We start from the raw sequence: 72,089 nt of genomic DNA, 5'->3' as shown, positions 1-72,089 counted from the left end.
ACTGGACGCCAATGTAAACACCGGGTACACACAACTCTAGGGGTGGACCCGTTCCAGGGAGTCCTTCCCTGAACAAGCATGAGGGTGGAGGTGGGCTTTACTGCACACCCACCTGACGGACCATGCCCACACCGCTGCCAATATTCTAGCATGCATCAGAAAGATGCTGGCGAGCTACCAGTGTTTTAACCTAGTTCCTGTGCCTGTTCATGCAGGCCTTGTGTCCCTAGCTGGGATTGACCTCTGTCCTCGAAGGAAGTGCCTGTTCATCCAGGCCTTGTGTTCCTACTGCTGTTTTAACTCCATTGCTGTGCCTGCCTGTTCATCCAGACCTTGTGTTCCCACACGTATTCTTATTTCTGAGAGATCCTCCAATTCCTTTGTCATCTGCTGAAGTGCGTAAGTACCGTCTGAATTCACTAGACGCCAACGGAATTCACTAGACGCCAACGATATTCACTGGACGCCAATGTAAACACCGGGTACACACAACTCTAGGGGTGGACCCTTTCCAGGGAGTACTTCCCTGCACAAAGGAAAGGGAACTCTCTCCTGGGCCAATTGATAAGAAAACCACAATTCTGCAGCCAAAAATAGGCTGGAAATCCTTCCCCCATTGACTTTAATGGGCGACATATGTACATATACCCAACTCATTAGATTTTTTTTATGTCCATATTGGCCGCAAGTGGGACCCCCTTTCGGACATAAGAAATATGAACATAAAATTTTGCTCTGCACATCCCTATAGGATAGATAGTCAGTTAGGTTTAAAGCTATCCAGCTAAAGGTAGCTTAATAACCTTATCCAGGGATATTCAGTGGGATGTTTATCCTGTTGTATATCCAAGATAACTTATCTGGCTAACTTGAACCAGATAAGTTAGCCATTCTAGGCTTTTGTTTGAATATCGGCCTCCCAATGTAGACGATTTTGTGTGAGCACTCTCCTCATCCTCTGACACTATATGAAATGTTCAACGTGAACTTTTTACTAATTTATAATATTAAAAGAGGTTATTTGCCTCTGCCTTTAGGGTATGTTGGTCTGATTTCTATATTTATGTTGTACTTACCTGATTGTTATTTTGGTAAGGTTCTTTTGTGGCAACCCCCCTTGGTCGGCCACTAGCATGTCCTAATCTCATCAATTAGCTAGAGGGCATGTCACATTTCAGCACCTTTTTCAGAGGCTGTCTCACTGGGTGGACTTTTTACTATACGTAGGGGCTAGGATCGAAGAAGGTTGGCATTTGAGTTTGGGTTTTGTAGGGTGAGGAGCTCTTGGAGTGTCTTCCGTTATAGTGAGGCCTACTCCCTCTCGGAGGATATGTTTTGGAGAGAAATCTTTTCCAAGCCCTACCTACTTGTTAAGGATCTACCTCAGAGCTAGAATAGGAATTTGTTTAAGAAGATTTTTTGTTCTCTTTTGAGTTGTTCCTGGAGTGCAGGCTGGATTCTCTTGGAAATGGCCATCCCCTGTATCCAGAGGCTAGGACTCTGAGTACCTGCTTCCTTCAAGATCAGAGAAGAACTGCAGTGACAGTAGCATTGCCATAAGTGTTTTCAGGACAGATGAGTGAAGTATTTTTTCTCTTTTGTTGAGAGGAGGTTTTTGTTACCCCTCCTCTCCAGTGGAGATTTAGCTAATAGCTTAATCTCTGTCAGCTACAAATCTTTCCTTCTGAGGGCCACCAAGAACTGAAATTTGAGAGAGAAGGAAGAAGACCAGATTTGGAGACCCACCACTGGATCTCCCCCCAGGACACAAGCACAGGCTGGGTAGAAGAAAACTACTTGGAACTTAGGTAGGACTGTTTCATGCTATAAGGGGATCCCACACTGAGTAGGATTTTCCCAGAGATTGGGACTCTTACACACTCAGTGCAGGAGTGCTACAAATCACCCCAGGCACTTGAGTCATCACCACGTTCACAGAGAGAAGAAATATCCAGCTATAATTTCAGTTTACTTATGAGCTGGACATTTATTAAATTTTGGAGCAATCAGTAAATTATTATTTGAATACCCAGTCCTATGTCCTGCTCATCTGTCCCAGTCAAGCAGCACTACAGCGCCACTACAGATAAACAAGCACACACTGATTTCAGAAGCACCTCACCACCTGGGCTATAAGCAGCAGCTTCCCCCCACAGAAAGGACCCACACTTTGGGGATAAAGGATGGGAGGCAAGACAATGAAGAAGCTAGCCCCAGAGACATAAATTATTTTTGCTTGCCCTTGAAGAGATATGTCACTTCAAAGAAAAGGGTTATACTTTTTTTTCTTTTTTGATATTCTTAGAGCCTCCTCAGGTCACTCTGTGGAATTGAACTAAAAAAGGGGAGGTTTAGTAATTTTGCTTATTCTTTCTATTATGTGGGAGTCGCCTTTTGCCAGTATTTCCACTAAGCTGCATGTGGGCTTCCTACCAGTGTCTGCTAGAGCAGTTTCACACAGCAAGTTTTTTTAGTTTAAACTGCACAGGGCTGGAAAATCTTGTGAGATTATGGGGCCTTGTGCAGTTCAAACCATGAGATAACTGGAGCAGTGCCAAGCAACAAGACACCAATGGGAGGGAGGCATGGGCACAACTGCTTCTTCCATTTTTTTATATAGACAAAGTAAAAAATAAATAAATAAATCAGTATTAATAAGATCTGTGTTGTCTCCATTATTTTTTGAAGAATTCAGTGGTTTCTAGCATCTACTAGAGTTCCTGGGAATAAGAAAAGCCTTAGAAGATTGGGTTTCAAAGACCAAAGAATCCCAAACAATGGTATAGAACTTGGTTCAGCACACTGATTGTTCAGGGCCTACATGAGTCAGTTATGGCACCTTAAGATTGGGCAGATTTGAAAGATCCATTACAAATTGAATTTTGTTGTAAATTCAAAGTTATAATTCTGATTTTCATGGCTAGGCATAGGTTAGCACCTGCATATTTGGCAGATAGATTGGCTCCTATAACCCTGTTCAGAAGGGGATCTCAAATGCATGCCATCTCACAAAGAGGTCCACTTGCAGCAGATGAGAAACAGAATGTGCTCATTTGTTTCTCCATCTCTCTGGAAGACTCTTCCATTGAGTATTTGGCTACAGAGGGACTACTTATAATTTGCTATTGTAAAGATATTAAAGCCTAGTTGTCCTGCCAGACATTTGATTTACCAGAAGTCTAAAGAACTATGATTGGTTATTATAATTTCCTTGACTAGAGAAGAGGGTACATATTTTATTAGCATTTTATTTTGGTGAATAATCATTGCCTGCACTCAGGAGACAGATACCCAATGATTTATTTTACAAGATATAGATATAAAATATGTTTCAACGAGAGAATGATCATTCACGATAGCTGGAATCAACATATGGAACAAAATGCCCACAGATCTGCGCCAGGAACCCTGCCACAAGAAATTTAAACAGAACCTGAAAACCTGGCTGTTTAAACAAGCCTACAATTTATGAACACTTCCCTTCAAATAATAATATTTAAAATGTCACTTATACAATATTATCTATCCATACCATTCAGTTTCTATTCAATAACGCTAAGCACACCCTTTGACCTATATACTTGCAATACTCTTAATATTGTAAATACTATTCTGATCCCTAATCTGTGAATTAATTCCTGACTCACAAGTAATCTACATTTCTTGTTTTATATTCCCAAATTGTAAATATTTGTATTGTTACTTTTGATTCTCTGGCCAAATGCGCCTCCTATGGATTATTTGATATTAATTATTTTATAGTTTTAATTTTATCAGCTATGTACCATTCTATAATTGTTTGGATTGTAAAGCTTGTTGCTAATTTAATGTTCATTGTAAACTGAGGTGATGTTTCCTAATGTGCCGCGATATATAAAAACCCTTAAATAAATAAAATAAATAAACAAACAAATAAATAAATAAATAATCCAAAAATAGTGCCTGATGAATTATGAGGGCTAGGACAAATAGATGTATTCTTGTTTGTATTTATTTAATTATTTCAATTGTTTTATATTTATTGTATACTTATTTTGATGTTATTAAATGCTTGATTACATTTAATTATTATTTGTGCTTTAGCCATTTGTAAATTGCTCTGAACAGTTTGTAGAAGTGATTAATAATTGAAAACAAACAAAAAAAATAAAAATAAAGAATCATGTGTGTGTGTGTGTGCCTGTGTGTGTATATATATTCAGCTTTATCTCTGGCTAGTATCTACTGCAAAAGTAACTATTGCATGTTAAATTGGCAATATTGAGGAAGTGAAAGGAAATCATTAAATCAGTCTAAAACCTCTTAATAATCACAGTTTTTAAGCCAAGCAATAACAGTAAGATGCTTTTAATGGGAGGGATAGTTTACTTACTCTGAAAGGTGATGATGATGCTGTGGCCTTCACTCAGTACAGTATGTCAAGCTGAATTCCGTATATAGAGCAAACGTACGTGAATTAATGAATGACTTTCTGCTTTTGCTACTTCCTACAACAGAATGACAACTGAGCTGTCAGTCTCAAATGGGTCAAAGCAAAGAGTGCAGGGTGACTGACACTTGAATGAAGGGAAAATATTGCAATGGCTCTGAGAGAGAGGGAAGATACACATTTTACTTGTCATACTTTGACATGTGCTTCTTTCCATAGACGAGTGGAAAAATAGAGTGAAAGAAGGTCTCATAATGCAGCTATATTGCTCATGTTTAGAGCTGTGAGAGGATTCACTCTATGTAGACCTGCATAACCTTGGGCTACAGACTTAGCCAGAAGTCATTGTTTGGTGTAAGTTTTAGCTGACAGCAATATGGAATAGAATGAAGACAGAAAAAAAAAAGTGCAGATGCATAGTAATGATAGCTTTCTCAACTAAAATTGCAAGAAAATGATTCTGTATGACACACTGGTGAGATAAAATGCTGCATCCTGTATCTTGTTTGGTGATAAAGTTCATACAGGGGATGAACATACTCAAAATAACTTTGGGCTGGTTTTTAAAAAGGCCCGGCGACGCGCTTAATGTCCCCGGGACGCGTGTAAGTCCAGGGCTTTACTAAAGGGGTGGGAAGGGGCGTGGGCGGGTGGGGTCAGAGCTTCCAGGCACAGCGGCCATTTGCCACTGTGCTTGGGTTTTCGTGCCGACAGTTGGCCAGCAGGCGCAAAAGGTAAATTAAACATTTTTGGGGGGGGGAGGGTTAGAGTAGGGCTAGGGGGAGGAAAGGTTAGGGGAAGGGGTGGGAGGGTCAGGTTAAGGGGAAGGGAAGTTCCCTTTCAGGCCGCTCCGATTTCGGAGAGGCCTGGGAGTGAATGGGGGAAGGCAGCGTGGCTCGGTGCATGCAAGTGCATAATTGTGCATGCCAACCCCTGATTTTATAACATGCGCGCACCTGCGCACACATGTTATAAATCAGGCGATGTGCACACGCCGGGTAGTGTGCGCACATGTAGGCTGTGCGCACTTCTTTTAAAATCTACCCCTTTATTTCTAATCCAGATGTCCAAAATTTAACAGTATTTACTTTCTGGGAAGTTTTCATAGTAACATCGAGGATGATGGCAGATAAAGATCAAACTGGCCCATCCAGTCTGCCCAGTTGAGATTCTTCCACTTTCGGTAAATATGCAAATTACCACCACTATCTCACCCCCTCTTCTGCCTCCTTTATCTCACCAATAAACCATGCTGGCACTCATTTGGTCTTCCTTTGACGTTTTTTTAATGCATGGAATATATTTCGATCTGGACTTTCAAAATGGTATTTTTAAACAATGCCTATTTCTCATGCAAATTTTAACCCTTGCAACTGTTCCTTACCATATTTTTTCTAACTAATTTTCTTATTCTATCATAGTCTCCCTTATTAAAGTTATATGCCACTGTAGTAATTTTATTAATCTCCTCCCTTCAGTGATTGTCAAGTTTGATTGCATTAGGATCACTATTGTAGTGGCCCCTCATACCAGGTTGTGCATTCCACTAAGGAATACATCTAAAGTGGCTGCCCCTCTCATTCAGGCCAATACAGAACGGTGCGCTCAGCTGAGCGCACTGTTAGCCCCCGTTTGGCCATGCATTTTTGACATGCTATTATTACCCCTTATACCCCTTATACAGTAAGGGGTAATAGCGCGTCGAAAACGCGCAGCCAACCCCCCCAAAACTAATAGCGCTCATCACATACAAATGCATGTTGATGAGCCTATTAGTTAGTCACCTGCAATACAGAAAGTAAAATGTGTGGCTAAGCCAAAGGCAGGAGTTAATCTCAGACGGCACCGGGCAAGTGTACAGAAAAGCAGAAAAAACTGCTTTTCTGTACATCCTCCGACTTAATATCAAAGCCGCCACTTCCGCCAATAAGGAGGCGCTAGGGACGCGCTAGTGTCCCTAGCACCTCCTTATTAGCGCGGGCCCTAATTTAAATACAGAATCACGCACCCAGGATAGGTGCCTGAGAGAGCGTTGGGAGAGCGGGCCTTTACCTCGGAGTGCCGACTCTCCCGAGGATGTGTTTCGCGGCCACCCGCGGCAGCGAACCCCTACCTGAGCCGCAGCTCGGGCCGCCGTGGCAGCCCCGGGGAATCCCAGCCGTCTGCCTCGCCACACCTCCCCACGGTGATCGCCGGCGGGAGAGGCACCCAGGCCTCCCCTCGCGGCATCGGGCCATTCTGCAGGGCGTCCGGGATCCAAGATGGCCACCCTTAGGTGAGAGGCCGCGCCCCCCTTGCTGATTTAAAGGGGCCTCGTCCTCATTATTGCCTGCAGCTGTTCCTAATGGACGAAGACCAGGGAAAGTATAAAATGAGACTTCCTTCGCTCTCTCTTCGACTTGGCAACTTGTTGCTTGAGTCTGTTCGCTCCAGTGAGTCTCCTGGTACTTAAGTTCCTGGTTCCTGATTCCTTGGTGATTCTTGGTGATTCTTGGTGATTCCTCGGTGTGTGACTTTGGACTGGCAAGCGGTGATCCTCTGGTACTCGACCTCGAACTTCTCTCGGACCATCCACCTCTAAGGGCCCACCTAAGTCCCAGCGGCCCGGGTCCCTACGGGCTCCTCCCGGGTCCACCCAAACCCTACAAAACATAACACAGAGCCAGAGCAGGCAGCTGAATATCGGGCTACTGCCATCCCTTCTACTGACAACCTGGGAGTGGTGGTGGTGTGCGTCATTGCAGTTAAGCAGAGGAAGGGGATCACAAGGCATCCAGGGGCCTTGGAAAAGCCCCTGGTGCATTGTTCAGCATTAGGCCGCAACCCTGCTGATGTCATCCAGGCCTGAGAGAATTAAAAAAAATAAAATTAAAAAGCTTAAAATATTCACAGGGGTCAGGGGACGTTAGGGATGCCCTTGCCATGATGCAAAAATGAATTTTAAAGGTGAAAATTGTTACGATTGAGCCCCAAAGTTTTGGAGTAAAAAAGTGCATTAAAATATTGAAAATAAGTTGGATTAGTCTTGGGGACACCAGAAAAGGGCCTGGAAATTTGTATTCAGTTTTTATTTTGGTTGAAAAGAGTACAAATTTAAAACGGCGAGCAAAAGTACCAATAGGTGATTTTGTGAGAAGAATGGGTATTGTGTTCATATAGGGTGGTGTTGAGTATTGTAGAAAATGTTTTTGTGACCTGAGGAACACGTTTTGAGTGTTTTTGAAAGTTAAAATTCAGATTTATTAACTCCAGACCAGTGATTTCTCTGATATTCAGCCCAGGTTTTACTTCCTTTAAACTGCTAGAAATAAAGTCCATGGAGGGAGGTTAGGTACAAAGCAGTTAGGTTTACCTAGGGTACCAGCCCTGACTGGAAAAATTAAGAGGTGAATTTTAAGAGTTGCTCGTGTTAAAAGACTCATATCTGCGAGTATAGGGCCCAGCATGAGCAACTCTTATTTTAAAACTGACAAATTATATTCATATATGCACCTGCGTGCGCAACAGAATATGCGAAAAAAAGGAGCAGATTTAGGGCCCAGCAGGGTTGTTCTGGGGTGGGGCCATCATTTGCACTCAAAAATCCCGATATTAAATCCAGTGAATGCAGCGCGTGTCAGGCTGGTACCTGCGGATATTTACTTCAGGTGTAAGTCAGAATAAAACTCTTTATAGCCAAAAACTGATTGGGTGAGGGGTCTGTATAAACTGGGGGGAAGTGCAGGCTGAAGAATCAGAAGGGTCTTGTTGAGCTAGAGATAGACTGGGAAAACTGGTGGACTAAAGTGTCAAACTGGTAATTTCCTTCATGCACGCAGGTTATAAAATGTGCTCACTTGTATGTGTAAAAGTCGACAAGCCCTAGGGAAAGATACGTTGATAACGTTTCCTTGCATAACAGCTTAAAATTAGGAGCACACATATGTGCGCTAGGCTTATTTTAAATAGTATGCGTTCACTTGCGTAGATGATTTAAAATTCTGGTGTACGTGAGCTTGTGGCTACATAAATGCTTATGTGGAGACATGCGTGCTTGTTTTAAATTTACTGTCCTTGCATTTAAAATAAACAAAGGATTCAACATAGTAATTCTTCACAGAGGGCAGCAAAAGATCTATTACCAGCCTTGGTTGAAGTATGAGTGAGAGCAGAGGAAGGGAAGGGGAAGGGAAGGGAATGTGAGATGTGCGTGAGAGGGGAAAGAGAGGAAGGGAAAGGGAGGTGAGTCTGTTGAAGGAGAAGGGGGAGTGAGTGGGTGGGAGGGAGGGAAGGGAAGTGAGTGGAAGGGAAGAGGAGGTTAAGTGGGTCAGAGGGGAAGGAAGAGTGAGTGGGTGGGAGGAAAGGGAGGTGACTAGGTAGGAGGGAAGGGAAGGTGAGAGGGAAAGTTTAAGGAGGGTGTGAGTGAGAGGGCAAGATGGGAAAGAGAAAGGTTAAGTAAGATAGGAAGGCAGGAAAGGAGGAATGGGAATGGGAAAGGAAGGAAAACAAAAGGAGGTATGAGTGAGATGGAAGAGAGGGTGAGAAAAGGGGAAAAAGGAGGGAAGTAGTGAGAGAGCAAGGCCTTATAGGTAGGGGGGGGGGGGGTGAGTGGAAGATTGTGCACCATATGAGAACCTCCAACATTATTCCCATTTCTCCAGAGGGACGATGCTGAGGAACAGTGGGAGGCAGGAGTTAGTGTTCCAGCCAGCTTCCTAGAAATCTTATCACTGACACTTTATCTGCCACACCTCTGGCAACCCTGACCGCCCCCCCCCCCCCCCCCTTCTCCAGAGTCCAAGAGACTGTCACTCAGTAAAACTGCAAGGGGGACTCCCATCCCCATCCCTCTTGGTGATTTGACCTACCCTGTGCAACACTTTGGGGGGGGGGGGGGGGGGGGCGCCATCTCATCCCTCAGCTCTGGCAGCAAATTGCCTTGATTCGCTCTTGCATGTTTTTCCCCACATTGATGGGAAATATCCAACAGAAATAAACCTAAATGAGCTATTTTGATTGTTCTTGGAATATATATAAACCTAAACAAAGATATGGAGCAGATCCATGAATCTTCTGACCTGAAGTGAATCATATAACAAGCTAAAGTTTAGAATCAAATTAACAGCCTTACAGGCTGCGATCAGAACTGCTAACTCCAAGTCCTGCAATCTTCCTTCCCTAAGCATTGAGAATTTATTTTATTTTGTCATTATGTAGGCATGTATGCTTGGAGAAGGAATATTATGAACCCCTCTTCCCCCCGTAACAAACCAGGACTGTCTCAACATGCCATTTAGGACTTGGCATCAGTTAGTGGGGCAGTATGATTGTTTTTTTTTAACCTTGTTATAAAATTGAATGGCACTATTGCTACAAGCCAACTAGTTTATTGCACTGCCAGTCTAAACTACAGACATGCAGTCTGCATAGAGGTTGTGTGTGCTCCTAATCCAACAATCTTGATGACAAGATTGTGCAAAATTAAGAGACCTTTCCTTCAGAAAGATCTTCTGTGGTTAGAGGCAGCATATGTAGGAGATGTAGGCTGTAACAAAATTGCTGTCTGCCCTGGGAAATGCTATTAAGGCGAAAGCAGTCATGGCTCCATGCAAGCATATCCTCTAATTACTGCAAAAACCTGTGTAGAGTCTTCATGTTAATCAGTCTCTCAGAGACCTCAGATTTAGGTGGTTAGTGCAGATTTATGGAATTTTTTTTTTCTTTTTCCTATTATTAAAGCTGATATTTCACAAGGAAAAATAAACTATCTCCAGACATCTGTTAAAATGTAAAGTTTCTGCCATGAAAGCAAACCATAGGGTTATTCACAGAATAATCCTTAGATGACCAAAAACAAGGAAGAAGAAACAATATATTAAGGAAGGGCATAAATAGAACAAAAAAAAGAAAAAGCTTTTAAATATTAATAGACTCAACAGGTGGCCTACAGGATCCGGAGGTTATGGTGTAATGAAGTTTAAGTGTTTGTTGTTATTACAGAAAAAAAAACACTGTATGAAACTGTGTGGCAGGACTGTACATAATTATAAAACTGCAAAACAAAAAAAAGTTGGATTAACAATAAGCAGAAGCTGTCCACATCAGTGGCATTATTAGAAAAAAAAAGTTTATTAGATGGAAGAGGATCATAGACAGAAGATTCACAGAAGGAATCTGCTTGATTTTATTTATTTATTTATTGGTTTTATATACCATCGTTCAGTATTCTATCACAACATTAAAAGAAAACATATTATACAAGCAAAAAATAAAATTATAAAACCAACACATAATACAAGAAATATAAAATTATAAATACCAAAAATTAAAATCAAATACAATATGACCAAATAAAATTATTAATATAACTTAATATAATTAAAAAGAGATAAAACAGACATAAAAAGGGACAAAGTAAGAACTCAGTGGTGTTATAGCTTTCTATGATTAATGCTTGCCTTCTAGTTATTAGATCATCTCTGTGTCTATGATGTTATTTCATTCCTGCTCTTGTTCCTGGTATGCCTACGTAAATAACCATGTCTTTATTTTTTTTTTAAAGGTTTAAATGACTTTGTAATCGTAATTCAGTTGGTAATGAGTTCCATATTTTAGGGCCCACAATCGATATTGCTCTGGATCTCAAATCGCTCAAGTGTGCAGTACGTATTGAAGGGACCGTTAATAATTCCTTGTTTGACGATCTAAGGTTATGTTTAGGCATATGTAAATGAATTGCTGCATTCAATCATTCTGTCTGTTCTCCGAATATTGCTTGGTGTATCAGGCAAAGTACTTTGTAAGTGATTCGATATTTAACAGGTAACCAATGCAGTGAGATTAGGATTGGAGTAATATGGTCAAATTTTTTTGCCCCGATAGTATTTTTGCAGCCGCGTTTTGAAGTATTTGTAATGGTTGTAGTGTATTATTTGGGAGTCCAAGTAATAATGAGTTGCAGTAGTCAATATGAGAAGATATTAAAAGCTGCAATACTTTATGAAAATCATTTTGATTTAAAAGTGGTTTCAGTCGCCTTAAGGTAAGTAGTTTAAAATATCCTTCTCTTAATTTTGTATTAACGTGTTTTTTTAAATTTAGCTCGCTGTCGATAATAATGCCTAAGTCTCTTGCATCGGTAGTCAGTTTAATGTAGTAATCACCTTTTAGTCAAGCTACTCTATGATTCAGTATAGTGTTGTCAATCTAACCCTATCTGATCATGAGATAACAGTCCAGTCATGGTGTTGCAATTCCCATCCCAATGCACTACAGCCCTGTTGCAGAAAGCAAAGGATCTAGGAGTGATAATGGACGAGTCATTGTTTCACTTCCCACATATCCTGTTTTACTCAGAGACTCTTTTTTAGACTAAGGAAAATTAGGAGGCTCAGATCAGTTCTTGATTTTGCAGTTTTTAGGATGATTATGAGGGCTATGGTTTGTCCTTTGTTTGACTACTGCAATGCCTTATTGGTAGGCCTCCCAAAGAAGGATATTTATCAGTTGCAAGTAGTTCAAAATATAGCAGCTCAGCTGATTTATCGTTACCCAGAAGAATGAGTGCTACACTATTATTTCAGCAATTACACTGGCTGCCAATAGAAAAGCGAGGTCAGCTTAAAATCCTGTCTGTGATATTCAAGGCGATACATGGGTTTGGGCCAAGTATTTCCAGAAAGGGGCGAGACGTGATATCACAATTCATAACTTGCGTTCTCAGAATGATATTCTTTGTGTGGTTCCCTTCAGAAAGGAAGTGAGAAAGATGGTTTATAGGAGGAGAATGTTTGTAACATGGGGACCAGAGTTGTAGAGCTCAGTACCATAGGAAATAAGATTGGAAACAAATTACTTATCTTTTAGAAAAATAATAAAAGCTTGGTTATTTCAACCCATGAGATTTATAGATCTTGTAATTATTTTTATGTTTATCAGTGAGCTATGCAGTTTTGGACTGGTTTTATGCAATTTTAAGTTGATGTATTTTAAACATTATTGTATTTTGTTACATTGTTTTATTCCTTTTTAGATTGTTATACACCACTCTGACCAGACCTGTTCTGATTTAGTGGTCTAAAAGAATTGACAAATAAATATACATGCGCATTGTTATGAATCAGAAAGTGGACCCCTGTTCCGAGGTAGAGTCAGCACTACCAAAAGGGAGTCAACCCTCTTCGGTCTCTACCATCGGATGGCAAGGCCTGATGATGTAGACGTTGAATGAAGACTTTACCCTGGAAGCTCGTGATCCCCCCAGGAGGAGCCCGTAGGGACCCAGCCGCTGGGACTTAGGAGATTCCCTGGAGACTGAAGATAGTCTGGATGCAGGCGCCTCCTGCAGGACGAAGATCAGAGCAAATCCAGGCACACAGGTAACCAAGCACAGAGCCTCAATACCAAGATCTGATATTCAGACCTTGCCTTAAATACAGGAACTAGAGGGAGGAGTCCAGGGGGGAGCCATGACAATTTCCTGTCATGGCTCCTTTAAATATTCTCTTCAGCCACGTGTGCGGCTCTTAGCAGAGGCAGAGGTGGAGGAGTCAACCCGGCCGAGAGGAACCATGTGGCCGGGCTTGGCAGCGGCAGCGAAGAAAGCAAAAGAGAAGGCTGCCTGCCACAGCAGGAGCCTCTGACAAGTCCGAAACCTCGGGTAAGTATTAGTGTCGTCCGACCCTGGTCGTGGCCCGCTGCAGCCGGCGGCCATGACACTCGGCCCCAGAGTCGGACCACCGCAGCCGGCGGTCCTAACACGTATATTATAAAATAGCTGTATCCGTGGGCACGAGCCAGCAAGCATGCACAGATGTGCACCCGTGTGCCTGTTTAAAAGTTACTGTCCCTGCCTTTATTCAGTTCTCTTACTCATGGTACATTCAATCATAGCTCTCACTTCAATCAGTTCTTGCAGAGTGGCAGGGGCATAAAATAAGTCATCCCTACTAGCTATTCTCTGTGAGCTCTGATAGATCACTTTACTACCTTTGGGCAACCTGTTCTGGTAATATGAAAACTCACTTTCAAGATCTTCAGTATTGTCTGGGGGTCTAACTTGCTCATTTGCACCAACCCTCTCTCCAAGCACTAGTGATTTGGCTGGTGAAGCAGAACTCTTTCTCATACAGTGGGGCTTTTGGGGATGCATTTCATCCCCGTACAGTCTACAAGAGGATCTTGTGGGTTGAGTGATGCATAAAGGGACAGACAATCCTCCTTCTCCTGCTGAATACCTCCTGAAAAGAGAGAAATCTTTCTAGTAAAGTTATCAACATTCTCATAATGGCTTATTGATTCTATTCATTAATGGCCTAAGAAAGTTATTGGCTTTTAGGTTTTTGAGCTTGACACTGAACAACCTGGGGCTCTTCACACTGCTAACATTTGTGTTGTGCGCCTCTGCCCCACAGTTCTATTCCTGTGATAACAATCCAATATTTTTTTGACTTCTATTGTCCATCTTTCTATTGGTTTAGAACAAAAAGCTGTAAGAACACTATCCAGATAGGGGTAGATTTTCAGAGCCCTGCTCGCCTAAATCCGCCCAAAACCGGGCGGATTTAGGCGAGCAGGGCCCTGCGCGCCGGGAAGCCTATTTTATATGGGGTAGATTTTCAGAGCCCTGCTCGCCTAAATCCGCCCAAAACCGGGCGGATTTAGGCGAGCAGGGCCCTGCGCGCCGGGAAGCCTATTTTACATAGGCCTCCCGGCGCGCGCAGAGCCCCGGGACTCGCGTAAGTCCCGGGGTTCTCGGAGGGGGGCGTGTCGGGGGCGTGTCGGTGGGCGGGGCCCGGTCGTCGCGGCGTTCCGGGGGCGTGTCGGCAGCGTTTTGGGGGCGGGTACGGGGCGTGGCTACGGCCCGGGGGCGTGGCCGCGCCCTCCGTACCCGCCCCCAGGTCGCGGCCCGGCGCGCAGCAGGCCCGCTGGCGCGCGGGGATTTACGTCTCCCTCCGGGAGGCGTAAATCCCCCGACAAAAGGTAAGGGTGGGGTGTAGACAGGGCCGGGCGGGTGGGTTAGGTAGGGGAAGGGAGGGGAGGTGAGGGGAGGGCAAAGGAAAGTTCCCTCCAAGGCCGCTCCGATTTCGGAGCGGCCTTGGAGGGAACGGGGGGAGGCAGCGCGGCTCGGCGCGCGCAGGCTATACAAAATCGATAGCCTTGCGCGCGCCGATCCAGGATTTTAGTGGATACGCGCGGCTCCGTGCGTATCTACTAAAATCCAGCGTACTTTTGCTTGAGTCTGATGCGCAAGCAAAAGTAGGCTGATCGCGCTTCTTTTAAAATCTACCCCTATAGGCCTCCCGGCGCGCGCAGAGCCCCGGGACTCGCGTAAGTCCCGGGGTTCTCGGAGGGGGGCGTGTCGGGGGCGTGTCGAGGGGCGGGCCCGGTCGTCGCGGCGTTCCGGGGGCGTGTCGGCAGCGTTTTGGGGGCGGGTATGGGGCGTGGCTACGGCCCGGGGGCGTGGCCGCGCCCTCCGTACCCGCCCCCAGGTCGCGGCCCGGCGCGCAGCAGGCCCGCTGGCGCGCGGGGATTTACGTCTCCCTCCGGGAGGCGTAAATCCCCCGACAAAGGTAAGGGGGGGGGTGTAGACAGGGCCGGGTGGGTGGGTTAGGTAGGGGAAGGGAGGGGAAGGTGAGGGGAGGGCAAAGGAAAGTTCCCTCCGAGGCCGCTCCGATTTCGGAGCGGCCTTGGAGGGAACGGGGGGGAGGCAGCGCGGCTCGGCGCGCGCAGGCTATACAAAATCGATAGCCTTGCGCGCGCCGATCCAGGATTTTAGTGGATACGCGCGGCTCCGCGCGTATCTACTAAAATCCAGCGTACTTTTGTTTGCGCCTGGAGCGCAAACAAAAGTAGGCTATTCGCGCTCGTCTGAAAATCTACCCCATAATGTTCTACACATATTATAGCTACTTGAAAGTCTTGTCCTCTACTCTCTTTCTTCTTCACTGCAAGCATTTATTTATTTATTTATTTATTTATTTATTTAAGTTTTTTCTATACCGGCATTCGTGAGAGTATCACATCATGCCGGTTTACAATAAACAGGGGGAGTGATAAAAGTTACAGTGAACGAAATAAATAACATGTGCTGAACGAAAACAGTTACAGTTACAATAAAACAGGGAAAAGTACAACTGGGAGCAGAGAAAAGTGATAGTAAATTTAACAGAATGTATTAACCGAAATTTGACGGGGTACATTTACAGAGTTTATGGTATTAGGACATGTCCATTTGGTATTTTGTAGTTTTTGCGTAAGGGTGGAGACTGGAAGTTATAGTTTTCTGCATAAGGGTAGTGATTGGAAGTTGGTTAGAGGTAGTTAAGATTTATTCCGAGTCTGGGAAGGCTTTTTTAAATAGCCACGTTTTATTTATTTTATTTATTTAACATTTTTCTATACCGAACTTCATGACAAGATTCATATCAGACCGGTTTACATGGAACTTAAGGACTAACTATACATAACTAAACATAACTATATAACAGGAAGGCCAAAGCGCAGTTACATATAACAAGGAGATAGAACTTGGGGGCTAGAGTAGCCAGGAAATAAAAGGACAGTAACGAACTAGAAGTTGAGGAAATAAAGGTTGAGGAAATAAATAGAATCAAAATAAGGTTTTGAGTCTTTTCCTGAAAGTTGGGAGGCAAGGTTCCTGCCGCAGCTCCGGTGGGATGGAGTTCCAAAGAGGAGGTCCTGCTGTGGAGAATGCCCTGTCTCTGAGGGTTATATGATGGGAGGTTTTGGAGTGAGGTACCTGTAGAAATTCCTTATAGTACTCTCTTATGGGTCTGGAGGATGTATGTTTTTTGAAAGGGATTTGTAGGTTGAGCGGGACGTATTGTTGGATAGCTTTGTATATTATGGTGATGGATTTATATAAGATTCTATAATGAATCAGCAGCCAGTGTAGGTCTTTGAGGATTGGGGAAATGTGATCTCTTCTCCGTGTATTTGTCAATATTCTGGCTGCCGTGTTTTGAACCATCTGAAGGGGTTTAGTATGCGATGATGGGAGACCTAATAATAAAGAGTTGCAATAGTCTAACTTAGAGAAGATTATTGCTTGTAAGATTGTTCTGTAGTCATGATTGTGGTACAGTGGTTTTATTCTTTTTAGGACATGCAGTTTATGAAAGCAGTCCTTGGTGGTTTGGTTTATAAAAGCTTTTAGGTTTAGCCGATTATCAATGATCGCTCCTAGATCTCTCACTTGGGCTGTTTGTAAGTTTGCTGAAGGATTTGTAGTGATGTTGCCGTTCTCCGTGGATATGAGAAGGAGTTCCTTTTTTGAAGAATTTAGGATTAAATTCAGATTGGAGAGGAGAGAGTTGATTTTTCGAAGGCATGTTTCCCATAGATCTAGGGTTTTTTTGATGGGGATCACAATCTGGACGTCGTCAGCGTATAAATAGTATTTTAAGTTCAGTTTGGTTAGTAACTGGCAGAGAGGGAGAAGGTAAATGTTAAAGAGTGTAGGTGAGAGGGATGAGCCTTGCAGAACTCCTAGAGATGAAGGGTAGCGCTTAGATTCTTTGTTGTGTATTTTGACCTTGTAGCCTCTATTTCTTAGGAATGTATTGAACCAGGCCAATGCTGTGCCTGTTATGCCGATGTTCGATAGCTGGTTTAGGAGCATAGCGTGGTTAACAGTGTCAAAAGCGGCTGAGAGGTCCAAGAGGATCAATAAATAGGCCTGACCGTTGTCGAGGCCCATGATGATGTAGTCTGTCAAGGAAATAAGAAGTGATTCGGTGCTTAATGATTTCCTGAAACCATATTGAGAGGGGAAAAGAATTTTGTGATCCTCAAGGTAGTCTGATAATTTAGTATTAACTAGTTTTTCCATGACCTTGGCTATGAAAGGGAGGTTGGAGATTGGGCGAAAGTTGGTGGGGTCTTCTGGATCTAGGTTTGGTTTTTTCAGGAGCAGTTTGATGGAAGCTATTTTAAGGTCGTCTGGATAGATTCCTTGGGATAGAGAGCAGTTGATAATGTCTGCCAGAGCTTTGGAGATGGTGTCTGGAATAAGAAGAAGTAGTTTGGACGGGATATGGTCAAAAGGGTGAGACGAGGGTTTCATTTTTTTCAGTACTCTTAGGATCTCTGAAGTTGTGATAGGTTCGAACGAGTTGAGAGAGATGTTTTTGATAGGGTGGAGATAGGTATTGGAAGGAGAAGAGGTATTGGGCGTCAACTTTGTTAGAAGGTTAGTGATTTTGTTGCTGAAGAAGAAGGCCAGCTCCTCTGCTTTTTCTTGAGCTTGGTTGAGCGGTATGTCCGGTAAGTGGATTTGAGTTAGGTTGGAGACGTAGGCAAACAGGGCTTTAGCGTCAAAAATCATGTGATGGATCTTATGAGCATTATGAGCATTCATCAGCTAGATCCACGGTCTTATTTAAATGAAATCAATAATCCCAATTGCTCTCCCCTTGTCATTGCAGGGTGCTATAAAAATCAGCTAAGGGTGTTTTTAAAATTTTTATTTATCTATTTTCCTAAAATGTATACAAGCATTAAGCGCTTTACAAAAATTATAGGTTAATGACCACTTCCATATTCCATAGAAGAAAAATGTACAGAAAGAATCATAAAGGTATTAAATGACAAAATTCACAAAAGAGGGAGAACAGAAGCTCATACCAAATAATCGCAAATAATAGTCTTAAAGAATACACTGATCATAAAGCACATTCATATAAACCAATCTTGTAGTCACAAACCTCAGAAGTTGATGTGGAAGGCTGAACAACCTTAACATCTAAAAGAGCTTTCAATTGACTAGGTTCAAAAAAAGTATGATTGTGACCAAAAATGTTTACCATACAATTTGCTGGGTATCTAAGAGAAAAACTATATCCCAATCGCCACCCATAGCATCCCTAGCCTGGGTTTGTGTACAAACATCTGGGAATACCTAGACTTTCTGGCCCATGAAAGAATACTTGCTATTACAGGGAAAAAAAACAAATCTCATAATGAGATTCTTTTCTAACTCAGAGAAACAGGTAATCACTGTTGTAGCCCTATCTTGTATAGCATCAGAAGACTGTTCAATGAAATTTGTAAGATTAAGGCTACCCGACCTAGGAGAGGGAATTCCTCACCCCCAACATCTTGTTTGGCCTTAAAAGGCAAATAATAAGCCTTAACCAAGGAAGGAAAAGATTCTGCTGCAATTCCTAGGCCCTCTTTCATATATTTCTTAACCAAATCAAAAGAAGAGAGAAGGGGAACTTTAAGAGAGTTGAGAATAGGTAAATTAAGCAAACGAGATCTCTTCTTAAAAATTTCAAAATGCCTGTGAATCATAGCACTATCTTTTACCATAGTAACTTAAAATTCTTGAAGATGAGAATTTTGAGATGCCAAGGTTTGGGATTTTTTCACCATGCTTAATAGAAACAGTTCATACCACAGCAAGCTGACCTTATCAAGTCCACAGAGAAATTAATATCGTCTAATCTTTTAGTTAACTGTTTTTTCTAAGAAAATAATAACCTTCCAGACATCCTTGAGAGTAATTGTGGCAGGACTCTCAAAGCTGGACTTCCAAGAATCTTCAGATTGATGAATATTAGAAGATGAAAAGCTGTACTGGGTAAAAAACAAGCCCCACTTGCAGTTGATACATTTGATCCAAGACTGCTCCTCAATTCAACAGCAAAGGAGGAGGAGGACAATCGCTGGGGCTCAGCATAGCATCAAGTTCTGGCAGGCCCACAGCTATCTGCTTAGCTGGGTCTGCACCAAGGAGTGGACCCAACTGTTGCTGCTCCATCACACCAAAAACTTGCAGCAAAGTTAATTAAGAAGAGTGAGAGGGAGAGTTAAAAGAATGAAGCTGCCCGATGGCAAAAAAACAAAAGAGAAAGAGAAAGAAAGAAAAAAGTGCCCAGAGGCTAGTAGCGGCGCACAGCAGAGCGCCTCCTCTTATGTCAGGAGTAGGCTGCTCCCACTGGCATCGCACTGCGGAGAGGGCCTCCCGCTGCTCATAATATTACAGGGATTTCACAGGGAGCAAGAAGGAAGCTCTCCTTCCTCCCCTAAGGATATTATGGCTGAAATCACCTCCCCAAAATGTTTTTTCAAAAATTAGATAGAAGTTCCCATTTTAAAAATTGCTAGGCTGGACATTACAAGAAACCGTGCTTTTTTAATTGCCAGACCAAAACTCTGGAATGTGATCCCTGAAGCTTTACGAGTGACCTCTGACCTTCAGGAATTTATAAGGAACTTAAAAACAAAAGGCAGTAGATCTTTTTTGTTCGCGCACCAGGCGCGAACAAAAGTACGCTGGATTTTATAAGATACGCGCGTAGCCGCGCGTATCTTATAAAATCCGGGGTCGGCGCGCGCAAGGGGGTGCACATTTGTGCAACCTGCGCATGCCGAGCCCAGCGCGCACTGCCTGTTCCCTCCGAGGCCGCTCCGATTTCGGAGCGGCCTCGGAGGGAACTTTCCTTCGCCCTCCCCCCACCTTCCCCTCCCTTCCCCTACCTAACCCACCCCTCCGGCCCTATCTAACCCCCCCTAACTTTGCGCGCGCCAGCCGGCAGCCCCGCTCCGTCCTCCGGTCCCGGGGGCTGGTCCGGAGGCCTCGACCACGCCCCCGGGCCTGCCCCCGAAACGCTGCGTCGTTTCGGGAACGCCCCCGGACATGCCCCCTCCCGCCCCTTTTCGAAAGCCCGGGGACTTACGCGCGTCCCGGGGCGTTACGCACGCCGGCGGCCTATGCAAAACGAGGGCCCTGCCCGCGTAAATCCGGAAGGATTTACGCGCGCAGGTCTTTTAAAATCCGCCCCTTTGTGTTTAAACAGGATTTTAATACCTAAAACCTCCTCTTGATGCTCAGTCTCCTCGCATATTCTGCCTCACTTTTCTCTTGTTACTATTGTACTTTCTCCATCTAGCATGCAAATATACAATTTGTCAATGCAGAATTTTTTACTTTGTTGGTCATGAATGTTATATTTTGTTTTAATTATGAATCTTTTTATATTGTAAACTGCATCAGGCAAATTTTCTAGAGTGTGGAGTCTAAACCTTTTAAATAAATAAATAAATCCCTGGGCACATCAACCAATGGGTTGTTTTATATACCAGTTTTAACAAGATATTTTTCCTTTCCCATCAGTCTATCCATGAACTCCCATTCCAGGTCTTGTACTCTCTAACTCTTCTTTTCTAGATAGGCTTGTATAAATTAAATATTCCAAAACAATAAGAAAGGTATAGGTAACTCCAATCCTGGAGTGCTACAAATACAGTATGTCTGGTTTTCAGGATATCTGCAATGAATATGTATGAGGAATATTTCCATGAACTGCCTCCCCTGTACGCAATTATATCTTGTGCATATTCACTGTATATATCCTGAAACCCAGACTTCTTTGTGGCACTCCAGGACCTGAACTACCTACCCTTGCAATAGTATGAGGATCATCATCCTGTTGTTTTGAAATATTGCATAATGTCTTTTTTTAAACATTTATTTATATGCTGCAACCACAAATACAATGACATTGTCTTACACAGATCAAAAAAAGATTTAAAAACAAAAGAGCAAGTGGGTCCATCTCTTTCTTGTAGTGTGAAAAAGTAGCCTAGTGGTTAGAGCAGTGGGCTACAAACTTGGACCTAGATTCATCATTTTGCTATAAATTTCACATGAATAGTGCCCATAATTTAAAAAAGGGGTGTGGTTAGGATAATTTTTGAGTTACTGCAATGTATCCTATTTTTAGCATCTAGGCAGAGAGTGCATCAAGCTAGGGCGAGACTACAATGTAGAAATCTCATCTTTGTGTACCTTTCCTGATTCCAAATCACATCAAATGTTCACTGATGTGTACTGTGCTGTTTGTACCTCTGACTGTACATGTAAAACTAGCCCCCAAATCCTAGACTACCAGCAAAACCTTACCTCGAATTACTTATTATTTATTTATTTATTGTATTTTAGCTATGCTTCCACAATTTTTAGCATTATAAACATATATTTTTATTATATAGTACTTTTAGTCTAATTTTAACAGCTATTAATAATGTTATATTTCCTTCTTTATATTTTAGCTGTTATTACTCTTTTATATTATTATTGTATTTCTTTGACTTTTAAATGATTGTACACCGTTGTGAAGGTTTTTACTGATGTGACGGTATAAAAAACCAAATAAACCATAAACCATAAACAAGTTGACCCTCCTAAAGTGGTATAAATAGATGACAAATATGGGTGCCACCCCAGAGGTTCTCTCTCTCAAAACAGGCATATTGCACAGCTTAATGCCAGGAAAAAAATACCCCTCATTTTCATAAACTCCTCCCCTTTGACTAAATTTTCAAAATTTGCATATGTATCTCACGATGTGAAAAATAACGCATGCATTATGGTATTATCACATTTTGATGAATGACCCTACTGCCACTCATAATGACCTTGGGCAAATAACTTCTTCCTCCATTGACTCAGGTACAAACGTAGGGGGGTCACTTACTAGGCCACAATATTTTATCATGGGGGTATTTCCACGGTTTATTTCCTTTCTCACGAAAAACTATCACAGCGGCTCCCTGCGATATTTTCTCGCAGAAAAACTCTGCAAGGAAAAGGGAAAAATTTGTGATGGTGGGCCCTTCGCACGGGGCCGCCAATGTCTTAAAGGGCTACCAGCAGCCCAAAACAATCCCTCCCCCCCCCAAACATGTAAAATTTACCCAGAGGGTCCAAGAAGACCCACGCCCTACTGCCTGTAGAAGTGACCCAAAGATATAAAAATGTAAAAAATTGTTTTGTAAATTACGCAGAGACACCCCATCCGCCTTCCCAAACTCCTCTCCTTGAATCAAAGTCACTCGCCTCCTTGGTGAACTCCCCCTGATTCAGTACCTACCAGTTATGCCACCCCCACCCTAGCCCATCCTCCAGAACCCTCCAATATCTTAGATTATGCCCCTGGTGGTCTAGACTTACATTTATACAGTTATACATTTATACATTTTACATTTATACATTTCTGAAATATTAAATGTTTATTTATGAAACATTATATATGGACCAATAAACTTTTCTGCACTTATTCTTTGTGTATTATTGATGCTGAGTGCAGTAACAGTTCTCCTTTGTTTGTCCTGGTAGTCTAGTGGCCATCTCTGGAGTCTAGTCGGGCCTCGAGCATCCCCTAGGTTTTAGGACAGTCATTGCTGTTTTACAAAGTAGCACCAACCAGCCTTTGGCCCCTATCACATGATCCACTTTGAAGTGGCTGAAAAGCACACGTTATAAAATAGCCTGGCCATGCGCACATGGGTGCCAAATTTTAAGTGGGCGCGCACATGTGCACACAAATCCCACTTCAACTGTTTAAATCAGGGAATTTTAAAATGGGCACGTACCGACACCATTCCCAGTTTTACCAGTTCATCTCCAGTTCATACAGTTAAGGGATAGTTCCTCCAACCCCTCTGGTTTGATCGCCTTCACTCCCCCCAGTTAGCCCGGACCCTTAAAACCCCACAGATCTGCCTAGTTTTCATTACATTTTAACTTACATGGCACTCATAGCAGAAGTAAAATTACGCAGCAGGGGGCCTTGGAGCATGCCGGGGTCATGTCAGTATTTATGCGCACATCTTTGTTTCACGGCCCAAAACACACATGCCTTGCTCAGACCACACCCACACCTCACCCCTTTTTGAAAACTTCTGAGATGTACTCGCTGAGGGAGATATCCACGTGTCTCAGCGGCTTTTAAAATCTGCTCAGTCTGCACAAGCCCAACTTCTTCATGCATCCCCTAATTAAGGCGCATGTTGGGCTTTTAAAATTCACCTCACAATGGGGTAGATTTTCAAAAAACGCGAATAGGCGTACTTTTGCTGGCGCATCAGGCGCCAGCAAAAGTACGCTGGATTTTAGTAGATACGCGCAGAGCCGCGCGTATCCACTAAAATCCTGGATCGGCGCGCGCAAGGCTATGAATTCTGTATAGCCGGTGCGCGCCGAGCCACGCAGCCTCCCCCCATTCCCTCCAAGGCCGCTCCGAAATCGGAGCGGCCTTGGAGGGAATCCTCTAACGCCCTCCCCTCACCTTCCCCTTCCTTCCTCTACCTAACCCACCCGCCCGGCCCTGTCTACACCCCCCCCTTACCTTTCTCCGGGGATTTACGCCTCCCGGAGGGAGAAGTAAATCCCCGCGCGCCAGCGGGCCTGTTGCGCGCCGGGACGCGACCTGGGGGCGGGTACGAAGGGCGCGGCCACGCCCCCGGACCGCCCTGGGTCGTAGCCACGCCCCCGTACCCGCCCCCAAAACGCTGCCGACACGCCCCCTAAACACCACGACGACCGGGCCCGCCCCCCGACACGCCCCCCTTGGAGAACCCCGGGACTTACACGAGTCCCGGGGCTCTGCGCGCGCCGGTAGGCCTATGTAAAATAGGCTCACCGGCGCGCAGGGCCCTGCTCGCCTAAATCCGCCCGGTTTTGGGCGGATTTAGGCGAGCAGGGCTCTGAAAATCCACCCCAATGTCTGGCCTGCACATAAGCACAGAAATGTTTGGTTAGGGATTTTGAAATCAGTTTTTAATTGTTCAAAAAAGTTCGTTGTATCTTGAGCTATACAATAAAGATCTGAAATCTTTTATTCCCAGCCCTTGCCACACATGACAAAACACTATTATGCATTCCAAGGAGAAATAATAAATCCCAATTTATGGCAGAAATCCAGATATCATGCATAAAAATACCCCATCAGTGACATAAATGTATACAAGCTTGTTTAATTGTACTTAATGAAAGATATGATTTTAAAAGAGGTGGCATTTTTGACTCAGGTAAATGCAATATTCCCCGTGGTGAGGCTGATAATCATCGCCGTATGCTCATAATTCAGGGGTGGTCTTGGGCGGGTGGGAAGCATTTTGGGATGGGCCAGAGTTAGCCACATAAGTTATTCAGAGTTAGCCGCATAACTAATGTGGCTATCTCTGGTCGGCACATAGGGCTATCCCAAAGTTAGCCAGTTAGACGTAGCCAGCTAACTTTAAGATAGCTGGGGATATTTAATGGTGCAGCAACGCCACTGAATATCCCTGATGAGTTAACTGGATAGCTGAATATCAGCCCTACAATGTTACTAAATTAGGAGTGCAAAATTTAATTTCATCTATGAATCATTCCCAATCAAAACATAATTGACATGCTGCATTGTAAAATTGAAACTCCAGCTGGATTAGGGCCTCCATAAGATTTTGCATTCATCAAGGTTTCATAACTGAACCATCTAGCTTTAGCTTTCCATAGAAAACTTGAAAGTAATGATTTTAACTTAATCACATCCCTATGTAAAAGCCAGCATGGCAGCATCTGCAATCTGTACAACACCATTTTGAACAAAGCGCTTCTCCCAAAGAGAAAAAGTGAGAGTTCCTTCCATACTTGTAATTACTCTTGGAAGCTATCAATTACAATTGTTATATTGAATTTATATAAATCAAGGACAGTTCTATCATGAGGCAGGGTAAGGCCCCAGTGACAAAAGATGAAACTCGACAGGGCCGTCTGAAATTGAAAAGGTCGATAAGAAAGGGGGAGACCTTGAGTGCGTGTGAGAAAGAGGGAGAGAGAGCCATTGGGGCAGATTTTAAATGTTACGCGCGCGGGGTACATTTGTGCCTGCTACCCGGCACGCACAAATGTACACTCAATTTTATAACATGCACACGCTGCCGTGCGCATGTTATAAAATCCAGGGTCCGCGCACGCAAGGAGGTGCACACTTGTGCACCTTGCACGTGCTGAGCCCAAGGGGAGCCCCGATGGCTTTCCCCGTTCCCTCCAAGGCCGCTCCAAAATTGGAGCGGCCTTGGAGGGAACCTTTTTTTCAATCCCCCCCACCTTTCCCTCCCTTCACCTATCTAACCCACCCCCCAGCCCTAACGAAATCCCCCCCTACCTTTTTTTCAGGAGTTATGCCTGCCCGAGGCAGGCGTAACTTGCGCGCGCCGGCTGGCTGCCGGCGCTCCATGCCCCGACACAGGCTGCTGTGCTGGAGCACTCGGGACCACCCCCGGACCGCCGCCACGCCCCCTGCCCCACCCCGGACCGCCCATTTTGGAAAGCCCCAGGACATACGTGCATCCCAGGGCTTGCGCGCGCAGGGGTAGGTTTTCAGAGGTTACGTGCATATCTTATGCGCGTAACCCTTTGAAAATCTACCCCATTGAGTGTAAGAGAGCCTGTGTGTATGCTGTGTTAGGGAGAGAGAACCACTGAGCATGACAGGGTTCCTGTGTGTATGTATGTGTGTGGGGGAGAGAGTCACTGACCATAAGAAAGTGCCTATGTGAGTATGAGTGTGTGAGGGAGAGAAAACCACTGAGTGTGAAAGTCTGCCTGTGTGTGTGTGGGAAAGAACAGCACCAATTGTGAGAGAGTGCCTGTGTGCTATTGTGTGTGAGGGAGAAAGAGCCACTGAGCATGAGAGAGTGCTTATGTGTGTAAGAAAGAGAGCAAGACTGAGTGTAAGAGAACATCTGTGTTTGTGTGTGTGTGTGAGAGAGAGAGACAGTGCCTGTGTATATGTGTGAGGGAGAGAGAATCACAGAGTGTGAGAGCTTGTGCTTGTATGTGAGGAGAAGTGAGTCAGTGAATGAGCATGTGTATGTGAGGGAGTATACATCAGAATGAACATATGTGTTAGAGTGTATATGAGAGAGAAAAGAATGAACATGTGTTAGTGTGTATGTATGAGAAAGAGAGAGGATAAAGCCCTTGCACCCTCCTCCTTCCCCACTAGTCCAGGATAATCTCAGGGTGGCTGGAAATGAAAAAAGTTTCAAGGTATGGAGAGAGAAGGATTTTTATTTATCCTTCTTAGATTTAAATAATTGGATGTTATTTGATGTGTCTGCCGTTTTGAAATATTTTATCAATGTTTAGGAAATTTTTGAAAATTTGTACAGGAGCTTCTAATTATTGAATGTTATTCTATTCAGCTTTTTAAATGTATATTTTTAATACGGTTTTACTATTCTGATTGTTTTATATTTCTTTAACATATTGTTTTGAGGAATAGTGATTTTCTGCTTTTCCATTGTTGCACTGCATACAGAATCTGGCTTGTTGTGGTTTCCAGTTCAGTTTTTGTCTGCATGTGTGTATGTGTTAGTGTGTGAGAGAGACACACAGAGGAAGCACATGTGTGCATGTTAGCATGTGAGAAAAAGAGACTGAGGAAGTGCGTATATGTGAGAAAGAGAGATGGAGGAAGTGTGTGTGTGAGAGAGACAGAGAAAGTGTGTGTCTCTCTCTCACACACACACGTGCTCCCTCTCTGTCTCACCAAGCATGTGTGTGTGTGTGTGTGTGTGTGTGAGAAAGAGAGAGAAAGGGAGCATATTGTGCGAATGTGTGTGCTTGTGTGCCCCCAGTCTACTACAATCTTAGGATGACAGATATGGAGAGCGGGAGATTTTTAAAATCCTTATTAGTTTTAATTAATGGGTATTATTTGATGTATCTGCTGTTTTGAAATATTTTATTGAAGTTGAGGAAATTTTAATTATATATTCGGGGTGCCAAAGGAAGTATCTGCCCCAGGTGCCAAATACTTTAGGTACACCACTGCATTAACTGAGAATTATTTTGAATTTAATGGGGATCTTTATAAATAGCTAAAAGGTATGGCAATGAGGGCCACTTTGGCCCCAGATATTGCCTACCTATTTGATTTTGTTTTGAGGGAAAAACATGTATGTTCCTCATCCTTTTGGGCTAATTGCCTTTTATGGCTATGAATTATTGATGATGTCTTTTTGTTATTGACAGGCTCTTGAGAAAGCTTTTGGGAATTTTTCAACTATCTGAATCTTCAGAACTCTAATGGAGAAATTACTTACCTGATAATTTTGTTTTCCTTAGTGTAGACAGATGGACTCAGGACCAATGGGTATTGTGCTATTCTGCTAGCAGATGGGAGACAGAGTCAGATTTCAAAGCTGACGTCATCCTGGGTACATATACCCCTGCACTGACCTCACTTCCTCAGTATAGTCTTCAAAAAGCCAATGTGGATATATCTTTGCTTAAATAACTTGCTTAAACTTGATTCAAACTTGACTGGTTCAACTGATTTCCAAACTGGAGACCGCCAGTGCACTCAACTGATTAACGCGGACACCGAATAATTGCAGGTGTCTTGAACTAGGGGAAGGCCATGGCTTACCCGTATTTGTTTAGTCTCGAGGTTTGCCATCCAAGGTTCTCCTTTTTCTGGGGAAGCCATGGGCGGGATGCTGAGTCCATCTGTCTACACTAAGGAAAACAAAATTATCAGGTAATTAATTTCTCCATTTCCTAGCATGTAGCTAGATGGACTCAGGACCAATGGGATGTACAAAAACTAGGGATGTGAATCGTTTTTCAACGATTAAAATTATCGTCCGATAATGTTTATATCGTCTTAAATCGTTATAGAACATGATACAATAGAAATTCTAACGATTTATCGTTAAAAATCGTTAAATCGTGTTAGTGCGCACTAACTCGAGTTAGTGCGCACTAACGGGGAGTTAGTGCGCACTAACTCGATTTAGTGCGCACTAACTGAAAATGATACAAATAAACACTTTCCAGGTCACTGAAGGTCAGTTAGGAATGAATATGTGTTCCTATTGGCTGGCTGCCCTCTTATCTATTGATATTACCAAGGTTACCACTGAGGTGATGGTTGGGGGGATGGGAAATGAAACTGGAAACTAACGAACACCAACAGAAAATGAAACAAAGTGTTCACACTTCCCAGGTCAGTAAAGGTCACTTAGGAATGAATATGTATGTATGTATTCCTATTGGCTGGCTGTGCTCTTATCTATTGATGTTACCAATATGGTTGGGGGGATGTGAAATGGAAACAGTTGGAAGCTTGACAAAAAAAGTAATGTAATGATCAGCACTCACGTGACTAGAACTTGTTTGTTTATTATTTTTGTTAGCAGGCACCTGAAATGCTAGTGCATGTTGAATTTGCCAATCACTGTGCATTTTAGAAAGGTGGTCCTGGCTGGAACTGTACACAGTTCAAATATATGTAATTGATTGTTGGTAAGTGTATTTTTTAAGTAGCCACACTGGCACCAGTATGTTTACTTTTCCTCCTACTTAACTCACTAGCTCAGCTTTGTAAGAAGGGCTTCTCTGCTTGTGTGTTGTTTTTGTTTGGTGTGAGGAGAGCAGAAACATCAGATCTTTATTCAATCTACTACAGTCATCTCTTACAGTGCCCTATCCCTATTAATACCAGGAGTGTTGTGATCTTCCTGCACACAGTGCCCTAACCCTGATACCAGTCTGAGACAGCTCCCTCCCTGCATTACTAGTGAGAGGCTGGCTTCACAGACAGGGGGGAGCTGCCTGACCCTCACTCCTGACTTCCCCCATGTCCCAGCTAGTGAATGGTGTGTGGGTGAGGGGGGGGGGGAGGATGGTGAAGTCTGAGACAGCTCCCTCCCTGCATTACTAGTGAGAGGCTGGCTTCACAGACAGGGGGGAGCTGCCTGACCCTCACTCCTGACTTCCCCCATGTCCCAGCTAGTGAATGGTGTGTGGGTGAGGGGGGGGGAGGATGGTGAAGTCTGAGACAGCTCCCTCCCTGCATTACTAGTGAGAGGCTGGCTTCGCAGACAGGGGGGAGCTGCCTGACCCTCACTCCTGACTTCCCCCATGTCCCAGCTAGTGAATGGTGTGTGGGTGAGGGGGGGGGGAGGATGGTGAAGTCTGAGACAGCTCCCTCCCTGCATTACTAGTGAGAGGCTGGCTTCACAGACAGGGGGGAGCTGCCTGACCCTCACTCCTGACTTCCCCCATGTCCCAGCTAGTGAATGGTGTGTGGGTGAGGGGGGGGGGGGGAGGATGGTGAAGTCTGAGACAGCTCCCTCCCTGCATTACTAGTGAGAGGCTGGCTTCACAGACAGGGGGGAGCTGCCTGACCCTCACTCCTGACTTCCCCCATGTCCCAGCTAGTGAATGGTGTGTGGGTGAGGGGGGGGGGGAGGATGGTGAAGTCTGAGACAGCTCCCTCCCTGCATTACTAGTGAGAGGCTGGCTTCACAGACAGGGGGGAGCTGCCTGACCCTCACTCCTGACTTCCCCCATGTCCCAGCTAGTGAATGGTGTGTGGGTGAGGGGGGGGGGGGGGAGGATGGTGAAGTCTGAGACAGCTCCCTCCCTGCATTACTAGTGAGAGGCTGGCTTCGCAGACAGGGGGGAGCTGCCTGACCCTCACTCCTGACTTCCCCCATGTCCCAGCTAGTGAATGGTGTGTGGGTGAGGGGGGGGGAGGATGGTGAAGTCTGAGACAGCTCCCTCCCTGCATTACTAGTGAGAGGCTGGCTTCGCAGACAGGGGGGAGCTGCCTGACCCTCACTCCTGACTTCCCCCATGTCCCAGCTAGTGAATGGTGTGTGGGTGAGGGGGGGGGGGGAGGATGGTGAAGTCTGAGACAGCTCCCTCCCTGCATTACTAGTGAGAGGCTGGCTTCACAGACAGGGGGGAGCTGCCTGACCCTCACTCCTGACTTCCCCCATGTCCCAGCTAGTGAATGGTGTGTGGGTGAGGGGGGGGGAGGATGGTGAAGCCTGAGACAGCTCCCTCCCTGCATTACTAGTGAGAGGCTGGCTTCACAGACAGGGGGGAGCTGCCTGTCCCTCACTCCTGACTTCCCCCATGTCCCAGCTAGTGAATGGTGTGTGGGTGAGGGGGGGGGGGGGTGGATGGTGAAGTCTGAGACAGCTCCCTCCCTGCATTACTAGTGAGAGGCTGGCTTCACAGACAGGGGGGAGCTGCCTGACCCTCACTCCTGACTTCCCCCATGTCCCAGCTAGTGAATGGTGTGTGGGTAAGGGGGGGGGGGGGAGGATGGTGAAGTCTGAGACAGCTCCCTCCCTGCATTACTAGTGAGAGGCTGGCTTCACAGACAGGGGGGAGCTGCCTGACCCTCACTCCTCCGGGGTATTGTGATCTTCCTGCACACAGTGCCCTATCCCTGATACCAGGGGTGTTGTGATCTTCCTGCATGCAGTGCCCTATCCCTATTAATACCAGGAGTGTTGTGATCTTCCTGCATGCAGTGCCCTATCCCTATTAATACCAGGAGTGTTGTGATCTTCCTGCACGCAGTGCCCTATCCCTGATATCGGGATGTGTGCAAGAAGATCACAACACCCCCGGTATCAGGAATAGGGCACTGTGTGCAGGAAGATCACAACACCCCCAGTATCAGGAATAGGGCACTGTGTGCAGGAAGATCACAACACCCCTGGTATTAGGGATAGGGCACTGTGTGCAGGAAGATCACAACACTCCTGGTATTAATAGGGATAGGGCACTGTGTGCAGGAAGATCACAATACCCCTGGTATCAGGGTTAGGGCACAAGTTCTAGTCACATTGACTGATCACATTACTTGTTTTGTCAAGCTACCAACTGTTTCCATTTCCCATCCCCCATATACTGTCAGTAGGAAACTTGGTAACATGAATAAATAAGAGAGCAGCCAATAGGAATACATATTCATTCCTAAACTGACCTGAAAAGTGTCAAATTGTATCATTTTCAGTTAGTGCGCACTAACTCCCAGTTAGTGCGCACTAACTCCCGTTAGTGCGCACTAACTCGAGTTAGTGCGCACTAATCGGAAAAAACGATTTTTAACGATTTTTTAACTAAAAAATCGTGCCTAAGACGATTTTCTTGCCCTGCCACACGATTTCTATCGTTAAGACGATATGGAAAACGATTCACATCCCTAACAAAAACTACTCCCGAACAGGGTGGGAGGCTGCCCGTGGCCCACTTAGTACTGCCTTTGTGAAAGCTGTGTCCTCCCTGGCCTGAACATCCAGGCGGTAGAACAGAAGAGATCTCAGCTGGCGACAGCAGCTTGGTTTCTGCCCCGGAAACTGCCTGGTCCCTCGTAGAATGAGCCTTAACCTGTAGAGGTAAGGGCTTTCCTGCCTCTATGTAGGCTGCCTTGATTACTTCTTTGATCCAGCGGGCTATGGTCGCCTGCGATGCCGCTTCCCCTTGTTTCTTCCCGCTGTGAAGAACGAACAGATGATCCGTTTTGCGCACAGGTTCAGATCTTTCCAGGTATCGGACCAGAAGTCTGCCGACATTCAGATGGCGAAGAAAGCGTGAGTCTTCCTAGTCCTTATGATCATCTGGAGATGGTGGTGAGATGGTTTGGTTCATGTGAAACTGGGAAACCACTTTCGGTACGAAGGAGGAGAGAGTGCGCAGTTATATGGTTCCAGGCGTGAACCTAAGGAACGGTTCCCAACAGGATAGTGCCTGAAGTTTGGAGATGCGACGAGCTGAACATATTGCCACCAAGAATGCCGTCTTTAAAGTTAAGAGGTGTAGTGACAAACCGCGTGTTGTTCTGAAGGAGGCCCCTGCTAGGAAGTCTAGTACTAGATTGAGATTCCATATAGGCACCGGCCACTTTAGGGGTGGTCGGAGTTGTTTAACCCATTTCAGGAAGCGGGATACATCTGGATGAGTTGATAGTCTGATACCATCCACTTTGGCTCTGAAGCAGGCCAATGCGGCAACTTGGACTTTGAGGGAGTTGAGTGACAACCCCTTCTTCATCCCGTCCTGCAGGAACTCCAGGATCATGGGAATTTTGGCTATCCGCGGGTGGATCCCGTGGTCCTCACACCAGGCTTTGAATACTCTCCGTATGTAAGACAGGGATGTGGAGAACTTGCGCGCTCGGAGCAGGGTGTCAATCACGACCTTTGAGTAACCGCGCTTCTTCATGCTAGTCCTCTCAAGGTAAACAACTACATGCATATCCTCTGAAACCTCAGTAAACAATACCAAACAAATCAGAATTAAATAGATAAGTTCTATGCCATAACTTATACTTTACCTCTGATTTGTAGTCCTCTCAAGGGCCATCCCGTAAGAGAGAATCGAGATGGATCTTCATGGAGGATCGGGCCTTACTGGAGAAGGTCCCTGTGTGGAGGTAGGCACAAAGGGGTCCCCACAAGTAGTCTTCGCATGTCTGTGTACCATGGTCGTTTTGGCCAGTCTGGGGTGACTAGTAGAACTAGCCCCCTGTGATGCTCTATCTTGCGGATGACCCTGCCCACTAGTGGCCATGGAGGGAAGGCGTACAGAAGGTCTTCCTCTGGATGAGAGCGTCGATTCCCTGGGATTGTGGTTCTCGTCTGCGGCTGAAGAACTTGGGAACTTGGGCATTGAGATGGGCTGCCAGTAGATCCATGGTTGGAAGGCCCTAGCGATTTACTATCAGTTGGAAGGCTGTGGTCGACAGGGTCCATTCCCCCGGGTCTAGGCTCTCTCTGCTGAGGTAGTCTGCTGAGACATTGTCTTTTCCTGCGATGTGGGAGGCCAAGATCCCTTGTAGGTTTATCTCCGCCCATGCCATGAGGGGGTCTATTTCCAGAGACACCTGGTGGCTCTTTGTTCCTCCCTGGTGGTTGATGTAAGCAACTGTTGTCGCGTTGTCCAACATTATCCTGATTGATTCGCATGGAGTCTGTGGCTGAATCGCAGGCACGCTAGTCTGACTGCTTGTGCTTCCAGGCGGTTTATGTTCCATTCTGCCTCTGTCTTGTTTCATTGTCCTTGGGCCATCAGTTCCTGACAGTGGGCTCCCCACCCTCGCAGGCTCACATGCGTGGTGAGCAATATCCAGTTCGGTGGGGATAGGCTTACTCCTCTGCTTAGGTGGTCTTCCTGTAGCCACCATTGGAGCTGGTTCTGAACCTCTGCTGGTAGTTGGAGGTGAATTTATCTATTTATTTATTTAAAGGTTTTCTATACCGACATTCATAGGGAAACATCATATCGGTTTACATGGAACAAGATATACAGCATGGTAGCATTACAGAGAACTAGTAACAGTAATGGGAACTGGGAACTGGTGACAAAAATGAAAAATAACATTACATAACAGTACTGGTAACATTACATAACAGTACTGGTGGCATTACATAACAGAACTGGTAACATGTAACAGTAATGATCAGTAACATTACATTACAGCACTGATAACTATAATACAGGATGTGCAGGAGCATAATGAAGGTGGAGTACTAAGGTATCATACGAAATAGTAAGTCGGTGGAGACTGGGATTTCCTGAAGAGAGGACAGATCAGAGGTATGGGGTTAGTTGAAGGTTTGTTTGAATAACCATGTTTTAAGTTTTTGTTTGAATTTTTTTGGGCAGAACTCTTGCCGCAGATCAGTGGGCATAGCGTTCCAGATTGCTGGCCCTGCTATGGATAAGGATCGCTCTTTTGTTGTGGTAAGGTGTGTGGACTTGGTGGGTGGTGTGTGAAGGGTAGATGTATAGTGAGATCTAGTGAGTCTTTTGGAGATGTGGAAGCGTAGTGAGTTGTTGAGCCAGTGCATGTCATGTGTATGTAGGGATTTATGAATGATGGATAGTGTTTTATAGCATATCCGGGCAGCAATGGGAAGCCAGTGTAACTCCTTGAGAACAGGGGAAATATGTTCTGTTTTACGAGTGTTAGTGAGAATGTAGGCAGCGGCATTCTGCAGTATTTGGAGTGGGAGGATTGCATTTTTGGGGAGGCCTAGAAGTAGAGCATTGCAGTAGTCAATTTTTGTGAGGATCGGGGATTGTAGTACTGTCCGAAAGTCACAGAAGTGGAGAAGGGGTTTTAATTTTTTTAAAGTGTGGTGTTTGAAATAGCAATCCTTTATTGTAGTGTTGATAAATTTTTTTAGGTTAACTTGCTTGTCAATGATAACTCCGAGGTCTTGCACATATTGAGATGAAGTGATGGGGGGGGGGGGGGGGGGGGGGGGGGGATGGTGAGGGTTTGGGAACGGGAGCTATGATTGTGGGGGGGAGATATAATAATGATTTCAGTTTTGTCAGTGTTGAGGGCTAGATTAATATTAGTGAGGAGTGTGTTGATGGCAGTAAGTGCAGATTCCCAGGTTTTGATGGCGTTGTGCAAGGAATCTGTAATGGGGATGATGATTTGTACGTCATCTGCATATATGAAGTGCGTAAGACCAAGGTTGGAGAGGAGATGGCAGAGAGGTAGTATGTAGATGTTAAAAAAGGTAGAAGATAGAGCGGATCCTTGGGGAACACCATGTGATAGGTTGTGGGCTTGGGATTCCCTATTGCCAATATTAACTTTGTATTGCCTATTTTTGAGGTAGGATTCAAACCAGTGGAGAGGGATATCTGAAATGCCAATTTCTTTGAGGCGATTAACAAGGATGTTGTGGCTTATGATATCAAAGGCGGAGGAAATGTCAAGCAAAGCAAGAATGTAAGAGTGTCCTTTGTCCAGTCCTGTGAGGAGGGAGTCTGTGAGCGAAATCAGGAGGGTTTCTGTGCTGAAGTGCTTGCGGAAGCCGAATTGTGATTGAGATAGAATATTATGTTTGTCTAGATAAGTGGTCCCCAAACCTGTCCAGGAGGGCCACCAGCCAGTCGGGTTTTTGGGATATCCACAATGAATATACATGAGAGAAAATTTGCATGTTATGGAGGCAGTGCATGCAAATTTTCTCTCATGCATATTCATTGAGGATATCCCAAAAACCTGACTGGCTGGTGGCCCTCCAGGACAGGTTTGGGGACCACTGGTCTAGATAGTCCATGATTTGATTGTTTACAGCTTTTTCCAGAATTTTTGCAAGGAAAGATAGATTGGAGATAGGGCGATAGTTGGTTAGATCGGAGGGGTCGAGTTTTGGTTTCTTTAGGATAGGTTTAATAATGGCTTGTTTTAGAGGTGTAGGGACTTCACCAAGGGTGATAGGGCAGTTGATGATATTGGCAAGGGGTTGTGCTATTATATTGGGGATGGTCAGGAGTAATTTGGTGGGGATAGTGTCAGACGGGTGTGAGGAGGGTTTGATTTTCTTTAAGATGGATTCAATTTCTGTGGAGGCGATGGTCTCGAAAGTGTTGAGGGAGGCGGTGGGGTTGGGAGGGAGGGCTCTGGTGGGGAGGGGGGCTGTAGGAAAACGCATCATGATCTTGGATATTTTGTCGTGGAAGAATTGTGCTAGATCATCACATTTAGTTTTGAGTAGTCTTGGGACAGTGGGTTCCATCGTGACAGTAGGGAGAGCTGGAGCAGTCGCATATGGGCCCATGCCCATGGTACGACCTCCAGGGTTGATGCCATGAGGCCGAGGACTTGAAGGAAGTCCCATACCTTGGGGCGTGCATTGGTCATTAATCGTCGCAATTGTGCCATCAGTTTCCTTCTCCTTGGAGGGGGGAGGAAACCTCTGTTCTGTTTGGTGTCGAACTGGTCCCCCAGGTACTCTAGCAACTGAGATGGCTGTAGACTGTTCTTGCTCGTATTCACGACCCACCCGAGCTCCTGCAGTAGGCTCTTGACTCTGCTGATCACCTGTCGGCTCTTCTCTGGAGATTTCACCCTGATCAGCCAGTCTTCCAGGTAAGGATTTACCAGGATTCCTCCCTTTCTCAGCGCTGCCACCAAGACCAACATAATTTTCGTGAAGGTCCTGGGGACGGTTGCTAGGCCAAAGGGAAGCACCTGGAACTGGTAATGGTGGCCCAGTATCGCAAAGCACAGGAAGTGCTGGTGATCCTGATGGACTGGGATGTAAAGATAGGCTTCAGAGAGGTCCAGGGAGGTTAGGAACTCTCCCGGTTGTACTGCCATTATAACGGAGCACAGAGTTTCCATGCAGAAGTGTAGTATGCGCAGATAACGGTTGACATTCTTGAGATCCAGGATGGGCCGGAATGACCCTTCCTTCTTGGGAACGATAAAATAGATGGAATAGCGCCCAGTATTTTGCTGGAGCGTTTGCACCTTAGTTATTGCCTTCAGACTGAGTAGTCTTGTTAATGTGGTTTCTACTGCCAGTCTCTTGTAGTGGGAGTGGCAGGGTGATCTCATAAATTTGTCTCGAGGGATGCTGCAGAATTCCAGAGAGTACCCTTCTCGAATGATATTTAAGACCCATTTGTCTGATGTTATCTCGACCCATCTTTGGGTAGAAGAGGGCTAGTCGACCCCCTATGTTTTCTTCCTGTGGATGGGTTGGCCTCTTCTCATTGTGGGGCATGGCTGGAGCCTGCCTGTGGTCCTACTCCCTCTTGGTCTGTCTGCTCCAAAAGGACTGGGACCTTCCGGAGGGGCGAGTTTGTCTGGAACTTGCGTGTTCCTGTAGGGTCTAAAGCACTGCAATCCTCTGCCCTTGGCTCTTCTGGGGGAGGGACGCCTAGAACTTTAATCCTATCTTCAGGAAGTCTAGGTACTGGAGATTTGCCCCATTTGTTGGCTAACTTCTCCAATTCGCTTCCGAATAAAAGAGGTCCTTTAAAAGGCATTCTTGTGAGATTCGCTTTAGATGTCGCGTCTAGTTGTCTTCTGGCTGCAACTACCGAGGCAATGCCCCTGGCTGAAGTGTGCACTAGATCACAGCTTGAGTCAGTGAGGAAGGACGCTGCAGGTTCCATCAACTCTCTGGTCTGCACTCCGGAGGTGTCAGTCTCTCTCGAGAGGAGCAAACAGGAACGTGCCAACAGTGCGCAGCAGGAAGCAATCTATAGCAGCGTTGCTGTTGCGTCAAAGGCCTGCTTAAGGATGGATTCCAATCGTTTGTCCTGCGTGTCCTTCAGTGCCGCTCCTCCCTCAAAGGGAATCGTTGTTCGCTTTGAGACAGCACAGACCATAGCGTCCACCTTTGGGAAATGCAGGCGTCCCTTGCCCGCAGGTTCCAGAGGATATAGGGCTTCCAATGCCCGCCCCCCTTTGAAGCTGGCCTCCGGGGCATTCCATTCCAGGTCAATCAGTCCCTGGATGGCTTCCATCATTGGAAAGTAGCATGAGGCCTTATGAAGGGACACCAAAATGGGGTTCTTCTTTGGTTCCGCCATAGGGTCGGTGCTCAGAATACCAAACATCTTTAGGGTCAGGGAAACAAGGGCAGATAACTCATACTTGGAGAAAAAGCAAAGCATGGTTCGGTATGGTTCCATCCCTGGAGGGATTTCTCCTTTCTCCAGGGAGTCACTCTCATCATCTGAAGTGTCTGGATCTCTGTTAGGGACGTTCTTGGTTAGGCGAGGCATGTTGCGAGGCATCCGAGCTGGACCGGGAGGATGTAGAGCTCCTGGTAGGGATTGAGCCTGGTGCACAGCTGGGGCTGGTTGTGCCTGAACGAAGGTTTGCAGCCCTTTGAAAAGTTCCACCCAGGAGAATGTCCCTGGGTCCATGTTGATCCCAGGGAGAGATGGAGTAGGGGCCCCAGAGGTGCCCTCCTGAGGGACGGTCCTGCCGGAGATACATAGGTCCGGGGAGCATTTGTCATTGGTTCGGACTCCTCTCCGGACAGTAAGGGTCCAGGTTTTGGTTCCCCCTGGGCTTCTTCGCAGTGCTGGCATAGGCAGGACTGCAATTCAGGCTGCGCAGCTCTTATGTGGCAGGCTGGTGCAAAGGGAGTGTCCCTTGGCTTTCTTGGGCGGTGGTGCCATCGTTTTCCACTAGTTTGTGCATGTGGCTGTCCTCAAAAACCAGTTTGTACGCGTGGTTATGCACCCGGGTGTGCTCAGTTGTATGCACGGGGTGTGCTCAGTTGTGCACATGGGGGTGCGCCCAGTTGAACACGCCGTGTGCGAAAGTTGTGTGCGTCGCTGTATCCACAGCTATGCATGCAACTATATTGGGCATGCGCAAGTTAGGAACATCGGCCCGCCCAGCCTGTCCCGCGCTTCCGCCCGTCGAGGAAGGAATATGGCACCGACGACCCCGCTCGCAAAATGGCGGCCCCCAAGGGTCTCTACATGTGTGGACCCTTGCACGGATCGGGCCTAGCCCAAGCCGGGCTGCTTCAACCCAATCGGTGTCCCTTTAAACTTCGCAGAAGAAACGTTCGATACAGCTATCCAAGCTCTTGAAGTCCGGAGACCTCAGTGAAAAGATTTTTACCCTTACCTGGTCTCGGCGCTTACCGGTCATGTGCCGGGCAGTCTCCAGCTGCAGGGGGAGAGGGGAATACCTTCACCGCCCGCGCTCAATTGTGGCACCTGCTGCCTTTCAGCCACCCTGGGTGCTAAGTCCACGCCGGGAACCGGCTACCAGACCAAGGCTCACCTCTGAGGAATCTCGGAAATCACCTCAGGAATTCTTGACTGGGGGAGGGACCTTTAGGCTTCACCACAGGAGAGCGGGGCTCGATCTTCTTAAAGGTAAATTTCTTTCTTCTTTGCTGTAATTGTTAATACTATTCTAGTATGTGGTATAGTGTCCGCATCTGCTAGGAGACGGAGAGATACTGAGGAAGTGAGGTCAGTGCAGGGGTATATGTACCCAGGATGATGTCAGCTTTGAAATCTGACTCTGTCTCCCATCTGCTAGCAGAAGAGCTCAATACCCATTGGTCCTGAGTCCATCTGGCTACACACTAGGAAATCAAAGGTTTACTTATACTGTAGATCAAGGTTGTGTTCCTTTTTTAGATATGTGTGTTCGATATGGTGGTAACTGTTTCTCTATAGCTTTGTATACTAAATCCACTGATTGAAATAGCCTTCTCAATTTCAAAAGTTTTCATCCTAGGCATTTGGTGCAGAATGTCTCTATAGGGCAATTTTTTCACTCGAGGAATATTTGTTCATCCATAGGGGATTATAAATCTAAAGCCCAGTTGATGCAGACAAAGGTTTTACAATGTGGTTACCCTTTGTCGGGCGTTCAAACGTGGTTTATATATTAATCGGGATTTGTTGTTTATTAAGGCTTCTTGGGATCCTTCTGATCACTCTGTTTGTGTGTTACCTTATACTATTAATACTTCTCAGGTTGTACGTATAATTAAGAACATTGGCATGTTGTCTATATTCATGATGTTTTTTGCCAAACATGTTCCTTTGTTTGCATTTAAACATGCCCAAAATTTAGGGGATCAATTGGTGTCTTCTAGATTTTCCCATCTTTTGACAGCAGTTGTGGATAGGAGACATGACTGTTGTAGTCGATGACAGGTTTGCCCCTTGTCTCTTACATTGAGCTCCTTTGTACATCCGAATACGGGTAAAATCTTACAAGTTACTCTCGTGCACTATGTGCTACTTTTCAAATAATTAATGTAATTTTATGCCCATGTGTGATGTTTTAGTGATGTACACTGCCTCTTGGCCAGTTGGTGGTGCTGTTTCTGCCTGCTTCTAAAACACAGGAGCTGTAGTTAAATCTTACTAGGCTGGGGACAACCAGTAGAGGGACTGTCATAGACTGAAGACTTGACCTATTCCCTCATCTGTATGTTCAACCTAGTGCTTAATATACAGGGGTCGATTTTAAGACCCGCACGTGCATGTCCATATGCGTGCATTCCTGGTGTGTGCACATGGACATGGCTATTTTATAACACATGCCATGTTATAAAATACAATATCCGTGCACACATGCGTGGTGGATTTTAACATCCACGTGTGCATGTGCGGGTGGATGGCCTCTTCTGCGCATGGGGGTGGGGATTTTTAAAAGATCACACACAGCGATAGGAGTAGGGCTTCCACAGTTCCCTCCAATTAAAGAGTGGACTGGGAGGGAACTTCCCTATACCCCTACCTAACCTTCCTATCCTTTCTCTTCTCCTCCCCGACCCCTAACCCCTTCTTAGCTACTTACATTTTTTTGTTCAATTACTTACTGCTCCTTGGGAGCAGAAGTAATCGCTGTATGCTGGGCAGCTGCCAGCGCACACTTCCCCAGGACAGCATCAAATGGTGCTGTCCCAGCCTGCCCCCTCCCCACCCAGACCACACCCCCAGCCAGCCCCTTTTCAAAGGCCCTGCACTTCTGCACATAACCCCTGTAATTCACATGCACAGGTTTTTAAAATTTACTTTAAAATTTACTTTAACAGCTAGCTTCAAGATGACCCTTTTCACATTATTGGCCCTAAAAGGACTTTGTGAAATATGGTGGTAACAACAAAAAGATACAGTAACATCTTTGAAACCGGAGATGATTGATTAGACCGGAAGAACTTGTCAGCTGATGAGGTATTTCAACTGGCTTGTTGATGCGGCTTCAGATTCCAGAGATAATAATATTGTTTTTTATACAGATTTTGCAAAAATGTTTTGCTATTTAATAGTGCTGAAGAAAGTGGTAATACTCTTTATTGGTATTCAGTGTTCCCCTTTTTTTCTTATACTATTGTACCACTTTTGGGAACTTATAGGCTCTTTTTTGATATTTAACTTTCAAAGTTAGCCAGGTAAACATTTTGTAAATTGGCTAGTAAATGTTCTCATGATCCTAAATAAATAGAAAATGCACATTTTAATAGCAAAGACATCAATTTTCATAATTAGAATTACTTATGATTGATGTCATATCTTAACTTTTTAATAGTTACTGTTAACATAATTATTCCTAGCATATTTAAGGTGAAATTGCTGAACTAAATTATAAAAATACAGAAAACAAAACTGTATTCATGAGTAATTTAAATGCCTCAATGCAAGCAGCATATATAAGAAAAACATATTCAAGTTAAATATATAATTATCCAGAAAACTGCAAACTATAAAGCAAAATCTATATCACCTAGGGATGTACTGGAATAATGTCCAGTTTTTTATGAAATCCTTCAGTACTTATGGATTTAATATAGATGTTGCTCCAAAGTATGTCAGGTCTCCAAGGTTTATAAAGGATTTTGTATGAAGAATTTTTTTAACATGAATTTAAATTTCTCTGCCTATCTTAATGCTCTTACAGTGAATGCATAAGAAATTATAAAATATTTTCTCTACAGGCAGAAAATGGCAGGAATATTTTTACATATTGTATCTAGCAATATGTTTAGGTCACTATGCTGAGCACAACTTTTTGTTTTTGCTTACAAGTATAAAACTCTCCTACACTCTGCACCGTAAATAAAGGCTATACAAAATGAAACCTTCAAGGATTTTTCTTTTGCCCTGAGCATAATATTTAATTGGCTGTTTTAAAATGGGTACCATGTATTATAATGAATGCTAAACATTTTGTTATTTACTTTAATTCTCTCTTGTCCTGTTATCCAGTACCATTTAATATATTAGACTATGGATCTCGCAAGCACTCAAAAAAAAAACTGCCAACAGATACCATTTCAACAATTCATTTAAGTGGCATGAGGCTCTTTGTTTTAATAAATTCCAACTGATTAGCCAAAAGGCAAATATTAAATTAAACCTTGAGAGAGGATACAACTGTACATAAATTCTCCACTCATGTTCACATAAGTCTTTACATTTAATATAATGTAGTTTAATCACGTCATCTGTTCAATCAGCGTGTCAGGCTTGTTTTTCTCAAGTCACATATTTCTTTGCTTTCACATTTGTTTTCATGCACTAGTTGCTCATGAGGCATTGCCTGTTGGTGAAGGTGGCAAAAGTGTGGAAGAATGCAACTGACAAGTGTTTTGACATTTTTCTTTTTCATACCCTCCCCCCCCCAAACCCGCTTTTGCTAGTTGCACAAAAGTATTTACTGAGAAATTTCCAGTAGAGAAAAGAAACAAGAGGTCATGTACATTTCATCCTGAAGAAAAGCATGGTGATATCTAGTTTGGGGGCCTATGTAGCAAGTTAGGTTAAAATCGACCATTGTTGCAAGTTAATGCACCAAGTTTAATGAGAGCATTAGAAGACAATATGCTACAGGACTTTAACCCTTCAGTACACTGAGCATTAATAGTAATTTTGGCAACTAATGCGAAATGTGGTAGCTTACACAAACCCCCATATCTTCCCATCTCAAAAAAAAAAAAGACGTTAATGCGCTCCCACCTACCTCTTGTCTGCTAACATAAAGGGTCTTCATGGGCCTGACCTCCTCCCCTGGATATCAATATTAAGGATCCTTCTACTTCTCTTAACAATCAGCATTTCTATAGTATTATTAGATGCATATACTAAAGCACTATACAGATACTCATAACAATCCCTGCTCCATGTTACACGTGCCGTCCGCGGCAGACCCGTGGCGCGTCCCTCTCACCTTCTTACACAGACTCCAGCTCCTGGTTCCTCCTCGCTAGCTGTAGTGGGCCGCCGGCTCTGACCTCGGGCTGCCTCCAGCTCTGCCATGGTCCCCAGTGTTGCAGGACAAGATGCCATTGCTCGTCGGGCCTCTCTGAGTGGCCCGTGGAGAGAAGCCACTACCCGCGCTGTGCCCATCCCTAGGCACGCGCACGCACATCACTGATCCTTATGAAGGGCCCGTGGCGGGAACCTGGCCGACGGCCCCGGATGATGACGTCAGACTCTCCAGTGTATTTAGCTCAGGCCTCGCTCCATAGCCTTGCCTTTGCAACAGGGCTTCCTCGCTACTCGAATACTCGTTGCTGCTAGAGAATCCTCTCTACTCTTGTTCCAGACCTTCGTTGTTCCCAGTTCCTGTCTTCCTCGTTCCTGCCCTATATTTTGGACTGACTGTACGGATATCAACTTTGCTTTGCTTGACTACGCTTCAGCCCTACTCCAGACCCAGACCTCCGCTACGCCTGACTATGCTACTTCCCTATCTCCAGACCCAGATCTCCGCTACCTTCTCTTCTCCAAGCGGAACACTCTAACCTCTTTAGCTTTTCCTCTTGAGAGGGGTGTTCCATCCCTTTTATCATTTTGGTCACCCTTATTTGCACCTTTTCTACTGCAACTACATAAGTTTTTGAGATTCCGTGACCAGAATTGCAAACAGTACTCAAAATGCAGCCTCGCCATGGAGCGATACAGTGGTATTATGACATTCCTTGTATTATTTACCATTCCTTTCCTAATAATTCCTAACATTCTGTTTATTTTTTGACTGCTGCAGCAGTCAAAAAAGTAAATAATGTATTGTGCATTTTGATGCCTAGATCTTTTACCTGGGTGGTTACTCCTAATATGGAACCAAATATCATTAGGTTACTTTTCTCTATATGTATCGATTTGAACTTGTCCCCATGAAATTTCATCTGCCATTTGGATGCCCAGTCTTCTGTCTCACAAGGTCTTCCTGCAATTTATCACAATCCGCTTGTGATTTAACTCTGAATAATTTTGTGTCATCTACAAATCTGATCACCTCACTCATCATTTCCCTTTCCAAATCATTTATAAATATATTAAAAGCACCAATCTCAGTACAGATCCCCGAGGCACTTTATTTATTTTATTTATTTAGTGTTTTTATATACCGGCATTTGCGATAAAGTTCGCATCATACTGGTTTACATTTAACAAGGGGGTGTAAAATGAAATAAACATAGAACTGTAACAAGTTGAGGAGAAACTCTGAAGTTACAATAAAACAGGGGATGTTCAAAACTGGGAGAAAGAGAAAAAGACAAGAGGATTTAACAGAAGAGCAATTGTTTACAATGTTCTAAGAATGTCCTGACTGTGTTTGTTGGAGAATTAGGGGTCAGTTGTGGTCTGGAAAGGCTTGCTTAAACAACCACGTCTTAAGCCTTTTTCTGAAAGTTAGCAGGCACAGTTCCTGTCGAAGATCCGGTGGGATGGAGTTCCATAGCAGTGGTCCTGCTGTAGAGAAGGCCCAGTCTCTAAAGGTTATATGTTGAGCAGTTTTGATGTGTGGTACATGTAGAGATTCTCTGTAAGCCTCTCTGATGGGTCTGGTTGGAGGTATGTTTTCTGAATGGGATTTGTAGGTTGAGTGGAGCATGGTGATGGATGGCTTTGTAGATAGTGGTAACGGACTTATGTATGATTCTGTAGTGAATTGGCAGCCAGTGTAGGTCTTTGAGGATGGGAGATATGTATTCTCTTCTCCTTGTGTTTGTCAATATTCTGGCTGCCGTGTTTTGGACCATCTGAAGAGGTTTGGTGTGAGATGAGGGGAGACCTAATAAGATAGAGTTACAGTAGTCTATCTTAGAGAAGATTATTGCTTGCAGAACTGTTCTGTAATCGTGAAAGTGGAAGAGTGGTTTTATTCTTTTCAGGACATGTAGTTTATGAAAACAGTCCTTAGTTGTTTGGTTAATAAATGATTTTAGGTTTAAACGGTTATCAATAATAACTCCTAAGTCTCTTGCTTTGGAGCTGTGAAGGTTAGCTGGGGGATTCGTAGTGATTTTGCTGTTTTCAGGGGATATAAGAAGGAGTTCGCTTTTTGAAGAGTTTAGTATTAAATTTAAGCTGGTAAGGAGGCAGTTGATTTCTTAAAGGCAGTTTTCCCAAAATTCAAGTGTTTTTGTGATGGATTCTTTAAGGGGGATCACGATCTGGACATCGTCGGCGTATAAGAAGTGTTTTAGGTTCAGTTTGGTTAACAGCTGGCAAAGTGGAAGAAGGTAGATGTTGAAGAGCGTGGGGGAGAGGGAGGAACCCTGGGGAACTCCTAGGGAGGAAAGATCTGTTTACCTTTCTCTGAGAAAACTGATCATTTAATCCTACTCTCTGTTTCCTATCTTTTAGCAAGTTTGCAATCCACAAAAGGATATTGCTTCCTATCCCATGACTTTTTAATTTTCTTAGGAGTCTCTCATGTGGGACTTTGTTGTCACGGTTTGGCTGTGTGGAGTCAGGGATAACCCCTGCAGAAACAGCACAGGGCTGCAGGGCAGGACTGGAAATGGTCTTCTGCCTAGCCAGCCCCCTCACCTGCAGGTTGAGCCCTTGGGTTCTGAGGGCCGGTAGGACTTTTCATCTGAAGAACACCATTTATTTTATTTATTTAAGGCTTTTTTATACCGATGTTCGTAGGACATCACATCGGTTTTTATGTAACAGGAGTAGAAGCAAAACATAAAATATAAACTGTGCAGTACATAAAACGGAACATAAGGCAAACTAACAAGGTAGAACTGGATAAGGAGAAAATAGATATATAACATAATAACATTATAAACTTGGAATTTACAGAGTCAATAAATACAGCTTTGTGGTTGGTAAGGGCAGCAGGCAGGGGAGATGGATTATGTGTATGCTTGTTTGAAGAGCCAGGTTTTTAGATTTTTTTTTAATTTGTGGGAACAGGGTTGAATTCAGATACAAGCTGGCAGCTGAATACAGACAAGACTGGAGGCATGACTGGTACTAAGGGCAAGCAGGAACTGGATATAGGCAGGACTGGAACATGGTACAGGTTGGTTGCTGGGACATGGTGCAGGCTGGGAGAAGGGACACAGTACAGCCTGGTAGCTGGAACATAGTACAGGCTAGGGCTGGAACAAGGACTGGGATCAAGGGCAGTCTAGGACCAAAAGACAAGAGCAGAGCAAGGTATATCCAACAAGGACTGGACAACACAGGATTAGACAAGGACTGGTCAAGGATTAGAAAGAACAGGCAATAATAAGCAGGAAAGCCCAACAGGGCCCAAGGCTGGCTAAGCAAAGCTTGAAGACCCAAAGCTGCAAGATAGGACAGGAAAGCCCAAGAGTGCACTGAGCAAGAAGAGCGAGGCCAGCAGACCTGGAAAGGCACAGAGCAAGGGAGGTAGGCCTGGCATTCCACAGAGCAAGGCAGGCAGCCTGGGAAGGCACAGAGCAAGGTAGGAAGACAAGGTAGGAGGCCAAGGTAGGCCGCAAGGTAAGGCAGAAGGCTGAAGTAGGCCACAAGGCAAGGCAGAAGGCCTGGGTAGGCCAGAAAGTAAGGCAGTATAACAAGGCAAGGAAGTGATCCTGCAGCAAGGACCTGGAGAGCAGGTCCTTGCTGCAGGATCACTTCCTGCTACTCCAGGAATGCTCTCCAACCAGGTGAAACCTTTTCTCCAAGGCAATACTGGAGCTGCCAGACTGGAGTTGGGACTTGGCTACTATATCCCTGAAGGTCTCCTCTATATACCTAGCTGTCTGCCTGAGCCACTCTAGCCTCCAGAGATCAGACTTGTTTTCTGACAGCCAGGAGCTCTTTGCACTAGGAGCACACATACAATCTTTCACTAACTTGTAAAAAATCTTGTGTGCCACTTAGTACAAAGACTGGAAGGCCCCCATCTCACTGCTAGAGTGCTTTCTTCATCTTAATATTGCTGAGTTCTTACTTAAATTTAGGTTCTAACATAGTAGGGATGCATAAATTAGAATCCTTTAAATGTACTGTTAATTTGGGTAGTGACCTGCAAGGTGATAATTAAACTCTTAATAAGAGCTGGGCAATCCTGTGTTTTAAATAAACCCAGATTGACTTTTACTGTGAAAGCATTTCTTGCCTACAAATGAAAGAATGAGCTTAGTGGTGGATAGACAGAAAAGACAAACAAAGGGGTTCAATATTCAAAGCTGGCCATTTAAGTAACTTAGCCGTTAGAACTTATCTGGTTAAGTTACGAAGCCGCTGAATATATGTATATATATATATATATATATATACAGCTAAGTTTAGACCTGTTCTATGGGGCGTCTAAACTTACACATATAGTTATGTGGCTAACTCCAAATATTGGTAATTAGCCATATAAGTTAAACAACTTAACTCGTTCACCCCAATCCACCCAGTACATGCCTACTTTTTTGTGCTGGTAATTTTAGCCATATAAGTCTCTCACCATATAAGTCTCTCACCTAAGATATGAATTGACCGCCTAAACCGACTGACCACCTGAACCCTCGCCCTTTCTTTTTCTCTCCCTACCCAATTGACCCTCACCCTCGCTATCTTCTCTCCCCCCCCTCCCAACCTCTTGAGGTCTTCTCTCATCTTCCCCTTCCATCGTTCACTTCACCCTGCTGATTTTCCTGATTGCTTTATATAACTTTATTGTTGAAACTAACATGTACATTTGTATATATATCTCGTACTATCATCCCCTGCCCTATTAACCGCTACCTGTTAATGTTATTATTGTAAAGCTTGTTCCTAAGTTATTATTATTATTATTATTATTATTATTATTGTAAAGCTTGTTCCTAAGTTATTATTATTATTATTATTATTATTATTATTGTAAAGCTTTGCTTGCTAAGTTATGTTACATTGTGAACCGAGGTGATGTTTTGCAAACGTGCCTCGGTATATAAGAAACCCTTAAATAAATAAATAAATAAATAAATAAGGGAACTTATATGGCTAAAGCGACAAGCTCTGAAACTTCACGCATATTCAGTGGCCACTACTTAGCCACATAAAGTCCCGCTTATCTAGCTAAATAGCGCTGAACATGCTTTGAATATTGGGCTCTAGAATTCCCTACCGTATGTTTGCTTTTTATTCAGGCATTCATGCTAAAGAATATACTCCAGTAATTCACCTCTCTTCCAACTTTCCCCTAAGTCCTAAGATTTCCAAAAACAATATTCACCGACTTTCAGTCACCAGCAAAATCTTCTTCTCCTCTCAATACTTCCATAGTGAACATGAGAAGAAGAATTACATAGTGAAAGCAATATTGAAGAATGTAATTTATGCAGCTAATTTAAATAAGATTATAGTGGAGAAATATATTCATGCATCCTCCAAGATCAGATCCCCTCATGTCTTTCCCTCTAGAAGTACCTTCCCACCTCCCCTGACAAGACCTTGCCATCTCTGGAAATAACCCAACCCTCTCCCACAGATGTACCCTCTCACTCTCATCCCCACTGTCATACCTCCCCTGCTTTCAAGCCTTCCTTTTCCGAAGGTATTTTGAGACAAATTAGTTAGAAAAAGAGCACTTTTCCTTCCTGTCTCACACTGGTGCCAAATTTAAAATGGCAAGTACAGCAGAGGTCAGCTGTGCCTGTTTTAAATTTGCCTCACCCTAATTTGCCCTCAAAACACATTCAGAAGGGGTAGCCTTGAAGAGGGGATAGTTGAGGGAGCCTCTGATGGATGGGTTGCTTTAGGGAGCAGGTGGACTGTTAGGTGCTCCATGGAGGTAGGGTATTTGATTGTGGGAGAAGAGGTGCTTACAAGGAGGTTGGGAAAAAGAGATTGAGTCTCAAAAGGGGTCTTGATGTCAGCGGGTAGGGGGTGGGGGATCAAGTCTCAGAGCCATTGATATTGATGTCAGGAAGTGGGGGGAGGATATCAGGGCTTCAGAAAGTTCTTAAACTGGATGTCTAGTGGGGGTAATCAGAACTTGCATTATTCTGCTGAGGCTAACAGAAAAACTTAACTATACTTCAAGAGATGTTACATTTCTGCAGTCCTGTTGTTAGCAAAAATCATCTTTACTTTGCATATTTTGGGTTAGCACAAATCACCTTTACTTTGCATATTTTGAGATTCTTAGCTATATAACACTTCCTTGTTCCCAGCAATCCCTTTTAAGGTCCAGGGGTTTGTTGCAGACTGAAAAAAAATACTTAATACTGACAAGCCAGCAGAAGATAAAATGTTATTAGTAAGATATCTTAGGAGAACTGCAGATTATCATAGCAAAGTAAGGTAAGTGCAGAATCTAAGTTTTGCTAGTGTTACAAGGGTTTTATATGTCACCACTTCTAAAACACCAATGAGTTAGTTACTTTCATTAACATAATATTTTTCCAACTGGATAATGCATATTTCATATCTTTAATTTGCTAAAATGCTATCTTCTTATGAGCTTGGAGCAGGATGGCATGCAAGTACTGACTCTTTGATACATTTCAATATCCCCCCGCAGTGTTCTCTTCTCCAAGCTGAAAAGTCCTAACCTCTTTAGTCTTTCCTCATAGGGGAGCTGTTTCCAACCCCTTATCATTTTGGTAGCCCTTCTCTGTAACTTCTCCATTGCAATTATATCTTTTTTGAGATGCGGCGACCAGAATTGTACACAGTATTCAAGGTGCGGTCTCACCATGGAGCGATACAGAGGCATTATTTATTTATTTATTTATTTTATTTATTTATTTAGAGTTTTATATACCGACATTCTCGATATACATATCAAATCAAGTCGGTTTCCATATAACAAAACTGTCGCCGGTAAGGCGTTACATTAAACAATAGACAGAGTATTAAACAGATAACGTGCGGTGTTACATTAAACAATCAACATATTATTGAACAAAGAACGTAAATCAATAAATATTAAAATAAATGTGAAAGATATATAAAATAGACAGTAAAAATTGTCAAATAACATGAATGAGATGATAAGATAACGCAGGTAATAGGTAAGTAAGGTTGAGAGTATCGGTGGGGTATACAGATGACAGTGTTCTATGTTGAAAGACATAACTAAGGGAAAAGCATAAGCTAGTGAGCTAATGCTACAAGAGAGGATCTTTCCTAGCAGGTGAATGGATTGTCCAGATTAAGGTCCTGAGGGTATAAGGTCGTATAATGATTCGTATAATGATTATGACATTTCCGTTTTATTCACCATTCCCTTTTCTAATAATTCCCAACATTCTGTCTGCTTTTTTGACTGCCGCAGCACACTGAACCGACAATTTCAATGTGTTATCCACTATGACACCTAGATCTCTTTCTTGGGTTGTAGCACCTAATATGGAACCCAACATTGGTTGCCCAATTTTCCAGTCTCACAAGGTCTTCCTGCAATTTATCACAATCTGCTTGTGATTTAACTACTCTGAACAATTTTGTGTCATCTGCAAATTTGATTATCTCACTCGTCGTATTTCTTTCCAGATCATTTATAAATATATTGAAAAGTAAGGGTCCCAATACAGATCCCTGAGGCACTCCACTGTCCACTCCCTTCCACTGAGAAAATTGTCCATTTAATCCTACTCTCTGTTTCCTGCCTTTTAGCCAGTTTGCAATCCACAAAAGGACATCGCCACCTATCCCATGACTTTTTACTTTTCCTAGAAACCTCTCATGAGGAACTTTGTCAAATGCCTTCTGAAAATCCAAATATACTATATCTACCGGTTCACCTTTATCCACATGTTTATAACTCCTTCAAAAAGTGAAAGCAGATTGTGAGGCAAGACTTGCCCTGGGTAAAGCCTGGGTAAACCATGAGCTGACCCATAAAAAACAGCACCTATTAGGAATATTGTATCTTCCTGGAATGATTCTGCATTCTGGCAGCCTCTGATCTTCATTCTGAGATTGGCTCTTCCCCTTTTCCACTTAGTTAGACATGTTTCTTATCACCCTGTTATATGTAACTGCCTTTTTCAACACCATTGTTATAGTTATGTTTACTATGCACCCCTGTTTTATGTGAACCAGCACAATGTGACTGCTGTCTCGAATGCCGGTATATAAAAATCTGAAATAAATAAATAAATAAATAAATAAATAAATAAATAAATAAATAAATGTCATATACTTGGTATATTCTCTCTTTTTGACACTGGCTGTTTTATCCTTTTTTTTTTTTCATATAAAGGTACCATGTTACAAGGGGTGTTGGGTAGGAAGTCTATGGTAATGTCTGAATCCATTGTACCTTTAATCTTTCTTATCTGACTTTCATTCTGTACATTCTTGAATTCAGCCTACAATTTGCTTTTGTGTTGTGCTAGTTCTCTCCAGAATGAGGTAACTATCTCATCTAGCCTCACTCAGTAACTTTCTGCCTATACTGATAGTTTATTTTGCATAGTTCTTGGATTCTAGAAGTTTCCACTTCCTTTTCTCTGTCCCACTGCACTTGTGCCTCAGTCATTGTGGCTTATATGTTGCCAGTAGCCCTTCATGTTTGCAACCTTCATTCAAGCTGTTCTGTGGACTAAAAATTCCAGCATGTAGTGGGATATAATTAGATCTGCCTGTCTTGCCGAAATGGAGCCAGTTGGTCACAAAACCCATTTATAGGCCCCTCATTTCAGTTTAAATTGATTTTCCCCCCCAAAATACTGGATTTTCCAAACCCTATTTATCTGTTTTTAACAATTATCACTCTAATTTTGAAAATGAGTTACCTCCCTCTGTATTTCTATATGATCCCCATCACTTGTTCATGCCTCCTTGTTGAAATGCAAATTACTCTGTAGTTACAGACCTGCTGCTGGCACCATGTGCTTCATAGTTTCATGACTGGAACTGCTAGAGGAAGCACTGATATATTTGAAGCATCTCTCAACCTCTCCTGTTCCTGCAAATTTAGTTTATCAACGCACTAATCTACATATATATATATATATATATATATATATATACATATATTCCTATTAATGAGTCCCTTTATCCAGAGAATCTTTTCATACAAAAACTATTATCAAAATTATATCAGACTTATAAAATATCATCTTAAAAATGTCCTTTTATATAAAGCAATAGAGAGAAATGCTTCCATAAATGCTTAACAATAAATGGTGCTCTCATCCAAATCAGTCTCGTTATTGGTTGAAGAGATGTGATCAATTTCCTAATAGTAGATATGATGATATCGAGAAAAACTTTCCAGGCAATCTTCTATTCAGAGCTATTTTAAGATTCATTGGCAATAGAAGATTGCCTGGAAAGTTTTCTCGATATCATCATATCTAGTATTTGGAAGTCGATCGCATCTCTTCAACCAATAACGAGACTGATTTGGATGAGAGTACCATTTATGGAAGCATTTCTCTCTATTGTTTCATATAAAAGGACATTTTAGGACGATATTTTATGTCTGATATAAGTTTGATACAGTTTTTGTATGAAAAGGTTCTCTGGATAAAGGTACTCATTAATACAAAGATTTACAAAGTTGTTAGGATTTGTAGGTATGTGGGCCCTGGCCCGAGGTGAGAGATGGTACCGCCCACAGGGAGGAGCCCTGTGAGCCTCACCGTCGGGAGGAGAGGTCTCAGCGGAAGTCAGACACAGCTGTGGAATAGAGTCTTTACTAGAGAGAGAGAAAGGCACTGCCCGAGGAGCGGGGGAGTGCAGGAGAAATCACAAAGTCTGTGTGGTGGGGTATACCCAGAGGGAATACCTCGGTAGAGGAGATCCAGCAATGGTCCGCAGAGCGGGGTACACCGATGAGGTTCCTCTGTAGCGATGATGATATGTTTAGGGAAGGATGTGAACCCCTGGGCTGAGATGAGTGATGTCTCCGCCCACAGGGAGAAGCCCTGTGAGCTTCACTGTCAGCAGGCACAGTCTCAGTGGCGTGGCAGACAGCTAGAAGCAGAGACTTTATTAAAATAGGAAGGAAAGTAATGTCCACAGTATTAGCATTATAGAAGTACAGTCCTGGGAAATGGGAATTACCCAGAATGAGACACAGTGGAGAAGATCCACTAGTGGCCCTTGGAGCGGGGTACGCCATGGATCCCCTCTGGTGAGAGTAGGCACCTCAGGATACAGATCCGGTAGTGGCCTGCGGAGTGGGGTATGCCAAGGAAGTCTGTACAATAGATGTTGTTAGCGATGCCAAACTCGGACGCGGTCCTGTGCGGATGATGAGCAGGAATACTGTAGAGTAAGAATGATGAAAGGCTTTCACTGAAGGAAGGTGGTAGTGGCCCAAGGATTGGGGTACGCCCCGTAGGCTCCTCAGTGTTGTTCAGAAATGAAGATGTCTGTAGAGGTACTCATAGTAGGTGGATCCTGGAGCAAGTAGATCAGAGAAGCAGATCAGCAACAGACAGGCAGGAAGGCCCTCCGAGGAGCGGATAGCCATGAACGCAGGGGAGCCCCTGAGGAGTGGGTACTCATAGCATCCAATTGCCAAAGCTGTAACAGGAACAAGAAGTCCTTGAATGAGCAGAGAACAACAAGACGGAACTCCTTGCTAACTCGAAGAAGGCAAGGGCTGGCTCCATTAAATACACTAGTGGGTTGATGTCATCGGGTGGGGACGCCCCTGAAGTTCCCGCCATGACGTATTCAAATAGGCCCTTGCGCGCTCGTGCCTAGGTAACTCCAGGTCCAAGATGGAGGCCAGCAGCACCCACGCTGTCCCGGGAACACTGGAGAGGTCGGCATGAACTGGCAGATACTGCCATTATTCCTAGACTAGATGGAGCGGAGAAAAAAGAGGTGAGCATGAGAAGTCGCAGCCATCTGTGATCGACAGGCATAACAGATGATTCGGTAGTGACCTGCAGCGCAGGGTACATCGAAGGGATTCCACACTTAGAGATGATATGGTAGTGGCCCACAGCATGGGGTACACCAGAGAGGGTCTCCCACTAGAGATGGTACAGTAGAGATCCACAGCGCAAAGTACAACGAAGAGATTTCCTACCAGAGATGGTATGGTAGCGGCCCACAGCGTGGGGTACACCGGAGAGGATTCCACTCTAGAGAAGGTCCGATAGTGGCCCGTGGCGAGGGGTACACTGGAGAGAATTCCACACTAGAGATGGTACAGTAGTGGTCCATAGAGTAAAGGTACTCACAATAATGAATGTTCCAGCAGAAGCCCTGGGGAACGGGGTAGGCAGTAGTCCAAGGCAAGAAGGCCCTCCGAGGAGCGGATAGCCAGAGACGAGGAAGGGCCTCCGAGGAGTGGATACCCAGAGCGTCTCACGCCAAAAGTGCAGGAGCTGGAATTGGAAGTCCGTAGTGAGTGAAGTGGATTCAGCAATGAGGGAAGTCGTTGCCAAGTCATCAATAGTCATGGCCAGCCGGCTTAAGTATCGTGGAGTGAAGACGTCATCAGGAGGGGACACCCCTGAGGTTCCTGCCTTGACGTGCTTAAGACTGGCCCGTGCGCGCGCCTAAGTGATTCCGAAGGCAAGATAGCAGTCAGAAGCGCCCACGCCATCCCAGGAATGCCAGGCGGGTTGGTGGTAGCTGGCGGAGGCCGCCACTTTCACCAAAGGTGTTAATGCAGCAAAGAAAGAGGTGAGCATTAGTGGTCGCAGCTGTTTGCGACCGACGGGTGTAACGAAAGTAAACCAAAGGAAACACAATCATGACTTGAAACATTATCAAGAAAGGAGAACAAAAACACACACAAAGAAAACCCTATGATAATATTGTGATAAGTCCACTTAATTGGAGGGGGCAAAAATGAAGAAAATCATATAATTTAACAGAATATAATAATACAATTATTCCATCGCAGACATAATACAAATTATTAGGATCTATAATTTCTTAACCGCAGCCATCTGCATTTCAACAAAGAAATAACAATTATTTATCAACAATTTTATCTTTTAAAAAAATTTCCAGATGAGAAAGTTTAAAAAATGTTTTTATTTCCCTAAAAATTCACTATGCTCTTGCAAGGGACCTTCCCCCCAAAAAAGCTCCCAGAGCCAGTACCTGAGCCTTCTCAATAAACATTTTCCTCCTGGACTGTGTAACTCGTGCACTGTCAGGGAATATACTTCATTTTTGACCACAGAAGGAAATAGCTTTGTATTTCAAATACAGCAGAAGCACCAAGTTATTGTTCATCTCTAAGCTCAGGGAGATAAGCAAGGTGGCCCTAGTAGACAAAACATCCTGAAAGAATTACAGGCTACAGATATGCTGACACATCCAAACTATCCATGGTAAGGATAGCATCCACTCCTCCCTCTGCCACATTCTCACTATGCACGCCTGTTGGAAATGGAATATAATATATTTTGGATATGCCAATTGTATCCTCAATGGAGAATTTAAGGACTTCTTTCAAGTATTTCTTAAAGAGTTCCTGGGAGGATAACAGCCTGTTCTTGGGAAAATTTAAAGACTCCAGTTTCGAATGCAAACTAGACTGTACAGTACATATGCCAAACCAACATCTTGCAAGGAAGATATTTCAGGATATGTCTTTACAATTTGCCCTTCCCATTCTCCAAGTCTCTTTTCATGAGCTACTAACTTCGTGGCTGAACTCTGGAGAAAAAAACGTAGCTGAGAAAAAGAATCCACCAAAATAATCTCAATTCTGGTGACAACTTCCAAAGTGATGTTTTTGCTGATAGCCATAGGAATTCCGAGTTATTGGTCACCCAAATCCAAAGAGGGTGAAATGGCTACTGGCAGCGGGACCCTATGCAGGTCAGAGAGATTCAAACTGACCTGAGCAGAGGAACAGCCAAAATGAGTTTACCCTGCATGGAGCTAGCTTCCTCAGCCAGAGTGCACTGGATGTGCACTGAATCTTCTGCTAGTTGCAGTGCTGATGAAAGTAAAGCTTGCACAGCCTCCACCATACTTGAGAGCTTTTGATTTACAGTCACATTGAGATTTGCATTGATTAGCAGTAGGGAAAGGGGGGGGGTGTTCGCCTGAAGGGGCAGGTTGGGCAGTACGCATATAGGAAGGGTAGATTGCAGGCAAATATCAGCCCGAGGGATTTTTTTCCCAAAACTGGCTCACGGGGTACCTGACTCATGTGTGCGCTTTCTGTGTGGCACATACTTTAAAAGCTCCCAAAACCACACTGAGCTAATCACTGAAACGTACATGTGACCTGAGCCTGGCAGAATTTAGAAAACATTTCTAACATGAATTTCTCATTTTTCCTAACAAACTAAGTAGAACACATCCTGGACCAGAGGTGAGCGAACTGAGCTGCAGACCCCACTTCCAACCAGACAATTGGTTGGGGCCCCCACAGTTCTGGTTACATCTCTCATACGATAAACTGGATTCCTGGTCTAGAGTTAGATTTTTGCCAATCAATCTGCTCTTGAACCAGTTACCGAGTAGTGAGACAAACCACACTGCCAGCCTGTGGTTCAAATACACACAGACATTTGCTGTTGTGCTGTTTCTTTTGGACTCAGTGAGTGTCCTCCTGCCCCCAGCGGTGCTGCGTCGTTATGTAAAAGTCGATGCTTGTTGCCAGCCCTTTCTCAGCTTGCAGCAGCCCCCCTATCTTTCTCATTTTCACCCCTTCCTGGCACCCTCACTCTCCCGAAGACTCATTAGATCCACAGCCAGCGGCCCCTCTCAAAGCTCAGCCCAGCCACCTCAGACAGAAGCCTCACTAAGGGGCCGATGCAATAAAGGTGAGTAGAAAGCGGGCGCCATGCAATATTCAAATTAGGGGGTCGCATTAGCAAGGATGCGCTAGGGTCGCTTGCGACCCTTAGTGCATCCTTGCTAACGAGAACCCAAACGGTTTTTGTGACTGCCGTATGCCGGTCACGAAAACCGACGCCGATAAACCCAGCTGGCTGCCTCTCTCTCTCACACACACACACACACACACAAGCAGGCTGCCTCACACACACAACACACAAGCAGACTGCCTCAGACACACACACCACACACAAGCAGGCTGCCTCACACACACAACACACAAGCAGACTGCCTCAGACACACTCACCACACACAAGCAGACTGCCTCACACACACAACACACAAGCAGACTGCCTCAGACACACTCACCACACACAAGCAGGCTGCCTCACACACACAACACACAAGCAGACTGCCTAACACACACAACACACAAGCAGACTGCCTCAGACACACTCACCACACACAAGCAGGCTGCCTCACACACACAACACACAAGCAGACTGCCTCAGACACACTCACCACCACACAAGCAGGCTGCCTACACACACACAACACACAAGCAGACTGCCTCACACACACTCACCACACACAAGCAGGCTGCCTCACACACACAACACACAAGCAGACTGCCTCAGACACAAGCAGGCTGCCTCACAAACACACACACACACACACACACAGACTGCCTCACACATATACACACAAATTGTGCCTTTTCGTGTTCTTTGGTCACCGCAGACCTGAGCGCTGCTTGTGGCCCATGGCCTCCTTTCCCTTTCTTTGGCTGCTGTTGACCTGGACTCTGGCAGTGGCCCATGGCCTCTTTTTTTCTCTCTCAGCTGTCACTCTCCCGGGTTCCAGAGACAACCTGCGGTTTCTTTTTTTTTCCTTTCTCGGCCATCACTCTCCTGGGCTGCGGTGGTAACATCTGGTTTCTCTTCCCTTTCTGCAGCCACCGCCGCCGACCTGAGCTCCGGTGGCAGCTCGTGGCCCCTTTTTTTTTTTTCTTCAGCTGCCACCGGCTTGGGCTCCGGCAGAGACTCATGGCCTCTTTTTTCTTTCTCAGCCGTCACTCTCCCGAGCTCCGGCAGCAGCCCATGACCCCTCTTCCGTTTCTTCAACCACCGCCAGCTGTTGCGTCCGTCGGTCTCAGGCGGCTTCGACCTTTGTGCCTCACCTTTCTCTCTGCTCTCCCCGCTAGCCCTGGGAAGATGGCCACCGCCGGCGTCTGCATGCCGCTCTCCCCGGCGTCCCAAAACGGCAATGGCAAAGCCTCACGCCATGTTTCTTCTGAGGGCCTCCTGGGGTGCGTGCGCGCACGCCACCCACGTCTTTATCCACGTCTCTTCGAGTTTATTTATTTTATTTTATTTAAAAACTTTTCTATACCGTCGCTAAGTATATACCATCGCAAGGGTTACAAACAGGCACATAGAGTAAGGTAAGTTAAATGAGGTTTCGTACATTCTAACAGGTGCCAATAAAGTTCGGTTACAATTTCATAAATAAAAATCATTATTTGAGTAATGTTGGTCAAGTCCAGGTATGTTATTGAGTTACTATCGCTTTGAAATATTACTTCTTAAATGTAGGATTGAGTAAATTCATTCTCATCTGCATCACCCTGTACTTTCATTCTCTAACCCTCCACACTCTTTAGTGAAGGCTTTTTAAAGAGCCATGTTAGCAAGGATCGTGAAAGGATGGAAGGCCTCCAGTCTGAGCTACTCTGCCGCTTCCTTGCTGCCACTGGAAGCTCTCTCTGACCTTTGGGGTATTTCTCTAACCGGGGTACCCGCTCCTCGGGGGCCCTTTGCTTTCTTTCAGGTGCCTATCTGGGATCAGGTACTCGCTCCTCGAGGGCCTGCTCTCCCTGGCTCGGTGCCTGTATTCAACTACTTCTGCCTGCTGGGATCTTCACCTATACAGCAACCAACTTAGTGAGTAATCTAACATTGTCAGTCTGTCTCATCTACAGCTCTGCTGCACTGGGAACCTGCATCCGGATCTCCCTATACTATCTCTGTGAGATGGGTCCCCTCTGCAGAGGATCCCTGGACTGCTACCTCTGGATCATCTCACTACTGCCATCTCTGGTGGAATACCTCAGCTGTATAATAAAAGACGAATCTCTGTGTTTGTGCGTCTCGAATCTAGCCCTAGTACTGTGGTTCCTCACGGGGCTCCTCCCCGTGGGCGTGGTCACCTCCACAGTACCCAAAAATCCACTCAAACACCCTCTGACCATAACACCAGCCTGGGCTTCAGTAGCAGCTCATGGCCCCTCTTTCATTTTTTCAGCCGCCACCGGCCTGAGCTCTGGCAACGGCTTCACTGCCCCTCTTCTATTTCTTCAACTGCCTCTGGCTTGGACTCCAGCGGTGACTCGCAGCCTCTCTTTCGTTTCTTCAGCTGCCACCAGCTTGGGCTGTGGCCTCTCTTCTCATTTTTTGCTCACCAATAGAATAAACTCCTATGGCAGCTCCTTTGGACCCTTTCTACTAGAGCGGGGGGAACACAGCAAACAGAGGACACATAGCCAATTTGAGTGGCTTACCAAGGCATGCCCGAAGCTCCAATAGGCCAATCTGCCCCTGCATAAAGCTTTTTCCTCTAAGACACTCTCACACTCTCTCACACACATACAAGCTCATTTTCATATTCATGCTCGCACACATTCCTCACACACACACATGCCCACTCACATACACTCTCACACACACATACACACGCCCACTCACATACACTCCCACACACACACACACACACACACACACACACACACTCCCTTCCTTCCTCCCTAAGCACATACCCACTTACATATGCACAACACAAATATGCCGTCCTTACATATACTCCTTCCCCCCTACTCTCTCACTCACTATCTCTCCCCACCCTGAACCCACCAGCAAAAGCAGTCTCCTCCTTAGGGCCCTTGCAGCCAATGGGATTCCTTCCAGCCATGCCATCTCTTCTATCATAAACCCATGGGTCTCTTTCTTCCAGCCATCTTCATCTTCTGCTACTGCCCTCTGCCAAAGGGACTCCTAACTTTTTCCTGGCCCCCATAGGCCAATCAGCCAGTGGGATCCTCTTTCTTCCTGCCAGCAGGGCCCAATCAGAATTTTTTTTCCTCTTCCTGCTTGTGGGCAGGAGACAGGAAGGAGGCCTCTCATTGGCCTGTGGGAGCAAGAGAAAATGAAGTGACCAATTTTCAAACTCCCCGTGGTGCTTGCAGGCATGGGCATGCAAGCCAATTTTCACAGGGAATTTCCCCACAGAGTTTCACCTTGAAAATCTGGCGGCAGGTCACTGCTGTGGAAAATGTTTACCCTGCATGCTTTGCAGATGGGACTGAAGTAGGCGTGTGTACATCACCAATCCTGCCTTAACCCTGTCCCTGGCATCACCCCTTTTCCCCAGAGAAGAAAGGGAGGTTCAATTTTCAAAAGATTTTTTTTTCCACAGATAAACACTCTTGGAAATTCTCCTCTAATTGGAGAAAAGGATTAAATTCTTAGCCTACATCAATTAATTTTTCAAGGATTTATTGCTACAAATGTATTCTAATGATCCCTTTGGTGGTTTTTTTTTTATATATATCTCATCAGAATAGTGCTATCCTGTCTTTCTAAGGGCTAGCCCTGTTCGTATTGATGATTAGTGACACAAATGTCTAACTGACAAACTGCCTGAAAGTATTATCAAGACTATTTTCAAATAACAAAGACTAGAATGTGAGGAATCACCACAACAAAAAGCCAAATATATGGAAATTTGGTGCCTGCTTCACTAAGGCATTTCTCCCATTATGGGTCTATGGGAAAATGCCTTGATGAATCAGGCCCTAGGCCACGCTATTGGATTTCTATTTACCACATGCAGTAAACTGACTTGAAGAGGAAAGCTACAGAGCATCACTGTGAAAGCCAAGAACCAGTTCTGTGCCTCGGGGGTGTTTAATTAATACAAGATTAATGTAAAATATACTTATAAAAGGCTGGAAAGAAAGCCCATTTTATTTTACGAATGACTGATTAGTTTACCACAACTCAATGAAGTGAAAATGGGAATTAAAAACATTCTACTATTGAATTCACCACAAATCGAGCCCATGAGGGAATGCAGTCATTCAGAATAGCTGTAAATAAAGATGCCCAATCTTCTGGCACAGAAAGAGCAGTTGATTTGAATACACAGCAGTGCATTTCTGACAAGCTGTGTCACTCTGCATTTCCAGCACCGCGAAGTCACATCACAGTGTCCTACAAGGTGCTGCTATTCACAATAATGTGATTTGACACCAGTGTGCATCAAAAGTTTAAAAGGATATGATGTTTTTTTTCAAAAAGCATAGTAGTTCTCAGTTTGGACATTGCTTATTCCACGTGAAACATGGCTCCAACAAGCAGAAGTACAGAGCACCAAAGCTTTTTGTGTGAACAGTGCAGAAAAATATTTTTGCTTCTCAAGAGTGTTTGTTAGTTTTTGTTCCAGAGGATGAATTAAATTGACTGCTGCCACATTAGTCTCAGGAAAGACAAGATGCTTTGAGATTATGTCAGAACGCGTATTACCTGTGTCATGTATACCTTATCATCATGCCCCGGGAGGGGGTGGGGTGGGTGCAATCCACACCTATCTTGGTTATCAGAGTCATGATGGGCTGTCTTTTGCTAGACTTATCACTGCAGCATCAGACAGATAGAATTCCACCTGGTGACTACATCCTGAATAAGCTAGTTCGGAAGCACCTGTACTGCTTCCTGCTTCTGATGGAGCTGCTGCCCGCCCTTCATGCTCCAGTGAAAACGCCCTGCTATTTACTGCAACTCTCTATTAGTTCCTTTAGGCCTAAACTGCAGCATTCTTTGGTCCCTGGCCTCAGGTTCTCCCTTACTGCCAAGTGCAGCAAGTGTGCAAAGCATCATATCCCCTGGTGGTCCCCATCTTCCACTTTCTTTTTTCATGTTATTGCCAACATCTGTAACAAAAAAAGTGCATGTTGTTGGCCAGAGCCGGTAAGTTGCTGGTCGAGTGTCTGCGCAGGAATCCCAGTATGAAGCTGGGATTCCGGCATTGGTTTTTAGTGACTAAAACCAATGCCGGGTTTATCGGCGTCGGTTTCCCTTACTGCTGTACAGCGGTCACGAAAACCGACGCCGGGTTTATTGGTATCGGTTTTCGTGACCGGCGTTCGGCAGTCACAAAAGTTCCAGCTTCATACTGGGATTCCTGCGCAGACACTCGACCAGCAACTTACCGGCTCTGGCCAACAACAACACCGCCGCCTCCAAGTTTCCTGGCAACTCCTTCTGCCACATGAAGGAGGGCTCGGTGAGCACGGCCCTGTTGAACAAAAGAGAATAAGTTCTGCATGCGCTCGTTCAGCGAGAACGGGAAGCACATCCAGATAGGGATGTGCATTCATTCCCTACGAAATGGGAATCTGCAACGTATAGGGCCATATTCATTTTATTCGTGGGGAAGCGAAACATATCACGATTCCCCACGAATACAATGAATCTTCGCCAAATTATTCGGCCGTCTAAAGGAGCCAATTTAAACAAACCCCCCACCCTCCTGACCCCCCCCCCCCCAAGACTTACCAAAACTCCCTGGTGGTGCAGCGGGGGGTCCGGGAGTCATCTCCTGCACTCACGCCCTCGGCTGCCGGTATTCAAAATGGCGCCGATAGCCTTTGACCTACTATGTCACAGGGGCTACAGGTGCCATTTGTTAGCCCTTGTCACATGGTCGTCGGCGCCTCTTGTGCTCCTACCATGTGACAGGGGCTGACCAATGGCATTGGTAGCCCTTGTGACATAGTAAGGGCAAAGGCTATCGGCACCATTTTGATTACTGGCAGCCGACTGCCCGAGTGCAGGAGATCGCTCCCGGACCCCCACTGGACCACCAGGGACTTTTGTCAAGTCTTGGGGGACCCTCCTCGGCATTGGTTTTTAGTGACTAAAACCAATGCGGGTTATCGGCGTCAGTTTCCCTTACTGCTGTACTGCGGTCATGAAAACCGACACCAGGGTTAAAACCCATCCCCTTTAAGAGTGGGACCGAAACCAGAAGATGGCCCAAAAAATGCAATTCCTCCATTAGCCTGGAAAACTGAGATGGTGCAGAGGAATAGAGGTGACACCAGTGTTACACTTAGGTGGCAACTTAGATTGTAAGCTCTTTGGGGCAGGGATTTACTGTCCCTGAATGCTAATAATATTGTAATCTGCCTTTGGATAGGTGGGAGTAAAAAAGCAGGACCTTGAAAAGGTGGAAAAAACATTTAAATTAAAACTTGCAACACTTTCAGGCCGATATAGCGCTACTTAGCCAGATAAATAGGGACTTATCCAGCTAAGTAGAAATTATCTGGTTATATTCAGCAGCAGAGCCATTCAGCTGAATATCCCTTCTAAGTTATCCAGATAAATTATATCAGGATAACTTCAATAATCAAATATCTTTGTATATTAGGCCCTTATTATTATGCATTGCACAGCACTGTAGGAAATACATTTCTGTTTTCTGCTTCTCCAGTGTTGCATTGCATATAGCATCTGGTGACTGGGGTTTCCAGTCATTTTGTGTCTGCATCTGTCTAATTCTAGCCTGTGGTCTCCTCATTCTGTATTGGGTGAGGAGGGTCTGTCTGTGCTCAGCATTTGTGACTGAAATGAGAGATTCTGCTAGTGTGTATTTGCTGTGTTGGGATCTGTAGCAGTCCAGCTTATTCCCCAGCCAGCATGTTCACAGGGTCCCATGTGGCAGTCATCAGCTGCCAGAGGGCCCTTTTCTAATATTTCTGCAAATCTATGGATTTTCTTCTTTGAAAAGATACTACAAGCATGCAGTGACGGATTTGGGATTTTGGCATTGTCACCCCCACTCCCCCCCCCCCCCCCAAGGTTGGACAACAGGAAGCAGAAGGTCTAAGGCACAGTCTCCTAGTGTCCTGTGGCAACTCAGGGGAGAATCCTATTGCAAAACTTAAACATTCTGAAGCAAATTGTCAAACATTTCCATCTTTTATATTACCTTATAAAAATAAAGTAACTTTTCACTATAATTATTATTATTACTTTATTTTATTGGTGAAGACAAGTGATCTCATGTATCCATACAATGAGGAGACAGAGATGGGGAGAAGAATGGAGGAGGATCAGGAATGGAGTGAGGTGAAAGGCAGACAAGGATTAAGGACAGGGAGGATGAGAGATGAGGAAGGGGAGGAGGGAATAGGAAAGGTTAGGGAGTGAGTTCCAGAATCTGGGGAAAGGTAGCAAGAAATGGGAACAGAATCCGAGGTCAAGGGAGGGAGGATTTGAATTGCATATGGTGGGGAGGAGAGGAGGGAGGTGTCCTTACCATGCTATGCTCCTATCCCTCTCTCTAACATCCCATCCAATAATGACATAAAAACACTTGGTACCAATCCCTTCACACATGAACACTCTCCCCTAACCTTGTTCCCCTTCTTTCATACACAGATATATATCCCCAGCCTCCACTCTCTAATGATCTCTATTCAGCCCCTCCTGATCTCCCCAAAATGATCCCTCTGTTCTCGGTCTGCTGCAGGCTTTCCTGTTCCCTGCATGCTGCGTGAAGGGGAGGAACTGGATCAGGAAAGGGCTGGTCTCTGTTGAATGACATTTGGCACAGCCAGCCTGTTTCCCCCCCCGACTTCTGCTGCCCTGCGCACAGGCCTAGCGTGCCTATTGACAAATCCAGGCCCGCAGCCATGTATGCAGAGCAATGGAAAGTGAACCAATACATCATTTGCACAAGCAAATAAATGATCAGTTAATAGGGTTTTTCAGTATCTTATGAGCTAAAGACATTTTTCCTTCTGTGTTGGAAGAATCTGAAGGGTGCATGTTGTGACCTCCAAAGCTCATGTACAAAATCCGCCACTGGATACATTGTATGGTTGGTCTAATAATAGGACTGCAGCCTACAGTGAATACCTACGCAGCCTAACCAGAGTGTGAGCCTGTGATGTCATAATGTGCCATTATGGAACCCTGGCAGATACATTGTCTCTTCCTCTCACCACGGCGATTCATTTCTCTGCTGCCCCTGACACTGAGGTGTTGCAGAGAGCAAAGAGAGCGATGGGACACCCCAAAGCGTGTAAAAGGTTTGGAATTAATCCAAACCAATTAGCTGCTGGCCCTGGTAACCGGTAGCCACGCATTTTGATCCATCCATATTTACAAACCATCCTTAAAAATAGCCAAGAAAGGGACCAGTCTGTATGGTCCATAAATACTGTGCGATGTTCAGGAATCCCACGCCTTTCTTCCAGGGACCTCGTCTGAAATCACAGGTGCACAGGCAGAAGATGAAAGTGATGTGTGGTCAAGCTGAGCACGCGAGTCAAAGGCAGCTGCACTGTGTCAGAGCAAGAACAGCCTCCCGGGATCACCTAGAGCAGGAGCTAGACCAACTCTGTCCCAGAACCATAGCAAGATCCAGCCAGGACCCCTCTGGTTTGAAGATTTATATCAGTTGTGAAACAAGACAACCCGAGCCATGCCAGGTACTTTTTACTAATACGCTCTGTCTGCTGTGCCCTGACTCTCAGGCTCCCACACACAGGCAGTGTTGGCAGCAAATATTGTGTGAGGCTGAGCCCTAAGTCAGTGAGCCATGGCCCACTCGAGGCTATCATATAACCATGAAGGGATCCATACAACTTTTTACATATGTTTATACACAATGGCATAAATACGTCCGTTTCAATATGCGCATTAATATTAAAACATGCCACATTGTGTATCAGCTTTGATGTTTAGATTGTAGACCTTAAGGTCAAGCATTAGAAAAGAGTGCTTAATTAAAATGCAAGTAACACAATATGTTCATACTTTTCATCTCGCACACTTTTTAGTCTGTGGAGTCTTGGTCAAAGCAGGATTGACTCTACCTGCAGGGAGGAGCCCTGCAGGTTCCTACCATCGGCAGGCGGACCCAGGCCATTTTCTGAACTGTCTGGCTTTGGATCGTCTCCTGAAATAATATGGCAGTCATAATCCCAAGAACAGAGAGGAGCTGAATAGGGAAAATCCTTTACCAAAGAGGCTGGATTGGAGAGAGATGTCAGCACTATAGGGATAGCTGGGAGTTTGGAATGGATGCAAAACAGCTGAAGCTGTAGAATAACTCTGAGCATTACTGTTACTTTCAGACATTGACCTCCCTGTGTTCACCTTGCTTGCTGTCTCCCTCCTTTATTCGGACAACATGATTGGATGGGGTTGGCTGAGGGTTTGTGTCTTTCCTTCACTATGCTAACAATCCTGGTATCAGTTGTTAATAGTGACAAAGCTGGTACAAAAAGGGGCAGAGTTGAAACCCTGCGTCAGCCCTCGTGTCTGTGGGAGACCGATGCAGGCTGATTCTCAAAGGAAGATGCCCTGTGGAGGTTTCCTCTAAAAGTCTGGAGTCAGCAGAAGTGCAGACTTTGCATCATCTTTAGTGCACAGTAAATTATGCACGGGGATTTCAAAATTTAATTCCCACATGTGCTCTGCCTTCCCTGCCCCTTATTTCCTGCAGTGAAAATTCACAGACTGTGAAACAGCACACATGGTTTTATCTGCCTGGAGAATTCACCTGGGGTGCTGTTTAGTTACTCAGGCACATTCCCTTGAAAATGGTCCTTCCCAAAATCAAAAGAACAAACAAGAAATATACAAAGGGAAGAAATGTATTTTCATTGACAGTTTGAGTCTCTGCTAAAGGAAATGTATTATTTATTTATTTTATTTATTTATTTATTTATTTAACAGCTTTTCTATACCGACATTAAAGTACACATCATATCGATTTTCATAATAACAAAAATAAATCCTTTCTTCTAGAATGAAAATGGCCGATTCTCAGCTTAGGGGGAGCCTGCTGCTGCCACATCCTCAGCCTGTCTACCTGCTGCTTATGGCACCGTAGCCTCAGAGGTCACCGGAAGCTGTCGTAAGCCTTACTCTTTCTACCAGTGCTGCTGGGTGCACCATCACCTCCACCTCCAGCAAGACCAGTGGCTACATCTCAGCTGATGTGGTGACTTAACCATTCCCCACTCCTGCTCATCTGCCTGCTCTGATCTTCTGTTCCTGATGATAAGTTAATGTGGAGCATTCATCTGGTCAAACTGAATTATTTCTTCACGACCTAGAATCGTATTCATTATAAGGAAATCTGTTTCTGCAACTAGTACCCTGAAGACACAGGGATAATGTTATTTGACTTCACTGGAACTGGAGACTTTTTATGTCTTACAGGGCTCTGTACTGTTGAGCATACTGGGCATCCATGAAGTTAATGGAAATCCTTCAGTCAAGCATGGCGTCCTGTTGAAATTTTCTGTCTCATCATGAGAACTGGACCTATTTTTTCATGTAGCATTGCTAAAATCTTATCACACAAATCTATTCCCAGGTCACCTGGCACTCTCTCTGACATTGCTGAAGATACACGAACAGAAGGAATTTGTGGTAAAACAAATTTTAGACTCCAAGGGAATGTAAGACCATCTTCAAGACTTGGGAAGGATTTGGCCCAAAGGAATGCATTTGGGAATTAGCCCAAAATGTATGGACCTCCAAACTAATCAAGAGCTTCCACCACATGCACTCCTTGAAGCTGGCTTCAGTGGCCCCAGGAATTGCCTGTCAAGAGGAAGAAGGGCTACTCACAAGCCCAGAAGATCTTGAACTAACAACCTCTGGATCAGCACGGAGCTTTATTACTGGGTCAGAGCTTCAAGTGTTCCCCAGCTTCTCCCAGCAAGTTCATATTTCCTCTCTGTGACCTCCCAGCTGTAAGCTCATTGATCCTGCAGGGGCCAGTTCTGACTGACCGCAACATTTAAACTCCCCCAAACCCTGGCTCCCTGTTAGTACATGAGACTTCATGATTCTTTTTCATGATAATCATCTGTGGCCTGTTCCCACTGCTTTTTCTGCTCACCAGTCATCTTCGATAGATTCCTGTTCCTGTTGTTCCTACATATTTGCCTGCTCAGATCTTTTCCTATACCTTGTGTTCATCTGTGGGCTTATCTCAGACCGACATTAGCTTGGAAGCGACTCCACTCCTTCCGGCTACAGCTGTAGGTATGGTTCTTTGCTTATTATTTACCATTGAGTTATTGGTTGCCTATGCCCTAACCAATACCTGACATGCCTTCACCTCCTGTGGGAACGATAGCTAGACTGGGGCTTCATAAATCTGTTCTGGAGACCCCACAGCCAGTCAGGTTTTCAGGCGATCTACAGGGAATATACATGAGATAAATTTGAATATGTTGGGCCTCAAATGCATGCAGATTTATCTCAAGCATATTCATTATGGATATCCTAAAAAGCTGAGCGTGGGGTCTCCAGAGCAGGTTCTGGATGGTCTGAGCTAGACTGTTATTGTCACCTTTTTTTTTTTTTTACCATCACCACTGGCATTGCTACAGATTGCTGATTTCATTGACTAAATGAGCCATGGAGGAACGTGTTTGGGCAAGAGGAAGCTTTGCCACAGGTTTGCACTTATGGGTCTGTCTATATTATTGCCATCACTGATCTGTAGACATATTACATGAAAAAATTAAATCCTTCCTTCTTCTCTTGGGTCCCACAGTTCCTGTCTCCCATTGGAGAGGAGTCCCCGAGGGAACCCATGGGTTTTATAGGGTCAGACATGTCAGAACGTGTTATCTTTATCACTTCCGGGAGGAAGGAGGGGAGGAGAGAGTAACAAGTGCCCATTACTGTATAATAGTGACACCTAGGGCCAGATCTTAAAAAAATACGCGCGGGCGTAGATTTGTTTGCGCAACCCGGCGTGAACAAATCTACGCCCGATTTTATAACATGCGTGTGTGCACCCCCTTGCGCGCGCCGAGCCCTAGGGGAGCCCCGATGGATTTCCTCGAAATTGGAGCGGCCTCGTAGGGAACTTTCCTTCCGCTCCCCCCACCTCCTCCTCCCTTCCCCTATCTAACCCACCCCCAGCCCTATCTAAACCCTTCCTAACTTTGTTGCACTCGGCCCCGCTCCCGCACCACCGCCACGCCCCTGCCCTGCCCCGTGGCCCCGCCCCCAACCCCGCCCCAGTCTGCCCCTTATGCACGTCCCGGGGCTTGCGCACGCCAATGAGCCTATGCAAAATAGGCTCGGCGCGCACAGGGACAGATTTTCTCAGGTTACGTATGTTATGCGCATAGCCTTTGAAAATCTGCCCCCTAGTGTTTGGATTTAAGTTCTGAAGGGAGACTTGCTGCATGACTCTGGCTGAGGATTATCAAGCAGTGACCAGGCTACATGAGTTAACACATATATGACAGGGGAAAATTCCAGGCAGCTGCAAATGAAAACTCCTGGTATCACAGACTAACAGAGATCAGTGCCACTTGAGCTGGTCGCCCATAGCAGCAAGAAGAAATGGCCACCGCCCAACAAAAAAATATGATCCTCTTTATTGTCTCATCGTTAATTTGACTTAGGTTATTTACTATTAACCAGGTGTTTTTTTCCTTGTTTTTTACAGAGTGAATATACTGTCATCTCACCTTAGCCCACCAAAAATCCATGTTGAAAATATTTGAAAAATACTAGAATAATTTAAAATATGAATATATATATTTATATATGAAAGAAGACTACAAACACACACACACACACACACACACACATGAAACATCAATTTAAGGCATATTCCTGGCCTCATGCATACATTTTGAAGTATTTGTGTGTTAACCAGATGTGTAAAACAGAAACAGATGCTCTAAGGGATCAGGGAGATATCTGTGGAATTTTCAAAGATCTGAACTGAATGTCTAAGCAGATACACAGCTAAATAATTCACCAAAATCATACGGCCTTGAAACCTTCCATTTCTTGAAATATCTTTACAAATATTCATAAAACAACAACTTATTGTTCAAAGTTGTAAGAAAAAGCTTCTCTACACAATCCTTCATGAGATCCACCTATTTCAGCCTTAGAGGGATTGCTTCAAAGCATAAAAGGCAATTTCAGTAGAAAAAACAGGCATTACTGCATCTGGCAGGCCTCATTTATACTTTATAATGTGGATCATTTGGGGGGGGAACTTCACCATACGACCAGTCGCAACAGTGACATTCCCTGCACCCATGCATATTCCTAAACTGCCCCTCCTGCTGTGTAATATTATAAAGTGATACCACAACCCCCAGGGGATATGAGAAGAGTGGCAGAGAAACTGAGCAGATCTGGCTCCTGAAAGCCAAACTTGGAAAGGGCGGTGGCATCAGTATATGGTTATGAGCTGGAATGTGACTTATATAGAAAAGGTAGGCACTAGCCAAATATTTTAGGGGCTGGGGAAATATGTATTTCATTTTAATTTACTCATTTTTTTCTTTCCTGTTTTGGGATTATGGCTTTTCTTATTCTTTTCATTGCTTTATTTTCTGAGATTATTTCTTTTCATATTTTGCTCTGTGTTCATTGAATGGGGGTTGATTTTTTCCTCATATTTTGCTTTCCTTTGCTTCCCTATCTTCACCCTTTTCCTCCCTCCCCCTCTTTCTCTCTTGTCGCCCCCCTCTTCCATCTCAGCCACAATATATTGTTCACAAGCAAGTGAGACCCTTCTTTCCTCAAACTGATTCACAGCAATCAAAACTCAGTAATTATATCCCCCATGTTCTCACACTAAGTAATAATTTTTTCCTCTCTTACAGTCACTCAACATTCTTATATCCCTCATGCTCACTCTGCAGGTATACCCACCTCTGTCTCACAAAACAATCATATCTCCCCTCTTTTATGCTTAAAAATAACATCCTCCTCTCTTAAACAGCCTCATATTCAGCAATCATATCTCCTCTCCCTCTTACATGCAGCAATAATATCCTGGTCTCTCACAGTCTTGCTGAGACAGAGTAGCCCTCTGGCATCTCCTAGAAGCTCCTTTGGGTTTGACTCTGGTGTCTCCTATGGCTAGCTGCCTTTCTCCACTTGCAGTCTTTGGCAGTTCCTCGCAGAGGTTTTCCCTGTAATCTGGGTTCTTTCCTTCACTGTGGTACCTGGCTGCAGTTCATCTGGAACAGCTCTTCTCAATACCAACTGAACCCACTCTCAACTCAAGCAACTAAGAACTCCCGTCAGGGTAATCAACAACCTTTGACAACTCAATAATGTTCTCTCTTTTTTTTTTTAATGAGGCAGGTTTATTTACCTTGGTTTTATTTACCTTGGTCATTCTTTTGTTATCTCAGTGTTAATCTCTCTTTTGCCTTCTCTTCATTCCAAGGTTGCATTTTATCCCTGTTTTATTGTAACTGCTACCTTATTCTTCTATCACATGTTAATGTTTTTAAGTTATTAAGTATTTATTCTGTTGTCACACCTTGTTATTTGTAAACCGGCATGATGCGACTCCCATCGCGAATGCCGGTATATAAGAAATTTAAAAAAATAAAAATAAAATTTAAGAAATTTAAATAAAAATAAAATATGTCTCTGCCCTTTCAGATTTTTCTTCACAGCTTAGCAAGCACTTGGCATCCTAGAAGAGTGATAGGCAAGAGGGCTTGATTTCTAACTGCCATGCTCCAGTGCTGACCTGGTGGGGCATTACCTGAGGGAACTGAGTTTCCCATCACCACCACTACCACCACCACCACCTCCAGCAACATCCGTTCAATCCACAGGGTCTTTGGAATCAGAGGAGGATTCAGAGGAGTCCTCACAGTCTGAGATTAACTGAAGCTATAAATTCTCTTCAGGCACTATCAGATCTCTTACCTATGCTGCTGCTTTTCTCTTCCAACATTTTTTACAAGGCTTTCCAGATTTTTTAACTATTCACTGGGCAACAAATATTGAATTGAGAAAAGTATAATCATTGTCTATGTCTGGGTCTTAGACTTAAACCTTTGGCTAACCACAGCAAGGCTTTTCCACATTGAATTGTCTTGATATCAAGAAGCCTGGGCACTCTTGGTGGACCTTTGCTTTTTTATCTTACATCATTTTCTATGTTACCCAACAAGTGTGTTTGCTTTCTTCTTAAAACTCCTACAGCTTTCCTTGATTAAGTTGCAATTTGTGCTCAAGACTCATTCAGAACATCTGGATCTGGTATGAATTGAAAATGAATTCAGGATTGGGATATAAATGAAGAAAATTTAAAATTGTTGTCCAGGTCTGGGACTTAAACCTTTGGCTAGCTGGGCCTTGGTTCTATCTTCAGTGATTTCTTATGAAAATAATCAGACTTGTAAAATCTCATGGCCTGAGTGTGTTTGCTTTATCCCTAAAAACCCTACTCTTTTACTTGTGTGAATTGAACTTTTTGCTCAGAACTCATCCAGAGCTTCTGACGTGGAAACTGAACAGCAGAGTGGGATATGAACTGAAAAATTATCATCATTGACCAGGTCTGGGAGCTACACCACTGGCTATCTGCTTTTCCTCAATGAATGGTCTGGAAAGCAGGAGCCTGCTGGAACTCTGTGACCAAATGAAATTGTTTGCATTTTCACTAATATCCCCCTACACTTTTTCATAGATTAATGTGGCTTACATTAAGTTATGCCACAGATCACATCCTAAGTCGGTCTATTCAGCTCACGAGATCTCACATGGTGTAATCACTTCGTTATTGTTATTGTTATAGTTATCTAGTTATCTCTCCACTTCTGGCTTCTTATTCTTCCTCTCCTGGTTCCATTTCCCTGTTTCAATGTAACTTTTGCTTTCTTTGCTTTCGCTGTTGGTTATTGTATTATACTCCTGTTTCATGTAAACCGATATGATATGATTGTATCATGAATTTCGGCATAAAAAAGTATTACAT

Source organism: Rhinatrema bivittatum, chromosome 1 (genome assembly GCF_901001135.1).
Source record: "Rhinatrema bivittatum chromosome 1, aRhiBiv1.1, whole genome shotgun sequence".
NCBI lineage: Eukaryota > Metazoa > Chordata > Amphibia > Gymnophiona > Rhinatrematidae > Rhinatrema > Rhinatrema bivittatum.
Note: the sequence above shows the minus strand (reverse complement) of the source record.